This window comes from Malus sylvestris, chromosome 12 (assembly GCF_916048215.2).
Source record: "Malus sylvestris chromosome 12, drMalSylv7.2, whole genome shotgun sequence".
In the NCBI taxonomy this organism is placed as follows: domain Eukaryota; kingdom Viridiplantae; phylum Streptophyta; class Magnoliopsida; order Rosales; family Rosaceae; genus Malus; species Malus sylvestris.
This window is the reverse complement of record NC_062271.1, coordinates 18,302,695-18,374,783: the sequence shown is the minus strand read 5'-3', so window position 1 is coordinate 18,374,783 and position 72,089 is coordinate 18,302,695. Positions and strand designations below refer to the sequence as shown.

At 39.6% G+C, this 72,089-nt stretch overlaps 3 protein-coding genes across 4 annotated transcripts; all 3 read left to right on the top strand.

The window, feature by feature from the left end:
• Window positions 1–6,578: 6,578 nt before the first annotated feature.
• LOC126593338 (syntaxin-71-like) lies at window positions 6,579–9,454 on the top strand. Its single transcript, XM_050259379.1, has 9 exons — window positions 6,579–7,158; window positions 7,380–7,505; window positions 7,798–7,960; window positions 8,081–8,166; window positions 8,295–8,363; window positions 8,447–8,491; window positions 8,584–8,646; window positions 8,747–8,823; window positions 9,162–9,454. The coding sequence occupies exons 1-9, from the start codon at window positions 7,003–7,005 to the stop codon at window positions 9,175–9,177; spliced, it is 801 nt and encodes a 266-aa protein (XP_050115336.1). The 5' UTR covers window positions 6,579–7,002; the 3' UTR covers window positions 9,178–9,454.
• A 33,588-nt stretch (window positions 9,455–43,042) lies between these two features.
• Window positions 43,043–48,950, top strand: LOC126593339 (uncharacterized). The gene is made up of 2 exons (XM_050259381.1): window positions 43,043–43,786; window positions 48,713–48,950. The coding sequence occupies exon 1, from the start codon at window positions 43,106–43,108 to the stop codon at window positions 43,649–43,651; it is 546 nt and encodes a 181-aa protein (XP_050115338.1). The 5' UTR covers window positions 43,043–43,105; the 3' UTR covers window positions 43,652–43,786; window positions 48,713–48,950.
• Window positions 48,951–50,955: 2,005 nt separating this feature from the next.
• LOC126593334 (PKS-NRPS hybrid synthetase cheA-like) lies at window positions 50,956–54,570 on the top strand. Of its 2 annotated transcripts, XM_050259372.1 has the most exons (3): window positions 50,956–51,872; window positions 52,350–53,740; window positions 54,120–54,570. In XM_050259372.1, the coding sequence occupies exons 2-3, from the start codon at window positions 52,514–52,516 to the stop codon at window positions 54,558–54,560; spliced, it is 1,668 nt and encodes a 555-aa protein (XP_050115329.1). In that variant the 5' UTR covers window positions 50,956–51,872; window positions 52,350–52,513; the 3' UTR covers window positions 54,561–54,570. The 2 variants fall into 2 exon arrangements, with proteins under 2 accessions (XP_050115329.1, XP_050115331.1); XM_050259374.1 differs by having other exon boundaries at window positions 50,956–53,740; window positions 54,334–54,570.
• Window positions 54,571–72,089: the final 17,519 nt, after the last annotated feature.

The following is a 72,089-nucleotide window of genomic DNA, read 5'->3' as shown; positions in this document are numbered from 1 at the left end:
CTTGACTAGCATATCATCAACGTAAACTTCCATGTTTTTCCCAATCTGTTTGACGAACATTGAATTGACCAGTCTCTGATAAGTCGCTCATGCATTCTTTAGGTCGAAAGGCATGACTTTATAGCAATATAGTCCTCTGTCAGTAGTAAAGGCTGTGTGTTTTTGGTCCGGAAGGTTTATAAGGATTTGGTTGTATCCTGAGTAAGCATCCATGAAGATCAAGAGTTTACACCCTGCTGTAGAGTCTATAAGTCTGTCTATAAGAGGAAAAGGAAAGCTATCATTTGGGCATCATTTGTTTAGGTCGGTGTAATCGACACACATTCTCCACAAGACCTTTTGGAGCATGAGACTTTCCTTGGTCGGATTTTTCTTAACAAGGACAACAATTGCTACCCACGTTGGATAATTAACTTCGCGAACGAAGCCTATGCCTTTGAGTTTTTCAACTTCTGCCTTCATTGCCTCGTACCGTTCAACGTCATAGGATCTTCGTTTCTGTCTCACTGGCTTGGTCTTGGGGTTAATACTTAAGCGATGACAGATGATATCGGGAGAGATGCCTGACATGCCCTCGTATGACCAGGCGAAGACCTCAGTGTTCTCTTGCAAAAAAGAGATCAATGCCAACCGAATGGGTGGTGACAAGGTGGTGCCAATCTTCACTATGCGATCTGGATAACTTTTTGAGATAGAGACCTTCTCCAACTCTTCAACGGGTTGTGCTTGATGGGTGAAAGAGTCATCTCGAGGATCGTCGGGTTGACTGTTGCCACAGTGAAGATCCAAGTTGGCTTCATCAAGGCTGGTCTTTATGACTTAGTTATGTATAGAAAGGGTTTCCTTGGGCACAGACAGGTGCTATTGCTTGACCGAAGTGTTGTAACATGATCGTGCACTAAGTTGATCTCCTCTGATGTAATCATTGCCATAGAGGCTTGGAAATTTCATCAAAAACATATGTGTGGATACCATGGCCTTGAGATCATTGATGCTTGTGCGTCCCAAGATGACATTGTATGCCGTTGGGCAATCAACCACCAAGAAGTTAGTGGTAATGGTAGCTGTGTAAGGGCATGTACCAATGGTGAAAGGTAAGTGTATGCTCCCCAAATGTTGCATGATATCACCGGAGAAGCTTATCAGAAGGGAAATCGAGCGATCGAGCAAGTGTTCAGCTACATTAAGTGCCCTGAAAGCTTCGGCAAACATGATATTGACCAAAGCCCCCGTGTCTACCAGGATTCGTCGTATTTCAAAGTTGGCTATGTGAGCTTCCATGATCAGTGGGTCGTTGTGAGGGTAGATGATACCTCTTTCTTCCTTAGGGTAGAAACATATTGGATCCCAGTTAGGCTTTTGATACTTACCTCCCCTGATGTCTTCCATGTGAAACACTTGGTGGCCAGACCTTAAAGCTCGTTCACTATTTTTCATGGCCCTGTTGGAAGATTTAGATATGGGTGTGCCACCACTTATGGAATATATCACATTCACCTGGCGTTGGTTATGGTTACCCCTTGGAGGGTGAATGATGAATTGATCAATTTTTCCTTCACGTGCCAAAGCTTCAATATGATCACGAAGGGTGATACACTTCTCGCCGTCATGACCGTTATACTCGTGGTAGCAGCAAAACGTGCCTGTGTTCTTCGCAGACTTGTAATCCACCTCGGCTTTGGCTTTGGTATCAGGTGTGCTATGCTGGGGTAAATGGCCATGCATGTGGCGTTCAAAGGTGTGTATGCCTCATACCTCGGGGTAGGGGTTGTCCTGACACGTGCTTGACCCACTATGTTGACTGCCTGGTGTCGGGGATTATCGTGGTGATACCCTTGGTTATCGTGGTAGTGTTTCTTACTTCTTTTACTAAAATGAGACTGGTGAGGATGGAAATCATTCCTTTTGCCCTGAGATTGATATGTCTGTTGACTTGGCAAAGTATTAAGTAAGGCAGGGGGAGGCACCGCTGCCGTTTGGAAGGTCGAGGTCTTCTCATTTGGTTGGATCTGGCTTCCACTCCCTATTTACTGATAAGAGGTGGCTATGGGGGTTTCCCTTGATATGTCCTTGCCTCGGCGGAGGCATGGTTGTAAGCCTGTGCCATCACCTTAAAGTAAGTCTTCCAAGTGTTGGCATTGATCATGTACTTGAAGAAACAATCACGTAGGCCTGCCGTGAAAGCCTTTAGGGCGGTCTTGTCATCTGCCTCAACGCAGCGAGAATACTCATGGTTGAAGCGACCGGCATACTCTCGTAGTGACTCGTCTGGCTTCTGGTGAATAGTGTACAAGCCATCTGCAGAATGCAAGCGATCGGCCTAGAAAATGTGTTGAGAAACAAACAGTTTCCTCAATTCCTCAAATGAGTTTATCGTCTCAGGTGGAAGACGGCAATACCAGTTTAGAGCTCCGCCAGAGAGGGTAGAAGGGAAGATAAGATATCGTTCTTCGTCGGTGTGTATCCGGTATGCCATGGTGGACTCAAAGAGGTTAAGGTGTTCAATCGGGTCATCCTTTCCAGTATAGAGTTATAAGCCAAGCTTCTGCTTTGTCTTTGCTTGGAGGGGGTGTCGAGGATCCTCCTTGTAAGAGGGCCAGGCCTAGGTTGGTTCCAATCAGGTATCTCAGCTTGTCATTCGGCCTTCAACTTGTTTACTTCCTTAAGAAGCTGTAGGACAAGAGGGTCTTGAGTGAAGTCATGTACCATTGGAGCTTTCTTTCGTAAATCTCCATCTCTTCTTGGAAGTATGAAGGTTTCATAAAAAACATGTGATTTTCCCTGGACTCGCCGTACTGACTTTCAAGGTATGTCTATCGAAACATCTATGAGTCCTCTATACCTTCGTGTTTCTCTAGGACTTGTTGCCCCCTTCCCCAAATTGGTAGCCGGCCTGGGACGTGGGAGGGGACCGAGCCTTTCAGAAACCCTTGGGTCATTGATCTTCGAGCTTATGTGGAGGGGATTTTCTCGACGTTGCTTTAGGAAGTCTCGGCAGTCACGATAAACAGCTTTCGATTCTTCCAACCTTTCTACAAGGAGGTGTCTTCCTCCAGTTCTCTTGCTTCGGGTCGAAGCAGCTGGGTTAAGAGAAGTCTCATGTTGATCAATGTTTTGATGATGAGCGCGCTCCTCATCAGGGATACCCATGTCAAAGGAAGGTGACCCTCATTGTTGGGAGGCATTCAGATAATGGTTGATGTCCACAGGGGTAACGAGTTCGCGTGTTTGAGCACGCCTAGCTTCGTGGAGCATCTCAAAGAGCTTCTCATACTGCTCTTGGAGGACCTCATTCTTCATTGATATCTTATTGTTTTGAGATTCTAGCTTATTGACTTTAGCTTGAAGAGCAACCCTCTTTCCTTCATTCTTTCGTTGTTTCGCACTAGGTGCAAGAGGGGTGTCATTCTGTGTTGTGGCTTCCTTCGCTCCCCATGTTGGAGAGGGATGCCTGGAATGGTGGATGCTAGCTTAACAAAGTTGAAGAGAGTGAGAATAAGTGTCGTTCCCACAGACGGCGCCAAATGTTGATGCACAAAATCAGTGAGGACTTTGGTACAACAGAAAGTGTTAAGTTTGTGACCCTCGCTAGATTGCTCCGGTCACTAGTATGGATAAGTATGTAAATGGATAGAGATAGGGAAGCAAACATAAGATGTATGTGGTTCACCCAGATTGGCTACGTCCATGGAGTAAATGAGTTCTCATTAATTGTGAAGGGTTTACACAAGTACATAGGTTCAAGCTCTCTTTTAGTGAGTACAAGTGAATGATTTAGTACAAATGACATTAGGAAATATTGTGAGAGAATGATCTCTATTTATAGAAGAGAGTTTCTAGTTTCATTCTGACATTGACACGTGTCGTGTTGTGATTAGCTTCTGATGTTGACACGTGTCGCGCTATGATTGGCTTCTGATGTCGCCACATGTCGCGATGTGATTGGCCTCTTGGTTGGAGGGAAACTCTTCTGGGTCATTGACGGTATAACGTTGACCGGTGTTCAGTAGTTTCGGGATTGGTTAAGTATGGTACAAACATAACCCAATCTGGAAGATTCGCACGTCAAATTTTCGATTCGTAAATTCCAAATATTCTCATATTAATTCCACAACAATATACTATAATTTATGATGATCTTACAGTCGGATCTTCACTTACCACAAAGGTCAAGTGGTGCCAGTTACGAAACTAGTTCAAATAATAAAATCTTGTCAAACGGCTCTCAAAAACAAATACAGGGCATGGAATTAGCCTAAGTAGACAAAGTGTGTCATCCAGCCCACGCTCTATTACAAGTGGCGGTCGGTTCCCACGACTCACCAAAATCTGGCCAGTAACAAAATCAACCCAAAATATACCAAAATCAACCTCGTGAAAAGTACGCTAATTTTTATACATTCCCCGGAGTCTGAAATGAGTCAAAGAACATCGAATTTTGCCAAAGACCGTCGGATTTCGCAAACAGCGCATTAGTGTCGTTGCCCCACCGAAGCTCCGTTGCTTGATTTAAGCTATGTGTTTTGTAACTGGGTTGAAGTGAATTGATTGGTGGTGGAATGAGAACGTGAGATCGCTGTCAAAGAAGCTCGGGAAAAACTAGAGCTTTGCTCAACTGCGACGTAGATGTTGGGGTGGAAAAGGAAGCTAGGGTGGCGTTGAGTCGTTTCTAGGTGGTGGTGTTGCCTAAAGTCGTGCAGAGTTGGTTGGAAAACCATTAGAAAAGCTACCGAGAAACCGGTCAGCGTCGTGGCTCAAGGAAAGCTAAACAGGTCAGTTCGCGGGGTTAAGTTTCCCCAAATAGTAAGTCCTTTTTAGCTGCTATTTATAAAAATTTCAATTTACTATTTTGCCCCTTCCTTTGCTTGCTTAAATCTCCATCGATATGACTCTCTTAAATCTCCATCGTTATGACTCTGTTTTGCAATCGGTTTTCGCCTCTGCATTCGCGAGATTGAGCTCTATCCAAAAAAATTAAGTAGGACCCTAACATGTTTACGAATTTCTGGCTTTTGGAGCTTTAGCCCTCTCTATTAGGGTTTGAGAGATGAGATGGCCAGAGTTTTCTAGTGCTAGAATTTATTTTAATATTTTTTTTCTCTTTTTATTTTTTTTAATTTTTTATAAATATTTTATTTTATTTTAGGTGTAGAAAAAGAATTGTTGTGCACTTGTGCATATTCGAAATGATCACTAGATTGCTCCAATCACTAGTATGGATAAGTATGTAAATGGATAGAGATAGGGAAGCAAACATAAGATGTACGTGGTTTACCCAGATTGGCTACGTCCACGGAGTAGATGAGTTCTCATTAATTGTGAAGGGTTTGCACAAGTACATAGGTTCAAGCTCTCCTTTAGTGAGTACAAGTGAATGATTTAGTACAAATGACATTAGGAAATATTGTGAGAGAATGATCTCTATTTATAGAAGAGAGTTTCTAGTTTCATTCTGACATTGACACGTGTCGTGTTGTGATTGGCTTCTGATGTTGACACGTGTCACGCTATGATTGGCTTCTGATGTCGACACATGTCGCGATGTGATTGGCCTCCTGGTTGGAGGGAAACTCTTCTGGGTCATTGACGGTATAACGTTGATCGGTGCTTAGTAGTTTCGGGATTGGTTAAGTATGGTACAAACATAACCCAATCTGGAAGATTCGCACGTCAAATTTTCGATTCGTAAATTCCAAATATTCTCATATTAATTCCACAACAATATACTATAATTTATGATGATCTTACAGTCGGATCATCACTTACCACAAAGGTCAAGTGGTGCCAGTTACGAAACTAGTTCAAATAATAAAATCTTGTCAAACGGCTCTCAAAAACAGATACAAGGCATGGAATTAGCCTAAGTAGACAAAGTGTGTCATCCAGCCCACGCTTTGTTACAAGTGGCGGTCGGTTCCCACGACTCACCAAAATCTGGGCAGTAACAAAATGAACCCAAAATATACCAAAATCAACCTCGTGAAAAGTACATTAATTTTTATACATTCCTCGGAGTCTGAAATGAGTCGAAGAACATCGAATTTTGCCAAAGACCGTCGGATTTCGCAAATAGCGCATTAATGTCGTTGCCTCGCCGAAGCTCTGTTGCTTGATTTAAGCTATGTGTTTTGTAACTGGGTTGAAGTGAATTGATTGGTGGTGGAATGAGAACGTGAGATCGCTGTCAAAGAAGCTCGGGAAAAACTAGAGCTTTGCTCAACTGCGATGTAGATGTTGGGGTGGAAAAGGAAGCTGGGGTGGCGTGGAGTCGTTTCTAAGTGGTGGTGTTGCCTAAAGTCGTGCAGAGTTGGTTGGAAAACCATTAGAAAAGCTACCGAGAAACCGGTCAGCGTCGTGGGTCAAGGAAAGCTAAACAGGTCAGTTCGCGGGGTTAAGTTTCCCCAAATAGTAAGTCCTTTTTTAGCTGCTATTTATCAAAATTTCAATTTACTATTTTGCCCCTTCCTTTGCTTGCTTAAATCTCCATCGATATGACTCTCTTACATCTCCATCGTTATGACTTTGTTTTGCAATCGGTTTTCGCCTCTGCATTCGCGAGATCGACCTCTATCCAAAAAAATAAAGTAGGACCCTAACATGTTTACGAATTTCTGGCTTTTGGAGCTTTAGCCCTCTCTATTAGGGTTTGAGAGATGAGATGACCGGAGTTTTCCAGTGCTAGAATTTATTTTAATATTTTTTTTCTCTTTTTATTTTTTTTAATTTTTAATTTTATTTTAGGTGTAGAAAAAGAATTGTTGTGCACTTGTGCAGATTCGAAATGATCAGTTAGTGTTTGACAAAAAAAAATGATAAGTTAGTGTAAAAAAATACAAATGGGTCTGAATAAAACTTTCCAAAAGTATTTTCTGAGATTTTTGTAGTTCGTACAGGCTGTAGTTTGCTGCTACTTTGAAACCGCTCACACGCTCAAAAGATTAAAAACCAGAGCTTTTCAACTCTCTGTAATTGATCGAAGGGTAAGGTGGTTGTTAGGAGAAGATGAGCGTCATCGAAATCTTGACCAGAGTAGATGCGATCTGCCAGAAGTACGACCGATACGACGTCGAAAAGCAGAAGGATCTCAATGTCTCCGGCGACGACGCCTTTGCTCGCCTCTACGCCTCCGTCGAATCCGATATTGAAGCCGCCCTCCAGGTCCTCCCCTCTTTATCTTTCACACACGCACACACACACGCTCACACTCGCAAACTACGATTTCACTCAATTCGATCTCTGTTTGGTTTCCGAGAAAACTCGGGAAAATTTAAGAAGCTAGTTGCTGATCCGGACGAAATTCCCGAGAATTTGAGGGTGAAGTTCGGTTTTTTCTTCCTTTGGTGTGTTGAACTGAATTGGAGTATTTTTTTGATCTGCAGAAAGCGGAGATTGCTTCGAAAGAGAAAAATAAGGCATCTGCTGTTGCACTGAATGCTGAGATTCGTAGGACCAAGGCTCGATTACTCGAGGAGGTTCCCAAATTGCAGAGATTGGCTGTAAAGAAGGTCAGCATTTCACTGCTTCAATGAAATTTGTTAATTTTCGTAATTTGGAATTGTGCATTTCATAATTTTTGTTTTTAGATGGGCACATTCCAGTCAGAATTGACAATTTGAATATGATTGTGCTCGTTTATGCGGATTTTAGTACTTGTTTAGTGAGATGAGGTCAAAAAATATGTGGGATGCCTCTGTGTTTGTGTGTAGTAGAATTGCCAATTTTGACTGCCTAGTATACAAAGAATGATTACTTTGCAGGTTGGGTGATGTTTTTCATAATTGAATCTATTGTTTGCAGGTTAAAGGGCTTTCATCCCAAGATTTTGCTGCTCGTAATGATTTGGTCCATGCATTGCCAGATAGGATCCAGGACATCCCAGATGGGACTCCAGCTGCACCCAAACAAACTGGAGGAGGTTGGGCAGCTTCAGCTTCTCGTACAGAAATCAAATTCGATTCTGGTAATTTCTTACATTTTATTAAGACTGTTGGGTGCCTTTTAATGATTATAGTCTGTGGGCAACTGAATTCTATTTGATTATTTTGGGTAAACTTTACTTATATGTTTCATGTATTAATAGAGGGACGGTTTGATAATGAATTCTTCCAACAGTCTGAGTCGTCGAGTAATTTCAGGCAAGAGTATGAAATGCGGAAAATGAAGCAGGCAAGTCATATTTATAGAGCTGTTTTTGTTTACACTGGAGATTTCTTTTTGAAAAATGTAAATTGCATGCTTGCTAGTTAGTACTGAGTTATGGATGTGGGTTTATATTATGTATTTTGACATCACAGGATCAAGGTTTGGATGTGATATCAGATGGTTTGGATACGTTGAAAAATATGGCTCAGGATATGAACGAGGTTAGATGTTTTTGCATGGTTCTACGTGCTGATTTGCAATATATATACACATGTCAAATGACTTTATCATGTGCTATGCATAGGAATTCGATAGGCAAGTTCCTTTGATGGATGAGATTGACTCTAAGGTGAGAAAGATTGCCCTCTTCTAGTACTGCTTCCAAGATGTTCAGTTGAATTCTCAATATGAATTACTAAATGTTGCTTCCCTTTATAACAGGTGGACAAGGCATCTGCGGACCTTAAGAATACCAATGTTAGACTGAAGGACACAGTCAACCAGGTGAGTGTAATTGCGGCTTTTCTGTTTATGATTGCACATTCAAGATTTTTCTTTTGTTTCTTTGTTAGTAGAATTAATGAAACTTTTGTTTTTGTTACAGCTGAGGTCCAGCCGAAATTTCTGTATTGATATTGTATTGCTGTGTATAATTTTGGGCATCGCTGCGTATTTGTACAAGTAAGCTCATATCCATTTACATTAACCTACGTGTTGAGATAGATAAATGCCTAGACACATTTCCATGTAATTTGGTCATACATATGTGAAGTTTTGAGAAGTTGGGCTAGTGTCCTAGTTCTAAGAAGGTTAAAGTGATAACTTGCTGTCACTACTCTGTTCATTCTATGATTTTACGTAATTAGACTCTACAGCTACTTGAACCATTAAACGTGGACGTTTACTTTCACCCAATTATTTGTTTAAGGCAGTAGAATTGAACTTGATCATTTAAACGCCTGCATTCTTGTATCAAGATGTGTTGTTTTTGTATTCTGATTGGATATATTCCTTCGCAGTGTACTCAAGAAGTGAGGTGGTATAAAGGGTGGTTTGATCAGTTCGAGAGTATTATCGGCTTGTTCGGTTATCGTTTTGCATTTTGAGGACTCACTTTGGTACTTGATGCATGGTATTTGATTGTTTATTTCATGTTTAAGAGTGCGTATCATACTAGCATGAATGTATTTCTTTTGTACTTGTCCAGTTCATCATCAGTCTTGTCTGTATTATTATACTTAATGTGAAGTTGATTGTGTCCTCTAATTTCCGTTTATTGCTAATCTACGAGACTCTGTTTGAATTCATCAAATTGTTAGAAACGTTGTTGACCAACTGTGTTGACTACTTCCTTTCGATCTTATACGAATCTTCTCATGGAATTGGGTTGTTCATCCTGGGCCTGACTGGGTTTCTATCTTCCCATACCTTGTTTGCTAAAGATAGTTGATAATTAGTCGTAAGTGTTACGTTTGTAATGTGAGAAATCTAGCGATCAAATTGCTGATTGCAGCAAGCTATTTCGAGTGGCCAATGTCTAAATGACAACAAAACCAGATTCTGGCGCTTGTATGACTAACGACAAGACCTGCCGGTCAATTCCAGTTTCAGTCTTGCGACCATACTCTCCATATTTCACACGTTAGTGGTGCCTCCTGTTAGTCTCCATTCAAATCCATGGCTAGTGGGATGTTGTTAGACTTGTTGCTCGGTATGGATACAAGATCGGGGCATTAGGATTGAAACTTAGGTCATCTCCAACTGAAAAGCTAAACATAGATCCGTTCAAAATTATAGTCCTGTAAAAAATTATTTTTAAATAAAGTGTCAGGTCATAGTCATATGTGATCTCCAACCGAAACTGCTTAATAATTTATTAGTGAAGTTTATACTATAAATTTATTAGTTAATTTAATTAAACTACTGTTAGATGTTTTCATCTAGCTGTTGAATTTAACTTAATTATTATAATTGAGAAGCTGGGCCTTGAAAAAAGGACTAATTTTTTTTTTGGGGGGGGGGGGGGGGCGGTGGCTACATTTCGCCTACCTGATGCTCCTTTAACCAAATAATGACCTGGTAAGTTCCATAGAATTATGGCATAGCCATCGGTTGAAGATGAGTTTTTGAGCAAATCAAGTCATTTTTTACCTTTTGGACTTTTAACCCTCTCCATTGGAGATGACCTTACAATACAAAAGTTTAGAACATACTTGAAGCAGGATACCCAGTCTATGACTTTATGAAACCAAAACTAGGATACTATGTGCCACAAATTGAACTATACACACTAATTTACATAAAAATCACCATTGCAGAGTCTCGATTGCATGTAAGTTTTCCTCGTCAGTTAATGAAGTAGCTAATTACAACCCGCAACACCAAATGCATTTACGTGCTTTACACGTCCCTATGTATGACAAATTGAACTATACACACTACATAAAAATCACATTACAGAGTCTCGGTTGCATGTAAGTTTCGTTCGTTCTTGAAATGAAGTAGCTAATTACAACCCGCAACACCAAACTCATTTACATGCTTAATTCATCCCTATGTATGACAAATTGAACCATACACTAATTTACATAAAATCACCTACACCATAATCCCGGTTGCATGTAAGTTTCCCTTGTCTTGGAGATCAATCTCTGTTTGGGATCTTGAAATGATGTAGCTAATTACAACACGCAACACTGAGCTCTTTTACATGCTTTATTCGTCCCTATTTATGAAAAATTGAACTATACACACTTATTAGTTTGCATAAAAATCACTACCACAGAGTCTTGGCTGCATTTGAACTTCTCACATTTTGGAGATCAACCTCTGTTTGGGATCCTGAAATGATGTAGCTAATTACAACCTGCAACATCAAACTCATTTACATGTTTGTATGACAAATTGAACTTTGGAAACTAATTTACATAAATCACCATCACACAGTCCCGATTGCAATCACTATCACAGAGTCCCGGTTGCATGTAACTTTTCTCCCTCATACCTTTGTTTGGGATCTTGAAGTGTAGCTAACTACAACCTGCAACACCAAACTCATTTACATCCTTTATTCATCCCTATGTATGACAAATCAAACTATACACACTAATTTACATAAAAATCACCATCACACCAGTTGCATGTAAGTTTCAATTGTTGTGGAGATCAGCCTCTATTTGGGATCTTGAAATGATGTAGCTAATTACAACCTGCAACACCAAACTCATTTACATCCTTTATTCGTCCCTATGTACGACAAATCGAACTATACACACTAATTTACATAAAAATCACCATCACACCAGTTGCATGTAAGTTTCACTTGTGGAGATCAACCTTTCTTTGGGATCTTGAAATGATGTAGCTAATTACAACCCGCAACACCAAACTCGTTTACATGCTTTATTCGTCCCTTATGTATGACAAATTGAATTGCACCCACTAAATTACATGAAAATCACTATCATAGAGTCTCGGTTGCATTTAAGTTTCTCTCCTCCTAAAGATCAACCTCAGTTTGGGATCTTGAAATGATGTAGGTAATTACAACGGGCAACACCAAACTCAATTACATACTTTATTGATCCCTATATATAACAAATTCAACTTTACACACTAATTTACATAAAAATTACTGTCACAGAGATTGCATGTAAGTTTGCCTTGGCTTAGAGACCTCTGCTGGGGATTTCGAATACGTACTTTATCTATAAAATAATAAAATATATATCCACACAAGCACACCTCATCACTGCTCTAGCTAGCTACTCACTTGCACTGGAAGCCGATTAATTGACTAAGTTCGTGATACTGGATCTTGGAACTCCATTGATCTACATTGAAATTGTTATTTTCGGCTGATTCAGACTGGTCTATTCCCCAAAAATTCATACCAGAACAGTCGAGGAATTAACTTCCTCCTTGTATTCTCTGCTGCATATCATATTGCTTGGTGTGAAAAAACTCTTGTACTCAATTCTTTTGGTGAGAATGTGAAGGTAAAAGATTCACACATCGATGAATGCAGAAATCTTTGCAAGGACTTATAAGAGGTTGAGCTACTCCCCATATTGCCACTTGGTTTATGGTGGAACCTCAATTTCTTCATGGTATCAGAGCAGGTTGGCCCACAATGAAGCTCAACGGCCACAGCTTGAAATTTGCCACATGTGAGTGAGGAGGGGTGTGAGGATGTGAAGGTAAAAGAGTCACACATTGGTGAAAGAATAAGCCTTGCAAGGGTTTATAAAAGGTTAGACTACTCTCCATATTGCCAATTGATTTTATGGTGGAACCTCAATTTCCTCACCTTGTAGGTTTTCTATTCAAAGGGTTAATAAACTATAAGGGAAGAAACTAAAAGCTGCTCGTTGGTTTTGTTTGAATTATTCTCGTGAATTGAAGTATTGCAAATTTTTGTGTTTCCAGTGTTGGAAATATTGGTGATGTGGATGCTACTTCTCCTACAACAAATCACATTAGATAAATATTAGTATATGATAAATTTCATTGCCACAATTAATTAATTACATAAAAATGAACAAAATAAGATAAAATATTTATCTTTGGTAGGTAGAGAACGCTCTTCATCGATTCTTGATTAGAATAATATTTTAGGTTGAGTTGTGTAATTTCACTATCCTTAAGAGTAGATTTCGTCTCTCTAAGACAATGTCTCATTATAGTAGGTTATGACACCTACTCTCCAGGATACAACAATCTATGATCATTGTAAGCGTACACTCGCAATGCTTGGATCGAATGAACAACTCGATTCTTCCATTGGTATGAATACAGGAAATAAATATAACACTTGAAGAACGATGGATTAAGAGAATTGAGTTTTAAAAATCGATATAAAAAAAAGGGTAGTCAAGGGAAAAATAATAGCGATACATATAAGCAATTGTTAGTCTTATTTTTTCCATGTATCTCACGGATTGAAGAGTGTTTATAAAGGTCATGAAAAAGGTACAAAATGACGATTTGCAGATTAAGGACGATATAAAAAACGTTAGTCTCTATAATAGCCCAATTAATGGGTTAATGGGTTAATCAAGATGACATATTCAAAGTGAAAAATGTAATTCAAAGAGTATTATTGCACAATCAAATGCCAACATTATGAACCCCTTTAATGCGTCAGTTTTGGTTTGCAAAATAAAACTAGAATTAAGATTAAAAGAAATCATTAAGAATGATATTAATATGATCAATGAGGAGTTGTATTTGGAAAATACCCAATAAAATTTTCAACAATCCCCCATGACACGCCCCGATCCTGATGTCCAGGGGACAGTGGGATGGCCACGTGCTGGTTGACACCTAAGGGTGACGCAAGTCATGTAATGAATGCATATGCCGAGAGCATGTGAAACATGCATATAAATTTCACGCGAACTACACAATATAATATTCAAATACAAACCTTACCAAAATAATATAATAATATTCGGCCGTCAATAAAATGATAGTGATAATGCATGATATGTTCAGAGCATACATCTAATTCAGAATACAAGCGGAAGGTGTGACAGAAAGTGCTATTACAAGTGATGTAAAAAACAGAGAGGATGGCACAATATCACTGGTAGAGGAATGGCTCGTAACTCGGATCGTATGCCTTGTTCCTATGTCCTAAGGCGGTGCAAAACAAACATCAGTGGACCAAGTTGATATATAAATAGTACTAATATAATTATTCAACAACGTGGTAACCCCCAAGGCTTAGGAAAACTTGTATAGCATAATAAGTAGTAGGTTTTCTGAAAACCCTAGCATGCCATAAAACCTTTCAAAAACATATATCATATGTAGTGTGCTAAATAGTGGTATCAGTATCGCCCAAAGGCATATAGAACTCTTCCTTCACCCGAAGGCATATAGAACACTTCATTTGCCCAAAGGCCTTCATTCACCCGTAGGCTCCTACAACACCCACCAGAAGGCATACAACACCCACCCGAAGGCATATATAGATATCAATCGCTTGTAGGCTCCTACAACACCCATCCGAAGGCATATAGTGACCACTAGATAAGCACAAAAACATTGAATATAATCTTTCCAACATAAGTACATATAACTCAACGGAGCTCACTAGCTCAAACATCATATCTCAAAACATCTTCATAATATATAGTCATCCATCATATATACTACAAAGAACATGAAATCGATAAAGCATGGTATTCCAAAATATTCTCAGTAAAACATGATATCTCATAAAAAGTAAAATCTTATTTTCTCATAAAACGTAATCATTAAATCATGCTTTTCATGTATGTATTTCTAATAGTAAAATATGCATTTTAGAAGGGATCCACTCACAAATACTCAGTTGTCGAAGAGTCGTGTGAAATAGGAGGGACGAAAACTCCACTAATACTTGCACCTAAGCACATAAAGGGTCTAATTAATAAAACTCTACCATAACGATTGAATTTCAGAAAGTGGATGTCGTAAACGGATTCAGGATGTTGAAAAACATAAGGGGGGACCTCAAGTACCCCTACCCGCCGCCACACGTGCCGAGATGGGTCGTTGGAAAGTTGGTCAGAAAAGTTGTCGACGCTGTTGTACACGGCGGCAGAGCATAATACCTCCGGTGGAGGTGCATGTGCTTCACATGCCGGCACAGGTGACCCTTCACGCACGCCCACGCACAACCCTACGTGCCATTCACCTGCAGCCTAGGTTTTGGGGTCCAATTGGGCCTGGGTCGGATCCTGGGCTTGGGCTCTCTAGGGTTTAGGCTTGGGGTTCATTGGGCCAAAGGCCCGAGTTGTATGGCCTAAAGGCTTGGTTTGGGTCTCATGTTTAATGGGTTCAAAAAGGGTCTTGGGCTTGGGCTTTGAGTTTTGGGCTTAAGGCTGGGCCAAAAGGTTTCAAGTTTGAGCTTGACAATTGGGATGGGTTCCATGACCCAAATCTTTAGGCCAACTAAGGTTGTGGGTTTGGGTTTAACCTGTTTTTAGGCCAAGGTTGGGTCGGTTTCTGGGCACACCTTCAAATGCCTATAACTTCTTCGATATTTAACCAAATCGAGTGATTCAAAAATCAAAGTTGTAGTACTTAATGAGATGAGGAGAATTGTACCTTGCACGACTGCTAACTCACTGTAGTTTGGTCGAAAAAAGCATCGAAAATGGCAGTGCTAGTCGGAAAACTAGGAAAAGCTATTGCGAGCTATTTTCTGCATTTAACACGTATGTACAACTTAAAACAAGCTTTGATCTACTCTTAAAACACATTCCCAAGGGTTTTTAGAGGCTTACCAATGTCGGGAAATTTACGAAACACGTTGGAGTTCGTTGGGGGAGTAAGCATCGTGACTGTCACGGTGGAGTTCCAAGTTTGCTTGTGATTTCGAGGTCCAACGTCCAGTGTGTGGTGTTTTGGGATGGTTGCTGTGTGTGATTTTCAGAGAAGGGAGGGGGTTCTTGCAGAGAGCATTCGAGGGAGAGAGGAGAAAGTTGGAGAAAAAAGAGAGAGAAAATGAGAAGTGAGGGGGGAGAGAGAGATGTAAAGAAAATATCCAAAAAGTATGGGGCAATCCAGATGGGGTAAGGGATAGGGGACAAAAATCTCCATGTGGGTCCCCTTGGTTCGTAATTTAAGAACGTAATAAACGAAGCACAATATATCCGAAAACGTTCGACGTTCAAATATAGAATCTTCGTTATAAATTTGAATTCGAATCCATTCACGCCTATACGTTCATGGTGATAAGTATATTAAGAATCATTCAATAAAATTAAAGCTACTCGTTTCGACGAGATGGTCAAACAAGGTCAACTCAAGGGTAATTTCATAAGTCCGTTAATATGAAAATACACTAAATTTGGGACGGGGTTTCACACCCACATATTTCAAAATACAATTCGAATCTCCAAAAGTGAATTTGAGTAACACAAGTTTAAAGAGGACAAGGAACTACCAACGGAAAGTGAGAATCCAATGCATCAAAACTGCTGTCTTTTGGACTATAAACTAGCCTTAGAACGAGTTAGCCGTAACTCACAAAAATTTGGTAAAAATTAAATTTTCTATGAACCAATATTTCTTTGCGTGAACCATGGGACTAACCATCCACATTGAATCCTTGAAATCGAGCTTGTTCGAGTGGGTTAGTGCAAATAGGCCATGTGCCCACCTAGATATTCATGCTCTAGAGAACCTGCCTAAGCTCTCATAGGAAGTAACCCCACTCCTACACTCAAATAGGTGAATCCATCAAGTGTGCACTACTGATGTAGAACAGAAGCAAAAACTAGAAGAATATCTTCGTATTCTACTAGGAAGCCTTGAATCCACAAGGAAAATAGTACTCTTCAATGAAAGAACTTAAGATGGTATGTAAATTGATTATTGGAATACCAATAAGTTAAGGGAACAAGCTTCCCTTATATGGCTAGGTGCTAGGTGATGCATAAATGCAAAATAAAGACTACATAATTGTAATGCATGAACCTAAGATAAATGTACTAGCGGTTACAATAGGGATGATTAATGAGATGAATGAATGATGACATTTAATTATCAAAGTGATCATAAACCCTTTCATTAATGTGTTGCAACAACTGCAGTTAAGCACACCACCCATATACAAGATATGGTATTCATTAAGAACATAAATTCAACCTTGTACGCTGCAGTAGTTGCACTATTCACACCATAGGGATAAACTCACAACAACAAAGCCTTTTCCCACTAAGTGGGGTCGGCTATATGAATCCTAGAACGCCACTGTGCTCGGTTCTGTATCATGTCCTCCGTTAGATTCAAGTACTCTAAGTCTTTTCTTAGGGTATCTTCCAAAGTTTTCCTAGGTCTTCATCTACCCCTTCGGCCCTAAACCTCTGTCCCATAGTCACATCTTTGAACCGGAGTGTCAGTAGACCTTCTTTGCACATGTCCAAACCACCATAACCAATTTTCTCTCATCTTTCCTTCAATTTCGGCTCTCCTACTTTACCTCGGATATCCTCATTCCTAATCTTATCCTTTCTCGTGTGCCCATACATCCAACGAAGCATCTTCATCTGTTACACTCATTTTATGTATGTGTTGATGCTTCACCGCCCAACATTCTGTGCCATACAGCATCGCCGGCCTTATTTTAGTCCTATAAAATTTTCCCTTGAGCTTCAGTGGTATACGACGGTCACACAACACGCTGGATGCACTCTTCCACTTCATCCATCCAGCTTGTATTCTATGGTTGATGTCTCTGTCTAGTTCTCTGTTCTTTTGCAAGATAGATCCTAGGTAGCGAAAGCGGTCATTTTTTGATATTTCCTGATCTCCAATTCTCACCCCTAACTCATTTTGGCCTCCATTTGCACTGAACTTGCACTCCATATATTCTGTCTTTGATCGGCTTAGGCGAAGACCTTTAGATTCCCACACTTCTCTCCAAGGGTTAAGTTTCGCATTTACCCCTTCCCGAGTTTCATCTATCAACACTGTATCGTCTGCGAAAAGCATACACCAAGGAATGTCATCTTGAATATGTCTTGTTAACTCATCCATTACCAATGCAAAAAGGTAAGGACTTAAGGATGAGCCTTGATGTAACCTTACAGTTATGGGGAAGCTTTCGGTTTGTCCTTCATGAGTTTCGGTTTGTCTTTCATGAGTTCTTACGGTAGTTCTTGCTCCATCATACATATCTCTTATAGCTTGGATATATGTGAAGGGAAAATTATGAGTTTAACACATGGGATTTCTAAATGACTAGCATGCATATATAAATCAAAATTTATATACATGAGCAACGGAAGCGATTTATCAAATAATATCAAAGCTATAGTCATGCAAATCCCCTTCAAGGTTCATAGGTTTATATATAATGCATCTAAAACATTTAACTTAAGAACAAAGTCAAGGAATAGATCTATACCTCTTGATCTTGATTTTAGACTAAGGATGGACCACCTCCAAGCCCTTTGCTCCTTGAAGTCCTTGAGCCTAGCCTCCCTCCTTGCCTCCTCCACTTTGTTAGTAAGAGTGCTCCAAGGTTCTCCTTAAGTCTCCAAAGGAGAAGACCTCTAAAGATCCACACCCACTAGTGTAGTGAGATGGATGGAGGAATAACCAAAAGGGTGAAAGATTGTTAGTTAAATCACCCCCAAGGTGGCCGGCCTTTGTAGTGTTTTAGAGAGATATTTCTTTTGCCTCTTTGTTGTTTTAAACACACAAAAACCCTAAGGAATAAATCTCTATAAAGTTCCTTATATAGACAAAAAGAAACCTAGTCAACAACTTGACTAAATATCTCTCCCTTTCGCCTTAAAGTGGTCGGCCTCTTTGTGTTGGATTTGGGCTTTGGGCTTTTATATATTTCAAGTCATCCAATGCTTGAATAAAAGCCCAATGGGTTTAGGCCCAATGGGCCCAATTAAACCCGAACGTTTCTATAAGCCCAAAACGATTTTTTATCGCTTTTATGATTTCTTTAGACTTTCTAAATTAATCACAACACTTAATTAATTCAATTAATTATTTCCTTCATCCAGTAATTACTCACTACAAGAGTGTATCGGTGTACAATCATTTTAGGTTCTAATTAGCAAGGCAGTGAGGTGATTGACATCAATCCAATTGATTATATTTAATCCAATCACTCAGTGAATTAAAACATCCTTTCAATTCACCTTTCTTCTTTGATGACTACATTTAATCATCTAGAAGAACTCACAAGCTATGAGTGACATCTAACCATATGTCATAGCTACCCAAGCTAATGTAGAAGTTGTTCGGAGAACCTATTCAGTTGGAATTACAATGTAATTCGATCCTTCTCTAAAACAATACTCTCAATCACATTACGAGGGTATGGATATATTATGTCAAACCCCTAATGTGATTATTCCTTCTTATATGATTCTATTGAGTCGTATAGGAACGCTTTCCTTTATTACGCTCGATACTTCGGCCGAAGATTCTCGAATCATATCTTAGAGTATTCTTCCTCTCTTATCGAGGATTAGAGATTTCTTGTTGCGCATTCACTTGCCTTCATGACTAAGTGGCTTAACCCTGACTATGCCGTTGACATTCTGATAGAGTGACGTTTGACATAATCAAAGATTAAGTACTTAACCACAAGACAACGACGATGCCTCAGGTCAAAGGACTACTTACATTACCCCAACCATTTGAGTTACTTGCTTAACATGTGAGTAGACCTCCATGCAAGTACTCTCGTTCGATTGTGTTCAGTGAACTCATTCCCTTAATGAACACCTACATACTTGTCTTAGTGTCAATACACAAATGGGATGAGACTTTCCATTCTTCCATATGAAGTGGACACAGTATGTATCGGTCTAAGCATTGTCAGTGTCCCTCCGACAATCCAATGACCAGGAACCTTTTTTTGGACATAATGGTTATGTGAAGAAGGTCTGTGTAGTCTAACATCATTAGATTACTTCTTCAATCGATCCATTGTCCATGGATTCATTAATTAGGACATATATCGTTTATTGAGATAGTCCTAATTAGTATCTTTGCCATTTGATGTATAAGAGTCATCCATACATCGATTCATTTGTCCTGAAAGGTTTCTTCCAAAGATTGACTTTCAGAGCATATTTCGAACAATATGCTACTCGTACTCCTTTATTCTCTAAAATCCTCCAAAGAATGTCCATAGGGATAAACTCACAATATCATAAATTTGATAGTGCATGCCTAATCAACAAGTGACTTGTTTTTACCCATATAAACCTACTTCATGGGATCTCCATTCACATAGGTTGGGTTACCATCACTCTTGATCGTGTTATAGGCATACGTCTTATCCCCCTCGATGTAATAATCACCACTAGCATTTAGTTTTGTGGATTTGTCAGAAGATTAGCTAGATCCATTTCTGACCTCAAACATATTATGTCAAATGCATATATGCAAGATAAACTTATATTTAGCTCAAGCTCTCATAGTAAGGCTATCACCACACATATACACAGATAAATCTGGTCTCTTCCATAAAGGGATGTTTGAATAATAGACAAATTTAAGAATGGTCTCTTCCATAAATAGTGGGATATCTCAGGACATACATAATCATAATTAGTCTCTTCAACGAACCTCCGCAAATCTATTTTGTAACCACTTGCTCTCCGATTGGGGTCTTCTATAAGACTTACTAACCGGAGTTTCGTTCTGTACTTGCATATCTAGTTAAAATATCTCTAGAACATCACATCTCGACATATCATGGTAAGTATAAAAGTTAAAATAAGCATCGCTATACCTTTCATGTATAACGGAACACTCACTACTCATCAGTTATCAATTAAGAAGTATCTTTCAAAAGTTTTAGCACTTACAACATGACTTCTTCAGTCCATGAAACTTTTGAGTGTATCTGCTCAAGATCTCAACTGCAAGCTACTGCAAGCTACTGCAAGCTACTGCGAGCTATTTTATGTGTTTAACACGTATGTACAACTTAAAACAAGCTTTGATCTCCTCTTAAAACACATTCCTCAGGGTTTTTAAGGCTTTCCAATGTTGGGAAATTTACGAAACACGTCAGAGGTCGTTGGGGGAGTGAGCATCGTGACTATCAAGGTGGAGTTCCAAGTTTGCTTGTGGTTTCGAGGTCCAACGTCCAGTGTGTGGTGTTTTGGGATGGTTGATGTGTGTGATTTTCAGAGAGGGGAGGGGGTTCTTGCAGAGAGCATTCGGGGGAGAGAGGAGAAAGTTGGAGAAAAGAGAGAGAGAAAGTGAGAAGTGAGGGGGGAGAGAGATGTAAAGAAAATATCCAAAAAGTAGGGGGGAATCTGGATGGGGTAAGGGATAGGGGACAAAAATCTCCATGTAGGTCCCCTTGGTTCATAATTTAAGAACGTAATAAACGAAGCACAATGTATCTGAAAACGTTGACGTTCGAACGTAGAATCTTCGTTATAAATTTTAATTCAAATATGTTCGCGCCTACGCCTTTATGGCGATAAGTATATTAAGAATCATTCAATAAAATTAAAACTACGCGTTTCGACGAGATGGTCAAACAAGGTCAACTCAAGGGCAAAATGGTAATATCATAAGCTCATTAATACGAAAATACACTAAATTTGGGAAGGGGTTTCACACCCCACATATTTCAAAATACAATTTGAATCTCCAAAAGTGAATTTGAGTAACACAAGTTTAAGGAGGACAAGGAAGTACCAACGAAAAGTGAGAATCCAATGCATCAAAACTACTGTCTTTTGGACTATGAACTAGCCTTAGGACGAGTTAGCCATAAATCACAGAAATTTGGTTAAAATGAAATTTTCTATGAACCAATATTTCTTTGCGTGAATCATAGGACTAGCCATCCACATTGAATCCTCGAAATCGAACTTGTTCGAGCGGGTTAGTGCAAATTGGCCATGCGCCCACCTAGATATTCATGCTCTAGAGAACCTGCCTAAGCTCTCATAGAAAGTGACCTCACTGTAAACACGGAAATTCCTACAATGAATGAGACAAGAACACGTGTACAAAATAATATTTGTATTAATGATTTAGGGGTTACAATCTCTTCTACAAATTTAGCCTCTGATTCTATCTTTGTAATGGGTAGATTTGATGTTGTTGATCCAAAGGGCCGTCGAGGCTTGATCTTGGGATAAACAGTTGTGCGGATTTGTTGACGTCGTTGATCCAAAGAGCCGTCGGGGCTTGATCTAGGGATGAACGAATGATGGATGATGAACACTTTCTTCAAGGGCTGTCGGGGCTTGATCTTGAATTAGTGGAAGTTCTTCAACGGGCCATTGGGGCTTGATTTTGAATAAGGATTTGACGAAGAACGAAGAGAGCTTTCTTGGTCCTTCGGGATTTGCTTGGGAGCTTTGGAGTTCCAAAGCTTCAAGGTTTTGGTGTGAGGTGAATTGGTTATGAATTGGTGTCCCAAAATGAATGCCTTGGCCTCCTATTTATAGAATTCAAAAACTTGATATTTTGGATTTAAATAATTAGATGAAATAAATCATTTCTGCCAGGTGTTGATACGTGTCATGTTTGATGACTTTTCCAACTTATTTCGATTTTTTTGTTTAGACACACGCTACGTGTAAAATTTATGTAATACATGAGCGTTGAAACTTTGATTTATAGGTCAACATTTATTTACAGAAATTTCGATGTCTACAAATGCCCCAACTTCAAGGCGCGTCGTATACATGTGCTTGTCACGTGTAGGAGATGCGTTTTGAAGTCCCTTACTGTAGATGTCGATCCAAGGGTCATCAAGGCTTAATCTTGGACTGGCTGGTAATTTCTTCAAGGGTCGTCTGGGCTTGATCTTGAATTTGGCTGGAAGATTTTCTAGTTTCCTCAAATTGTTGATTTTCCACAGGCTTAATCTTGAACTGGGCTGGAGGGGTTTTCTGGTCTTATCCAAAGGACTTTCCACAGACTTAATCTTGAACTGGATTTGATTCAAGGGTGGTGGACACTTGATCTTGAATCGGACTTGTGATTTCTTTTAGGGCCGTTGAGGCTTGATCTTGAATTTAAACATGACCACGAGCAGTTTCAGGACATGTATGCTTTGAAAGATCAAGGAAGTTTGCCGCATTTTCATATGAACCCTGAGCAATTTGGTCAACGGTATGATCTTCAAGATTGATGGGCTCTTCTTCCAGTTGGTGACTTGATCTTTAAGGATTTGATTCAAGAGTGGTAAATCGACACGTGTAGCTCACAACTCCTAGCGAGTCAACCCAAGAATTTGAGGGTCAAAACGAGTCCACCACCCAGAGTGATTGCAACCCTGATGATATGAGATACTTTTGATTTTGAAGAAGTAGCGGATGAATGAGCATGTGCTTTGTTGTGCTTGTCTCCACATGCTTCAAGGTGTCATTTTCACTTGCCTTATCTGTTCTTCAGGCAAATATGGCATATTCTCGAGTTCCTCAACTCAGACTCCTTCTGCTGAGTTGATTGTGCAGGCTGTATTCTTCTCTGCTTGTTTCTTTCGCCTAGCAGAAGTGGTGCGCAACCCTTTGCCTTTAAATGGTCATTCAGAGCATCAATTTTCAGCCATTCATCCATGCTTGGCAGCTTCAGTGTAAAGAGCCAACACCATATCAACTGTTTTGAAATATTTGCTGAGGAAATTCAAGACCCGTCAGCAGTTGAAGATGAGCACTTGAGAGCAACGCTAGGTAAGCAACCAGGCAAAGGTTTCAGGCAATCAGTTCCTGATCGAAAATTTGATTTCGGGTTCCAACTGATTGCTTTCTTTCTCCTTGTTCTGTTGGCAAGAGCAAGGGCAAAGGAAAGGATGGGGAAAAAGAATGATATGAGATACCTTTGCTTTCGACCCCGATGATATGAGATACTTTTGCTTTTGAAGAAGTAGCGGATGAACTAGCACGTATTTTGTTGCGCTTGTCTCCACATGCTTCGATGTATCATCTTCACCTGCATCATCTGTTTTCCGGACAGATGTGGTGTCTTCTCTGGAAGCACAAAATGTTGAAACAATGGGTACTTCGAGAGCAGTGCTAGGTGAGCAATCAGGAAAGGTTCCAAGCAGTCGGTTCCTTACTAGGAGCTTGAGTGGAGGTTCCGACATATTGCTTTCCTTATCCTTGTCTTCGCAGTGAAGAGGGAGGACAAAGAAAAGGATAGGGAGAAAGCATGCTATGAGATACTCTTACTTTCAACCCCAGTGATATGAGATACCTTTGCTCTGGTGTGACTTGGTTGAAGAGGTATTTCCAGGGAGGAAGAAAACTGAGTATGTTGAGAGGTTTTAGTTGGAGATGTATTCTTGGTAAGGAAGAAGGGTTAGGCGTTTGTATTTTCAGGGAGGAAGAAAACTGAGTTTTGGTTGTGGATACATTCAGCAAGGAAGAAGAGAAGTTGGATGTGTGTCTTGCTATAGAGGATGAAGGTCGAATTATATGGTGAGCTCCTAACAGCAAGTGGCAGGGTGGATGTGGCCTTGTCTTCCATGCTTTGTCGGCCAAAAGTTGGGTAGGTGGGTATGATGGACTCCACACATTTTCAACTTTGTCAGTGATTTCTGGCAAAGTCGCACGTGATAGCCGAAAGCTGAAATTGCGTCTGAAAAGTGTTAACGGATTTTACGCAGGAAAATCCGGGCTTTGAAATTCGAAGAGCGGTGTCTCTTCGATATTTTTTTTGAACAAGTGGTTGTGTTGCCTCTTCTTTTTAAAAAGGTGTCAATCATTTTCAACCTGCACACTTTGAAGATTGCCCGCCTTTGAAAATTGTCTTTGCTGTACTTCTGAGATTTTTACTCACTTCAACCCTTTTCTTTTACCATCTTTTTGGAAATGGCTAACCCATCTAACATTTGTTTAGATTTGAGTCTCAGCAGTGACGCAGGTGCACCGCGTCAAGGTAATATATGGCGCCCGTCCTTCTCATCTTCTAATGGCCCTCTTACAGTTGAAGACTCTGTAATGAGGGATGCAGCAACGGCTACGGTTGTAGCTAGGAACCTTATCACTCCTAAAGATAATAGGATACTTTCACGATGGTCTGATGAATTAGCTGTTCGAGAGTCCCAGGCTCTCAGTGTCTAGTGTACGAACTCTGTTTCCAACATAGGCCAACGCTTACTTGTTCAAACTCGCCAGGTTGAATCATTGACAGCCGAGGTGGTAGCTCTTGATCAAGTGATCAGACAGCTGAAGCACGAGAATAGAGAGTTGCACGTGCTTGCAAATAATTATTCGACGAGCATGAAGAGGAAGCTTGATCAGTTGCTAGACTCTGAAGGTCGGATTCAAAGTGACAATCAGAGATTTGTGGATGTATTCCAAAGGCACCTTTTGCCTTTATCATTTGGAGTTCGACCAAGTATTGCGGCCCCGAATAATCCATCACCAGTGCCTCCCTCTTCTAGGGTTCCGCTGAGTACTAAGGCTTCAAGTACTGAGGCTTCACATAAGTGACATTTGTGAAGGCTCCTTTTTTTTTTTTTTTACGCACTTGTAATTTCTTAGAGATATCAATGGACATGCTTTATTTTATTCAGTATGTTGTGCTAAAAAGTTTATCTGACTAAGATGTGTTACTTTTTTTTTTTTAATTATTATTTTTTATTTAGATGGTGCCTGATGCACACTATTCTTTTACCCCCTATTATGTCTCCACCACCCTTTTCACTTTTTTTTTAATTGTTTATATTAGATGGAAAACCTTCTTCCTTTTAATCATTATGTCTCCACCACCTTTTTCACTTTTTTTTTTAATGACGGAAACCTTTCTTCCTTTCAATCATTATGTCTCCACCATTTTTTTTTTAGATGGTGCCTGATGCATCCATTTCTCCATTCTTGACTTGCTAATAGTAGCATGCATCATGACCTGGCTTCTTTTCTTAAAGCGCCTCAAGAAAGGTTTTTAGTCTCATGTTTCGAAGGTGTAGGTCGCGCTATCGATAAGCTTTCCCTGCAAACAGTAGTACTCCCCGCCTCCGGGCAAGTAATCCCACGGCGATCCACAGAAGCCATTGAAACTAGGATAAGAGCACTCTAACACGAACAGGACCGGGTCACTATGCCATTTACAACCCCGGCGTATTTCGGATGCTTGAAGGCCCTGCAAACCATCTGTTTTTTTTTTGGGCTACCTTCTTCTTGGTTCCTTCCCGAGAACTACTCAAGACCGCTGCTCGCCGGACAGCTTTGGCTGCTCAACCCGATACCACCGCTTCTTGTACCTTACTACCCCTATCTACAAATCAAATTCAATACACCTCATCCGGAAAGCAGGAACCTGCAGGCATTCATAAGCCCATTACTTTCCAAGCCTTCTTGTCTTCGACCCAATAGAAACCCTACCTGAAGTTTGATTCAAATACTACCTTTTCCTGACGTAATAAACCAAATACGGAGAGGGTACATGTTACAAATATTTCAATTTCTTGATTTCTATTTCTTTTACACAATCTCGATTTTGATTTGGTGCTTGTCAATCACTTCTTTGCTTTCGGTGATGCTGGCATCCATTTCTCCATTCTTAACTTGCTTGCTTATTATCATTTCCTTTGGATGGTGCTTGTCAATCACTTTTTTTCTTTTCTTTTGGTGATGCTGGCACAATCATTACTTCTCATTCTGGTTTTCTTTTCCAAGCACGGGTGGTCATTTGCACAGTCACTATTATTCGCACAGTCACGGACCTGCGTTTTGAATAGCCACAGCATTTCATTTGCTCCTTCAGGGACCTTTATATATATATATATATATATATATATATATATATAGGATTGCTCCTTTGCTTGTACACTCATTATACAGCTTCAGCCACTGCGTTGCTTGCTACCTTGTATCGCCACTACACCATTGTCTAGCAATCCTGCGCTGCTGCTTTTACTTGGTGAGTCACATGAGTATATACATACATATATATATATATATATGGAAAGCTGCTGTTGTAGTTTGCTTTATCACCGTGCATACATACATATATGTAATATAATGTGCTTTGCCCTCTGCAATTCCTTCATGCTGCTTTTACTTGGTGAGTCACATGTGTGTGTGTATATATATATATGTCTTTTGAGCCGTGCATACCATTTTAATCTTTTGAGCCATGCATATATGTATATATATATATATATATATATATATATATTTGTCCCATCACCATCACCATTTGCGTCTTTTCAAGCCATATATATATATATATATATGGAAGTTGATCGTTCCGTGACCATCTCCATTCCGTGCACTTGTCCCATCACCAAACCGTGCACACATATGTCTATATATATAAAATAATATAATGTGTTTTTTTTTTTTACACAATGTGTGTGTCCCCACTGATGGATTTCTTTGTTTGTAATGTCAGGAATCTTTAATCTTGAGAAGGCAGAGCTTGACGCCAGGATCTTCGCGAAGCTTTTAGAGCCGTGGTAGCAGACCGTAGGTGTGCTTGTGCAAGAGATTGCAACGAGGTTTCGCTGTGTAGTGCCTTTTGACCACAGTTTTCCCTCGGTGGCGCGCTGCCGTGTGGTGTTGTGCAAGAGCCTGCAACGAGGTTTCATCGCGTAATGTCTTTTGGTCACAGTTCTTTCTTGGTGGTAACGTCGATATGCGGTGCAAGAAACTGCTTGCGTAATCGCTGCGGGTTTACGTAGTGCGATTGCGTAGCATTTTGGTTTCCTTTGCCATTGTAGCGTGCCTTGAAGGATCATCCTGTAGCTGCCATCTTTGTCGTGCTGCTCAAGTTTTGTGGCTGATTTGCGGTCATGGTATTTTTCAAATGTTTTAGGAACAACACCATCACCATTCTTGCGAAGGAAGGCGATTCACAAGATGAGGGAACAACGTTGAAGCTTTACCCGCCACTAACTGGTCCTAAGGCACTTGCTTTTCTTGTGAAAGACAATTCCATGCATATTAAGTCGTGGTCCTCTGAAGTATCTTGGGAGGTGGTAGACACTGTTCAACCAAATATGAAGAAAAAGGCGTGCACATTGAGGGTTCTTATTTTGAACCATTCGCACCATGTTCGTGACCATCATCCGGCCTCGTTTAAGCTTCTTGGTGATCACATTCGCAGCGGAGCCATGGCTTGGAATGGTATCATGTCGACTACTGGAGAAGCCGTCTTTGATGAGTTGTATTGGGAGTGGCTTGAAGATGTCCTAAGCCGATCTAAAGATGTGCTTACTAAAGCGGGCCTTTACCGCGCTGTGTACGCATCTTTGTTTAGTTATGATCGTCACCCTTCCATCATTCGTGCGTTCTTTGAGCATTGGTGTTCAGCGACCAACACACTTCACACGGTGCAAGGGGAGATGTCAATTTCACTTTGGGATCTTCACAGGATAGGAGGCTTGCCAATCCAAGGTAAGTTTTATGACGAGGTCGTTCCCAGGCAGAGGAACTTTCTCTTTGCAATAACCAAAGATTGCCTGCGAGTTGCCGCTGTTTGTTTTGGGCGTATCACAAGCTTTTCCAGGACACTCAAGGTAAATCAGGCGTGAGGATTTCCTCATGGATCCGATTTTGGTACTGAGAGGCCATGAGGTATAAGAAGTCTTTGAACAAAAATGGTCGTAACAAGACCACTAGGCCAAAGGGAGACTCAGACTCGTCCAGTGTTATTGGCTCAACCAGGCGCCGCTCTTCTGACGAGTTGAGAGCGTTTGAGGATCTTGGCATAGCATCAGAGCATGTGGATGAGTCTTACTTAGCTGCTTTCTTAGCTTGCTGGCTTTGTAAGTTTGTTTTCCCGACAGGCGACGTCAACTTAATTCGTCCTGGAGTTTTTAAAATTGCTAGCAAGATGGCTGTAGGTGAGTCTTTTAGCCTTGCTATTCCGGTTTTAGCCAACATTTACAATGGCTTGAGCATTGTTTCGAACTTGGCAAGCACTGAAGATCGTGCTGCGGTGCTTCCCTACCACTATGTGTATGGTTGGTTGGGTGAATATTTTGGCACTCACTTTTCTTTGACGACTCTAGACAAGTCAAAGCCTTCTTCATCGACTGCAGCCAAGATGGGGCCTTTGATGGCAAAGTATTCTGGCGTGCTCTCCGCGAAGAGCCTGATGATTTGCAGGCATGAGCGCTATTTGAAAGTTGTGAAGATTTGAGGATGGACCTGTTAGCGAGAGTTGGCTCGGTGCGGCGAGGCATCGTAGACAACTCGCATCTCCGCTCGTCAGACTTGTCTTATCTTATAAGTCTTCGTTCGGGGTTTGTTTCTTTGCGGCAAGAAGACCAATGCATTGTTCAGCCATATAGTCCCCACCGTTTCAGCAGGCAATTTGGTTTTGTCCAAAACTTGCCAGGCAAGTTGAAGGAAAAGAACCAATCAGCATCCTTGCAAGCCGTGTATATGCATTGGGAGTCTTGTACCCGTGCATGTACAAATGTTGTTATCACGCTGCCAGCCAAGGACGAGTTCAAGAGTAATCCAGTGACCCGTGTTTATGCTCGTTGGTGGTCAAAGGTATATTATAAGAACTTAGGGATGGCAAGTGGTACCAATTCTTCTCACTCGGGCAATGATATGTCAAGAGAGGGCTGTCATGTGGTTCCTATGCAAGTGGTAGCTCTTAATTGCACCAGTGTGGCTCCCTTACAAGATAGACCTGTAGCTTTAGCTCGTCAACCCCCATGCTTGTCTCCTCGACATCCAGATGCTTCTGAAGAGGCAGGAGATAAAGTTGACTCTCACGAAGATGGATTTATTTTGCAATAGCGTCAACAAGTTTCAAACAAGCGACCACTTGAGGATGCTTAAGTTGACAGCGATGTCAATTTTCGTCATAAGAGGAAAGAATTGTTTAGACCTCCTCTATTCGATGACCATGTGCCATTTGAGAGAGATGTACGTACTTCATTTTCTCTCGTGATTTCTTATGCTTTCATCATTTTGGCTTTCGTTTTTAACATCTTTCTTTGTCTTCTTTAGGTTGGGCCTTCTTGTTCTTTTGATTTGGCAACGGCAGATGTTTATTCCTATATGGAGATGCTATTTACGAGCGAACTACCTACAGACAAGGAGATCGGGGATCCGCCTGGTGCAGAGCTTGTTCGAAATCCGTCGAACTTCCCAAGTTTGCCATGTGTAGGTGAAGGTATGCAAGAACCCATCATGCGTCCAACACCTTTGCCAGCTAGCTCTGAGATCTCTTTGAGAGGGCCGAACCTTAGCGGTACTGAGCAAGTCATCCATCGCATCAGTCTTGGTGCGGCAATGGATATCAAGAGCCATATAAAGAAGAGGATTTCTAAGTGCCCGTTGGAAGACCTTACGTTGCTCAATGAGGATTTGTCGAAGTTTGTTTCTGTGATTGACAACCTTAACGTTGATTCTTCATCCTTGAAGATCAAGATTGTCGAACTTATGGCCGCATCGACTGAGTATTCTTCCTTGCGTGCTATTTCCTTGGAGAAGTTGAGTCCAGATGTTAGAGCTCATCAGCTAGTAACAATAAACTCGTCACTGGCTCAAGTCCAGTCTTTTCAGCAATCTACTTCGGGAAATTATCAAGTTACAGAGACTTCTTTAACTTCTGTCCAAGAGCGTCTAGATGCGTTGGCGAGAGAGCGAGAGCAGTTGGTAATCGAAGCATCGTAACTTAAAAGTGTTCTCGCGGAGCAGGGAACTACACTTTCTCAGTACCATGAGGAGATTTCATGCCTAGAACGAGAGAAATGCATGACTATGGAGTTACCCATCTTGTCTCCCACCGAGGCAGAGACTTTGAAGACTTTGGAAGGCTTGCTTGAAGATCGCCTTCGTAGTTTTGGGGACATAGTTTTCAAGTAGTATCTTCTGTTTTTTTTTTTTTGTAATAAGGCTTTTGGAGCCAACTCCTTCTTTCAAAGAAATAAAGTATTTACATTCTTGAATTTGCTCTTCATTCTTTAAAGTGTTTTTTTTAGATGGTGTGATTGTACTTGAAGTTTTGACGTTTCAAGTTGCCTACGTACCCTTTGTTGAGGAGGGATCAAGTCATAACGTAGTTAAAATGAGCAATGAATTTAGCAGTGATTTTGATAATGATTTTGCCGTACACAATTTATGCTCTTGCGGGCCATGAGCGTTGGTTGTCGCCTTTTAGGGGTAGTAGCGCTTCAAGAATCTTCCATTGATAGGGCCAATCTTCAAGCCGTCTTCTGCCATGATTAAGTAGGCGCCGTTGGTGTAAACTTCTTGTATTACGTATGGTCCGTCCCATTTTGATGTGAACTTGCTTTTCATCTTGTGAGTTGTGATGATAGGCCTACGCAATGCGAGGGCAAGATCTCCAGTTTGGAAAGACCTTGGGCGGACCTTCTTGTTGAATGCCCTGGATAGCCGTGCTTGGTAGGATTCCAAGTGTTGTTGAGCTTCGAGCCTTCTTTCGTCGAGTGCTTCCAACTCTTGAAGGCGCAACTTTGCATTCTCTTCATCAGTCAAGCCTTCTTGTATAGCCATTATCAGTGAGGGGATCTGACTTTCGAGCAGTAGAACAGCTTCCACGCCATATACAAGAGAATAAGGTGTGGAATTGGCAAGCTTGGCACCTTTTGGCATGTTCCAGGCAGTCATTCACCATGCTTGGCCAGTAGTAACCCATTCTTTTGAGCTGGAAATGTAGCTTTGGTCCAGATTGATGCGCCCCGCATACGCTTGAGTGTGCTTCTTCCATGGCTTGATTAACTTCTTCCTCACCTAGGCATCTCAGAAGTACTCATTCGAAAGAGCGTATGTAAAGTGTTTCTTTGTAATAAAGAAAGCGAGGTGCTTGTCGACGTATTTCGGAGCGGTGTCTAGGATCGTCTGGAAGTTTTCCATGCTCTAAGTAATCGATCAATGGTTGTCTCCACTCTTCAACATCGACTGGAAGTACTGAGATAACATTTGTATCATCCAGTAGCATTTTGGTGACGAGGGGGATCACCCATCTTTGCCAGACTGGCACGTCTGCAGCTTCGTCTTCTCCTAATGTCATGCTTGAGGCTAGGTTGGCAAGAGCGTCTACCATTTGGTTTTCTTTTCTTGGCACATGTTCTAGTGTCACAGTCTCAAACTCTTGTAGCAGTTGAGATGCCAGCCGAAAGTATGGGATGAGATCATCTTTCCTCACCTCATATTCAGTTAAGAGTTGATTGATTATGAGCTTGGAGTCGCCAAATACCTCAAGGGCTGTGATTCACATGTTGATCGCCATTTGGAGTCCGATGATCAGTGCTTGGTACTCAGCGAAGTTGTTGGAGCATAATTCACTTAGTTGAAAGGAATATGGTAATAGCTGTCTTTGTGGCGACATGAATACTACTCCTGCCCCTACTCCGTCTGCTCATGCAAATCCGTCGAAGAACATCGTCCATGTCGGGAAGATGTCGATGTAGAACACTTCCTCGTCAGGCAAGTCGTCTGAGATTTTCCAATCAGCTGGGATTGGGTGATCGGCAAGAAAGTCTGCTAGCACTTGTCCCTTTACGGCTTTAGCTGGGACGTAGATGATCTCATATTGGTTAAACCAAATGGATGGTGTAAGCATGCTTGTAATGCCTGAGTTTCTGGATGGCGAACACTAAGGCAAGGCACATCTTTTCTATTGCGGAGTAGTTCAACTCGGCGCCGGTGAGGGTTCGGCTGAGGTAGTAGAGCGCTCATTCTTTCTGGGATTCATTCTCTTGCACCAAGAGTGCTCCAACTGAACTTTCCTGAGCGGCGATGTATAATATGAGTGGTTTCCTAGGCACAGGCACCCCCAAGATAGGTGGACTTGACAAATACTTTTTTATTCTTTCAAAAGCATTGTGGCATGCTTCGTTCCATACAAACGGAACATCATTCTTCATGAGTCGGCTGAACAGTTGACAACGCCCTGCAAGGTTAGAGATGAAGCGTCTGATGAAGGCTAGCCGTCATTGTAGACTTTTCAGCTCGTGCAAGTTTCTTGGCTCAGGCATCCTTTGAATGGCCTTGATTTTTTATTGGTCCACTTCAATACCACGGTGCTTGACGATGAAGCCGAGGAACTTTCCGGAGGTGACACCAAACACACATTTTAACGGGTTCATCTTGAGGTTGTATTTTCGCAGCCTTTCAAACACTACTCGTAAATCCTTCAAGTGATCTGATCTTTTCTTTGTTTTGACCACCACATCGTCCACATAACATTCTACGTTCTTGTGTAGCATGTCATTGAAGATTTTCTGCATTGCGCGTTGATATGTAGCTCCAGCGTTCTTTAGACCAAAGGGCATCACCTTGTAACAGTAGATACCTTTTGGAGTGCGAAATGCTGTTAGTTCCTCGTCTTCAAGAGCCATACGAATTTGATTGTATCCAGAAGAGCCGTCCATGAATGACAGTGCCTTGTGGCCAGTGGTTGCGTCCACCATGATTTCGATGATTGGCAAGGGGAAGTCATCCTTCGAGCAAGCGTCATTGAAGTCTCGGAAGTTTACGCAAACACGTATTTGTCCAAATTTCTTAAGGACGATGACGATGTTGGAGATCCACTTGGGGTATTGCACTTCTCGAATGAATCCTGCTTCGATTAGCTTGTCAATCTTTGCCTCGATTTGTGGAATGAGCTCAGATCGATAACGCCTTTGAGTTTGCTTTATTGGTCGCGTTCCAGGCTTGACTGCAAGATGATGCACAACGATGATAGGGTCAAGGCCGGGCATTTCTTTGTAAGTCCAAGCAAAGACGTCTTTGTACTCTAATAGCAGTTGGTAGTACTCTTCTATCTCATCTACTATTAGCAATGCACTTACAAAGATAGGTTTTTGCTCCTCTTTTGTGCCCAAGTTGAGCTCCTTGAGATCGTCAACCGTGGTTTGCCCCCTATCCTCAAGTTGCAGTGGTGCAACAGTGACATCTTCTTCGGGGATCTCGTCTTCTTTGCCTTCTTGGATTGTGATGTGGAAGACATCTTGGACTTCCTCTTTAGTGTCGTTCTCTTGGGCTTGTTGGTATGAAGATTGTCCAGTATGGATGATAGTGCGCCTTTTCACTGTCAACGGTCCATTTGCGTCAACCTCTAAGATTGATTGGCGTTTCATCCTTGAAGGAATTGAGCTTCAAATGTTGCCTTTTTCTGCTAGCCTGTCGAGCTTTTCTTCCTTTGACGTTGTCTTCCTATTTCTAGAAAACTTCCTGTTGTCTTCCAGTCTTTCCAAAGCTGAGTGACGAGGAAGAGAGCTAGCCTTGTTGCTTTGCTTATTAGGTTTTGACAACCTTTCAAAAACAGAGCTTTGGGAGGTTGACCTGTTAAGCCTCTTGAAGACAGAGGTTCGGTTTTGACCATCAATGTGATCAAGGGCTGACGTTCTAGGTCTTGAACGATTCATCCTATCGAAGACTGGCGTTCGAGGGGTGGATTTAGGCTCCTTTTGATCTTGTTCAATGCTCACGCTGATATGTTGAGTGCTAGCATTTTTCACTTGGCTTGAAATCTTCACGGGTGCATTTGGTGTGAAGCCAAGTCCAGCTTTGTTGTTGTTAACTCCGTAACCATGCTTCTTCAACTTCTTTTGAGTCTCGGTGAGGTCACGTTCTTTATTGTTGACGGTGTTTGAAACCTTTTTTCCAAGATTCGAAGAAGAAGCGAAGTCGTACCCAGCTTTTGACATGAGTTTGTAGGCGTTCGGATCAAAACCTTCTTCGGTCCTCTTGGTTGGGAGAAAACTTGGTTCCGCCCTCTTTGGTAGAGCTTTTACGAAGCCTTGTGGTAATCTTGCAACCTTAGCGTTGCTTAGCTGTGTCAGAGGTAGAACTGCATTCGTCTTGAGCAACTTTACATTATCCATGTGCCCCTGTGCATCGGCATTGCTTGCTTCAGTTTCGAACGGGGATTGACCATTCTTTCTTCTTGACATCGGGATGTATCGGAAAACGGGTGTGTTTGATGCATTTGAGGGCGTCCTACTCCCTTTGGTTGTTGCAGGTTTAGCAAGCTCATCATCGTTCTTGTTTGAAGACTGCATGGCTTATCCTTCTTGCTTCTTAGGCATGGCTTGCCACTCTTGTTTTTTAGGTGTTGCTTTACCCATGGTTTTGATCTCTTTTGGAAGAGCTTCAGGCACCATGTCTTCATCCATGTAGAACTTGGCGTCTGCGAAATGTGATTCGATTTCGGTGAATGGTTTAGTGTTGCCATAGATGACCTTCACTCTTTCTCGGTAGAATTTTAAGCATTGGTGAAGGGTGGACGATACTACTCCATTCGCATGGATCCAAAGCCTTCCTAAGAGCAAGCCGTAGGAAGTTCTTGCATCAATCACGTGAAATATCGTGCTTGACTTGAGTTCACCAATAGTCATCTCCACTCGGATCATGCCCATCGTTCTTTGTCCTCCTTGATTAAAACCTTGGATTAGTAGACGACTTAGGGACAATTCATCTGCCTTGATGCCGATTGTATTCATTGTTGACTTTGGCATGATGTTGATGGCTGATCCACCGTCCACAAGCATGCAGTTGACTTTGTGCTCCCTTACGTACCCAGAGACGAAGAGATAACGGTTATGAGGCTTGGATCCTAGCAGCAAGTCATCGTCAGTGAAGTGAATTGCATCCTCGATGGCACAGCATGTGGCCGAAGCTTCAAGCCTTCGTCTTTGCCTTCTTGCGCTTCGTGGTCATTGGGACTTTCCAAGATCGCTGCTAATGCTCTTCGCATCTTCTTTGGCAATCGTAGCGCTTCCTCAATGCTAAAGTGGGTTGGCAGACCTTCTTCGAGCGCGAGAGTTTTTTCTCCCTCAATGGTGATATCTTTGCCTTTTAAAGGTTCTTCCATTTCTACTTCGACCATGTGGCATGCAGCGATAGTGCACTGCTGGAAGAAGTCATTCGGGAAGTACTCGTGCAAGGAGATAGGAATGCGTGGCTCTTGCTCCATAGGTTCCCCAACATACGTTGGCTTATCAACTTTTACGTTTCTTTTGGGCTTCATATTGTTGCGGCGACGGTGCTTTCTTACTTGTTCCACCCTTGGTCTTGTGGCTTGTGGTTTTGGTTTCCTTGTTTTTTTGTAGGTCACCAATGTCCATCCTTCTTCATCCTCGGTATGTGCATCATGTTTGTTTGCCCCCGGCGATGGTTGTGCAGAAGGTATCGTTCAACTTGAGCATTGATAGGAACAGTCAGGTGTTGTTTGGAGAGGTATGGGATCGAAAGATCCAAATGCAATTGTAGTAGTATGTGTTACGGCCATGTCTTCGAGGTCGAGCTCGATTCGCCCTTGTTGTGCTAGCTTCATGATGAGCTCTTTAAGGACAAAACACTTACCCACAGGATGGCTCACGATTCGATGGTACTTGCAGTATTTAGGATCGTTTATACGATTCATTTCTTCAGGCCGCTTGCATTCGGGTAGCTCGATTACCTTCTTTTCTAGCAAGTCATCTAACATTGCATCCATGTCTGAGTCAGGAAAAAGGTATGCCTTCTGCTCCAATTCCCTCAAGGTGCTTTTGTTCCTTTCTTGGGTGTGAGGAGGCTCACCTCTCTTTATCTCCTTTGCTTTGGTTTTGGATGAGATCTTGAGAGGCGCGGAGGCGATCTTGATGGGCGCAGTGTTGACGGTGAACGCTTCATTGGGGGGCTTCTTCCCAGTCTTGTCTACATTTGAGGAGAACACCTTATCCTTCTTGAAGTCGGTGATCGGCTCTTTCTTCCCATGATGGGCAATACTTAGCTATATGTCATGGGCACGGGTGGCTAACTCTTCAAATGTCCGTGGTTTGATGCCTTGAAAGATATAATGTAACCCCCATTGCATGCCTTGGACGCATATCTCGATCGAAGAGATCTCCGAGAGCCTATCCTTGCAGTCGAGGCTTAGATTGCGCCATCGGTTGATGTAGTCCACGACTGGCTCATCCCTCCATTGTTTTGTGCTTGTCAGCTCTAGCATGCTTACGGTGCGACGGGTGCTGTAGAAGCGGTTGAGGAATTCCTTTTCCAATTGCTCCCAACTGTTTATGGACTCAGGCTCTAGGTCCGTGTACCACTTAAAGGCATTTCCTTTCAGCGAGCGTACAAACTGCTTAGCGAGGTAATCTCCTTCTGTCCCCGCGTTGTTGCAAGTCTCAATGAAATGGGTGACGTGTTGCTTCGGGTTTCCCTTTCCATCGAACTGCATGAACTTTGGTGGCTAATAACCCCTTGGCATCTTCAACGCGTCAATTTTCTTGGAATAGGGTTTTTAGTATAGTACGGAGTCATGTGAACTTCCTTCATACTGTGCCTTGATGGTGCTGGCGATCATCTCTTGCAGTTGTTGAATAGAAAGAGATCCCATGAGTGCATCTACTTGGCCTGGCTCCGGCTTCACATCGATTTTCTCCACCAGAGGCTCTTCATCCACGTCGTTTTCCTTCTTTACTGAACCATCCTCTTGCTCGATTTTCACGTTGGGCTTTATATCTAGTTGGTTGACGAGTGCGGCGATTTGCTGGTCTTTTTCTTCCATAATCCGCGTTAGCCTTGCAATCGCCTCATTCATATGAGCCAGCTGCTCATCGATTGAAGTCGCTCCAGTAGTCATGACTTGCATGGCTGAGTTGTTGCTTGAGTCGGCATCGGAAAGCATGAAACCAGATTACTTCCTTGGGCTTTCCTTCCTTGGCGCCCTTAGCGAGGCCAGGGTGATCCTAGGTTGGTGCCTCAGGTGCTCTTGTTCCTTCGGCGGAGTTGATGCAGGGGTGGAAGAGGCGGCAGAAAGAGCTCTTGCCTTGCTTCGAGTTATGATGCCCGAAGTGACACCGCCTGCGGTGATGACGCTCTTGTTCCTTGCATTGGTTGCGAGAACAACTTGAGCCTTCTTTGATGCCATTTGTGCTTTTTTCGGATTCAAAGATAGAGATGAGAGGTAGAGATGGTCCCACCGGGCGTGCCAAATTTGTAAACACGGAAATTCTTGCGATGAACGAGACAAGAACACGTGTACAAAATAATATTTGTATTAATGATTTAGGGGTTACAATCTCTTCTACAAATTTAGCCTCTGATTCTATCTTTGTAATGGGTAGATTTGATGTTGTTGATCCAAAGGGTCGTCGGAGCTTGATCTTGGGATAAATAGTTGTGCGGATTTGTTGACGTCATTGATCCAAAGGGCCGTCAGGGCTTGATCTAGGGATGAACGAATGATGGATGATGAACACTTTCTTCAAGGGCCGTCGAGGCTTGATCTTGAATTAGTGGAAGTTCTTCAAGGGGCCATTGGTGCTTGATTTTGAATGAGGATTTGACAAAGAACGAAGAGAGTTTTCTTGATCCTTCGGGATTTGCTTGGGAGCTTTGGAGTTCCAAAGCTTCAAGGTTTTGGTGTGAGGTGAATTGGTTATGAATTGGTGTCCCAAAATGAATGTCTTGGCCTCCTATTTATAGAATTCCAAAACTTGATATTTTGGATTTAAATAATTAGATGAAATAAATCATTTTTGCCAGGTGTTGATACGTGTCCTGTTTGATGACTTTTCCAACTTATTTCGATTTTTTTGTTTAGACACACGCTACGTGTAAACTTTATGTAATACATGAGCGTTGAAACTTTGATTTATAGGTCAACATTTATTTACAGAAATTTCGATGTCTACACTCACTCCTACACTCAAGTAGGTGAATCCATCAAGTGTGCACTACTGATGTAGAACGGAAGCAAAAAACTAGAAGAATATCTTCGTATTCTACTAGGAAGCCTTGAATCCACAAGGAAGTTAGTGCTCTTCAATGAAAGAACTTAAGATGGTAGGTAAATTGATTATTGGAATACCAATAAGTTAAGGGAACAAGCTTCCCTTATATGGCTAGGTGCTAGGTGATGCATAAATGCAAAATAAAGACTACATAATTGTAATGCATGAACCTAAGATAAATGTACTAGCGGTTACAATAGGGATGATTAATGAGATGAATGAACAATGACATTTAATCATCAAAGTGATATAAACCCTTTCATTAATGTGCTACATCAACTGCAGTCAAGCACACCACCCATATACACATATAAATCATCACTAGCATACGTCTCATCCCCCTCGATGTAATAATCATCTCTAGCATTTAGTTTTGTGGATTTGTCAGAAGATTAGCTAGATCCATTTTTGACCTCAAACATATTATGTCAAATGCATATATGCAAGATAAACTTATATTTAGCTCAAGCTCTCATAGCAAGGCTATCACCACACATATACACAGATAAATCTGGTCTCTTCCATAAAGGGATGTTTGAATAATAGACACATTTGAGAATGGTCTCTTCCATAAATACTGGGGTCTTCTCTAAGACTTACTAACTGGAGTTTCGTTCTGTACTTGCATATCTAGATAAAATATCTCTAAAACATCGCATCTCATCATATCATGGTAAGTATAAAAGTTAAAATAAGCATCGCTATACCTTTCATGTATAACGGAACACTCACTACTCATCAGTTATCAATTAAGAAGTATCTTTCAAAAGTTTTAGCACTTACAACATGACTTCTTCAGTCCATGAAACTTTTAAGTGTATCTGCTCAAGATCTCAACTGCATAATAAGTTAGATAAATTAATGTAATACATACATGATGAATTTATACTCTTACTTCCAGATGAACCCATGATATACATGCAGTGGTTTTAGTATACTCCACATAGGTGTTTCATCACATATGAAATGACGACCACGTATCGTTGTTGTCTAGGTATCTTTTTAGCTTTACCCCTGCATTTCCATGTAAGTCCTTATCTGCAAAAAGACTTTTCCATACAAGGGATCTTCACCCCCACAATTTGAAATGATATTCTGAAAATTGTTAACTGTTACCAATCTCACCCAGCTTTGCATCCAAACTACTGACAAGATAGAATATTAGCCTCAAAGACTAATTCAAGAAAAGCGTTTAGTACAAACAAATTTTGTTCTTATGCTAAATCATTATATGAAGATAAGAACCCCCACAATTTCAACTAAGTGATACTACTTTTCAACCATGCTCAAAATGCATGAGTAGTTAAGCAATATTGTTAATTACAATTACCTGGAGTATACCGCAACTAGACCTGCAAGTATTGTATTAAAATTGTCCCACCGCACTGATACAACAACAACAACAACAACAAAGCCTTTTCCCACTAAGTGGGGTCGGCTATATAAATCCTACAACGCCATTGCGCTCGGTTTTGTGTCATGTCCTCCGTTAGATCCAAGTACTCTAAGTCTTTTCTTAGGGTCTCTTCCAAAGTTTTCCTAGGTCTTCCTCTACCCCTTCGGCCCTGAACCTCTATCCCGTAGTCACATCTTCGAACCAGAGCGTCAGTAGGCCTTCTTTGCACATGTCCAAACCCATTTTGTGTACGTGTTGATACTTCACCGCCCAACATTCTGTGTCATACAATATCGCCGGCCTTATTGCCGTCCTATAGAATTTTCCCTTGAGCTTTAGTGGCCTACGACGGTCACACAACACGCCGGATGCACTATTCCACTTCATCTATCCAGCTTGTATTCTATGGTTGAGATCTCTATCTAATTCTCCGTTCTTTTGCAAGATAGATCCTAGGTAGTGAAAACGGTCGCTCTTTGGTATTTCCTGATCTCCGATCCTTACCCTAACTCATTTTGGCCTCCATTTGCACTGAACTTGCACTCCATATATTCTGTCTTTGATCGGCTTAGGCGAAGACCTTTAGATTCCAACACTTCTCTCCAAAGGTTAAGCTTCGCATTTACCCCTCCTGAGTTTCATCTATCAACACTATATCATTTGCAAAAAGCATACACCAAGGAATATCATCTTGAATATGTCCTGTTAAATCATCCATTACCAACGCAAAAAGGTAAAGACTTAAGGATTGTTGATGCACAAAATCAGTGAGAACTTTGGTACAACAGAAAGTATTAAGTTTGTGATCTTCGCTAGATTGCTCTGGTCATTAGTGTGGATAAGTATGTGAATGGATAGAGACAGGAAAGCAAACACAAGATGTACGTGGTTCACCCAGATTGGCTACGTCCAAGGAGTAGAAGAGTTCTCATTAATTGTGAAGGGTTTACACAAGTACATAGGTTCAAGCTCTCATTTAGTGAGCACAAGTGAATGATTTAGTACAAATGACATTAGGAGATATTGTGGGAGAATGATCTCGTAATCACGAAACTTCAAAGTACCGAAGTGTGGTATCGTCTTCACTTGCCTTATCTGTCTTATAAGTAGATGTAGCATCTTCTCTGGAAGTACTCTTCCTCCATCCAGGGGTGGTATCTTTAACTGGTGGAGATGCACAAGGTAATGTATCAATTTCACTTGAAGCTTACTTGTAGTTTTAGACTTGGTCAAGCGCGATACAAACCATGTAGTAGGAGTCCCCCAAGTCACCAAGCTAGGGGATCTGCTGAAAGAGGTGACAGACAAGGTAAGCAATCAAAGCTCCAAGCAATCAGTCCTAGATCAGAAGTTTGATTTCAAGTTCCGGCTTATTGTTCTCATTCTCCCTATCTTGCAGGCAGCATGAAAGATAAAGAGAAGAAAAGGAGAATAGATGATATGAGATACTTTTTCTTTTGAAGAAGTAACTTTCCACAGGCTTATTCTTGAACTGGGCTGGAGGGTTTTCTGGTTTCCTCCAGAGTATAAGGCTGACTGAAGAATTTGAGGGTCAAAACACGTCCATCAAATCTAGAGTACGTTCGACCCTGCTGATATGGGATACTTTTGCTGTTGACAAAGTAATGGATGTATCGGCACATGTTCTGTTACGCTTGTCTCCACATGCTTCCTTGTATCCTTCTCACTTTCCCTATTTGTCCTTAGGCAGATGTGGTATCTTCTCTGGAAGCATAAGATGTTGAAGATGAGTACTCGAGAGCAATGCCAAGTAAGTAATCATGTAAGGGGTTCCAGGCAGTCAGTTCCTGACTGGAAGCTTAATTCCAAGTGCTGACTGATTGCTCTCTTTCTCCTTGTCTTGCAGGTAAGAACAAGGCCAAAGGAAAAGATAGGGAAAAAGCATGATATGGGATACTCTTGCTTTTAACCCTGATGATATGAGATATTCTTGCTCTGGTGTAGCTTGTTTGCAGAGGTATTATCGAGGGGAAATAAAGCTGAGTATTTCGAGAAGCTTTGTTGGGAGTGCCCTCTCAGATATGAGGAAGGGTTGAGCATTTTTGCAGGTCTGCCTGTCCGTTGAGGATTGAGGTCGACATATATAGGAGTTTCCCTAACAACAAGTAGTAATGCTATTCCTTTACCCTGCTTGGTCATAGCACAGTAGTGGGAGCTGACAGCTTCATGTGTGTCAGAGCACTTTGAAAAAGTGGTCTGTGGTATCTGGAAAGATGATGTTGCGTGTGAAGATTACAGACAAGCTTTATCCAAGGAGATCTGGCTCTCGAAGTTGAGAAAGCTGTGATTCTTCGATTTTCGAACAAGCAATCCTGTCGGGGATCTGGCTCTCGAGCTTCGGAGAGCGGTGCCTCTTCGATTTTTTAGAGAGCAATCCTGCTAGGAGTCTGGCTCTCGAGATTCGGAGAGCGGTGTCTCTTCAATTTTTGAAAAAGTAATCATGTTGGGAGTCTGGCTCTCGAGATTCGGAGGACGGTGCCTCTTCAATTTTGGAGCCAGCAATCTTGTTGGGAGTGTTTTCTTGAATGTGAGTAAAAGTTGGGCATGTTTGCTAGTCTACCTTGCCACAGAGCACAGAGATTGATACACAGGGACTTCCAATTATCCAACAGTGGTGTTGTTCCTTTACCCTTGTAGGTAATAATATGGTAGCTAAACCTTCAAAATTTATGTGTCTAAACTTTGTTAGTGCTGTTTCTTTGCTATTCTTTTACCTTTCTTGGTCATAGTGATGTAGTGGGAATTGCAAGCTTCGCGTGTCTAAACTTTGTCAGAGATCTTTATCAAAGTTATCTGTGGTACCCATGAGTTGTTGGTGCGTGTGGAAAGTGGATGATTGAACAGTAAGATTCATGTGCTTTCTACTTCACCAGAAATCTTCAACAGAATACTCGTAATTTCAGCAAAGCTGAGTGTGCATGTGACAGGTGCTGACAAGGCTAAAAAAACAGGTGCCTTTTCGATTTTTGAGATCAGCCCTCGTGGTCTCTGAGTAGCCCAGCTTTTGAGAAAGTAAGCGCCTCTTCGATTTCTAAGATCGGCCCTTGTGGTCTCTGAGCAGCCCAGCTTTTGAGAAAGCAAATGCCTCTTCGATTTCTAGGCAGGCGCCTTTTCAATTTCTGAAGCTCTGTCGAGTGCAGATTTTTATAGAGGCTGGCATTAAGTTCCAAAGCACACTTGAATCTTTACCAGTAAAAGCTCCCTTCTTGCACTTCTAAGATCTTGATTTGTCCGACCTCTTCTCTCTTCAACACCTTTGAAAATGACTGGCCCCTCCGACACCTTTGAACCTTGTTGAAGAGGCAGCCACTCCTTCTCCAGACAACATATGGCGCCCATCCTTCTTATCCCCTACTGGTCCTCTTACCGTTGAGGATTCTGTGATGAAGAATGATATGACCGCTGTGGTGGTGGCCAAGAACCTTCTCACTCCCAAAGATAACAGACTACTTTCCAAACGGTCTGATGAGTTGGCTGTTAAGGATTCTCTGGCTCTAAGTGTTCAGTGTGCAGGTTCTGTGTCTAATATGGCCCAACGCCTATTTGCTCGAACCCGCCAAGTTGAATCATTGGCGGCTGAAGTGATGAGTCTCAAACAGGAGATTAGAGGGCTCAAGCATGAGAATAAACAGTTACATCGGCTCGCACATGACTATGCTACAAACATGAAGAGGAAGCTTGACCAGATGAAGGAATCTGATGGTCAGGTTTTACTTGATCATCAGCGGTTTATGGGTTTGTTCCAAAGGCATTTATTGCCTTCGTCTTCTGGGGCTGTACCGCGTAATGAAGCTCCAAATGATCAACCTCTGATGCCTCCTCCTTCTAGGGTTCTGTCTAGTACTGAGGCTCCGAATGATCCTCCTCCGGTGCCTTTTCTTTCTGGGGCTCTACCGACTGCTGAGACTTCTCCTAAGCAACCTTTGTGAAGGCTCCCTCTTGTTTGTTTATTTTGACTCATGTATATGTACATATTTGTAACTTATCGGAGATATCAATAAATAAGCTTTACTTCATTGCAACGTATTGTGTTAAATACACCAAAACCTTCTTCACTGAGTGGGGTCGGCTATATGAATCTTAGAACGCCATTGTGCTCGGTCCTGTGTCATGTATTCCATTAGATCCAAATACTCTAAGTCTTTTCTTAGAGTCTCTTCCAAAGTTTTCCTAGGTCTGCCTCTACCCCTTCGGCCTTGAACCTATGTCCCGTAATCGTATCTTCTAACCGGAGCGTCACTAGGCCTTCTTTGCACATGTCTAAACCACCGTAACCGATTTTCTCTCAGCTTTCCTATAATTTCGGCTACTCCTACTTTACCTCAAATATCCTCATTCCTAATCTTATCCTTTCTCGTGTGCCCACACATCCAACGAAGCATCCTCATCTCCGCTACACCCATTTTTGTGTACATGTTAATGCTTCATCGCCCAACATTATGTGCCATACAGCATCGCGGGTCTTATTGCCATCCTATAAAATTTTCCCTTGAGCTTCAATGGCATACGGCGGTCACACAACACGCCGGATGCACTCTTCCACTTCATCCATCCAGCTTGTATTCTATGGATGAGATCTCCATCTAATTCTCTGTTCCTTTGCAAGATAGATCCTAAGTAGCGAAAACGGTCGCTCTTTGGTATTTCCTGATCTCTGATCCTCACCTCTAACTCATTTTGACCTCCATTTGCACTGAACTTGCACTCCATATATTTTGTCTTTAATCGGCTTAGGCGAAGACCTTTAAATTCCAACACCTCTCCAAAGGTTAAGCTTCGCATTTACCCATTCCTGAGTTTCATCTATCAGCACGATATCGTCTGCGAAAAGCATACACCAAGGAATATCATCTTGAATATGTCATGTTAACTCATCCATTACCAACGCAAAAAGGTAAGGACTTAAGGATGAGCCTTGATGTAATCCTACAGTTATGGGGAAGCTTTCGGTTTGTCCTTCATAAGTTCTTACGGCAGTCTTTGCTCCTTCATACGTATCCTTTATAGTTTGGATATATGCTACTCGTATTCCTTTCTTCTCTAAAATCCTCCAAAGAATGTCTCTTGGGACCCTATCATACGCTTTTTCCAAATCTATAAAGACCATATGTAAATCATGTTTCCCATCTCTATATCTTTCCATCAATTTTTGTAAGAGATAGATTGCCTCCATGGTTGAGCGCCCTGGCATGAACCCGAATTGGTTGTCCGAAACCTGTGTCTTTTGCCTCAATCTATGCTCAATGACTCTCTCCCAGAGCTTCATTGTATGACTCATTAGCTTAATACCCCTATAGTTCATGCAATTTTGTACGTTGCCCTTATTCTTGTAGATAGGCACCAAGGTGCTCTTTCGCCACTCATTTGGCATCTTCTTCGTTTTCAAAATCCTATTGAAAAGGTCAGTGAGCCATGTTATACCTGTCTCTCCCAAGACTTTCCACACTTCGATCGGTATATCGTCTGGGCCCACTACTTTTCTATGCTTCATCTTCTTCAAAGCTACAACCACTTCTTCCTTCCTAATTCGACGATGAAATGAGTAGTTTCTTCACTCTTCTGAGTTACTCAACTCCCCTAAAGAAGTACTCCTTTCATGTCCTTCATTGAAAAGATTATGAAAATAACCCCTCAATCTGTCTTTGACTGCGTTCTTTGTAGCAAGAACCTTTCCATCCTGATCATTGATGCACCTCACTTGGTTTAGGTCCCTTGTTTTCTTTTCCCTTGCTCTAGCTAGTTTATAGATATCCAACTCTCCTTCTTTGGTATCTAGTCGTTTATACATATTGTCATAAGCTGCTAACTTAGCTTCTCTCACAGCTTTCTTCGTCTCTTGCTTCGCTCTTCTATACCTTTCACCATTTTCATCGGTCCTATCATTGTATAAGGCTTTACAACATTCCTTCTTAGCCTTCACCTTTGTTTGTACCTCCTCATTCCACCACCAAGATTCCTTTTGGTATGGAGCAAAGCCCTTGGACTCTCCTAATACCTCTTTTGCTACTTTTCGGATACAACTAGCCATGGAATCCCACCTTTGGCTAGCTTCCCCCTCTCTATCCCACCCACACTGGGTGATTACTTTCTCTTTGAAAATGGCTTGTTTTTCTCCTTTTAGATTCCACCATCTAGTCCTTGGACACTTCCAAGTCTTGTTCTTTTTTCTCACTTTTTTTATATGTACATCCAACACCAACAAGCGTTGTTGATTAGCCAAGCTCTCTCCCGGTATAACTTTGCAATCCTTACAAGTTATACGATCCCCTTTCCTCATTAGAAAAAAATCTATTTGTGTTGTTGACGACCCACTCTTGTAAGTGATCACATGTTCTTCTCTCTTATTAAAGAAGGTGTTGGCTAAGAGGAGATCATATGCCATTGCAAAATCCAAGATAGCTTCCCCATCCTCGTTTCTCTCCCCAAAACCATGGCCACCATGAAAACCTTCATAGTTGCCTGTCTCCTTGCCCACGTGTCCATTTAAATCTCCTCCTATAAATAACTTCTCCGTCTGGGCAATTCCTTGCATCAAGTCTCCAAGGTCTTTCCAAAATTTCTCCTTCGAACTCGTATCCAACCCTACTTGAGGTGCGTACGCACTAATCACATTGGTGAGTTCTTGTCCTATTACAATCTTGATTGCCATGATTCTATCTCCTACCCTCTTGACTTCTACAACATCTTGTGTCAAGGTCTTGTCCACGATGATGCCAACACCGTTTCTCGTTCTATTTGTGCCCAAGTACCAAAGTTTAAACCCTGAGTTTTCTAGATCCTTTGCCTTAAGACCAACCCACTTAGTTTCTTGTAGGCACATAATATTTATCCTTCTCCTCACCATAACTTCCACTACTTCCATAGATTTTCCTGTTAAGGTTCCTATATTCCACGTTCCTAAACGCATTCTACTCTCTTGAACTCTACCCTTCTGTCCTAGCTTCTTCACCCTCCCTCGTCAAATAGGATCAAAGTACTTCTTTTGTGTGTCCTGTGTAAAGTTGATAGGAGCATATGCTCCCAAACAACTTTGAGTGGAGTCATTCGAAAAGAAGTTTCTATGGCCCCCTTGCTCATTTAACACTGCATCCGGGTACCGATGGAGATACAGCGACCCTTACTCACTTATCACTGTGTTCGGGCCACACAACGCGCCACTTACGGGTGACGCCCTAGCTTTAGCACGATTTCGTTCTGAATTCATTTTCATAAGGATTCGACGTAACTGAGGAGTGCCGGTTGTCGACTACCTGACGCCCTCCCCCTCCTCCTTTACTCGGGCTTGGGACCGGCAATGTAAGATAAACTTACACAGACAGAGTTGAAAGCAAACTGCACTGATAATAATTTAAATATATTATGCTTTAAAATATACGACTATAAATGAAATACTAAAATATGTTTTTGTAAGACAATTTCTTCCATAGGAATTAAGGATCTAAGCCCTTAGCCGGAATTAGTGACTTACTCCATATGCAATGGCACTCCTCGATCTGTAAGATGGATTAGAAACTTCTTTAACTCTAGTTGTCACCAAAATCATCACAACAATTGTACCACCGTTCCTTTGTAATAGCTCTGATTATAGTATCATTATAGCTCAACAAAAACATTAGATCCATACGAATTTGAGATCAAAATTTAGTTTAAGTATCAAATAATACATGATGTAGCTATAGTTTGAAAAGAAAAGAAAGTAACTTCATGAATAAAGTTAAAGGTTGAAAAACGTTTGTATAAATAGATTATTAACAATAATGTCACTTAATAAACTGAATGGCTTAACAAAAACAAACTGAAAACTCCATTAATGGACAAACTTTTTCCCGAAGCGTAAACCCAATCGAGAGCAGTTTTCCTTTTGTTATCAATCATGATTAGAAATTAAAATCATCAACGACTGCCGTAAGAACTCATGAAGGACAAAACGAAAGCTTCCCCATAACTGTAGGGTTACATCAAGACCCATCCTTAAGTCCTTACATTTTTGCATTGATAATGGATGAGTTAACAGGACATATTCAAGATGATATCCCTTGGTGTATGCTTTTCGCAGACGATATAGTGTTGATAGATGAAACTTAGGAAGGGGTAAATGTGACGCTTAACCATTGGAGAGAAGTGTTGGAATCTAAAGGTCTTCGTCTAAGCCGATCAAAGACAGAATATATGGAGTGCAAGTTTAGTGAAAATGGAGGCCAAAATGAGTTAGGGGTGAGGATCGGAGATCAGGAAATACTAAAGAGCGACCACTTTCGCTACCTAGGATCTATCTTGCAAAAGAACGGAGAATTAGATGGAGACCTCAACCATAAAATAAAGGGAATTTTAACGAAAAGTACCCGGTACTGTTCACTTTAACGAAAAACCACATTTTTACACTAAAAAGTCAATCATGGTACTATTCACTTTACCCTTTATTTTGTCCTTATCATTAAAACTCAAAGTTTTCAAACCCTTTTCATTAGTTTTCCTTAAAATAAAAGCTGAATGGATGAAGTGGAAGAGTGCATCCGGCATATTGTGTGACCGCCATATGCCACTAAAGCTCAAGAAAAAATTTTATAGGACGGAAATAAGGCCGGTGATGCTGTATGGCACAAAATGTTGGGCGGTGAAGCATCAACACGTACATAAAATGGGTGTAGCGGAGATGAAGATGTTTCGTTGGATGTGTGGGCACACGAGAAAGGATAAGATTAGGAATGAGGATATTCTTGGTAAAGTAGGAGTAGCCGAAATTGAAAGAAAGATGAGAGAAAATCTGTTACGGTGGTTTGGATATGTGCAAAGAAGACATACTGTCACTCTGGTTCGAAGATGTGACTATGAGACAGAGGTTCAGGGTCGAAGGGGTAGAGGAAGACCTAGGAAAACTTTGGAAAAGACCCTAAGAAAAGATTTAGAGCACTTGGATCTAACGGAGGACATGACACAGAATCGAGCTCAATGGCGTTCTAGGATTCATATAGCCGACCCCACTTAGTGAGAAAATACTTTGTTGTTGTTGAACGAATTAAATACTTTGAAAAAACAAAACGCATAGGGACCTTTGTGAATTTCATTTCAATTTAGAACTAAATTAATAGTGTCTTAATTATATTTAGTGTTCGGCAAATATACTTATGCAGTAATTCATGAGTATACCTGCTTAAGTCCTTTATTTTCCACCAACCGAGTGTTAGCCTCACAAGTAATGCATCATGCTTAATTGAAATTAAATCTTAGTATCTCCTCATACAATTAATTGCACATGGTTTGTATTTGAGTATACCTGCTCAATATCACATTTGAAACATCTTGTAAACACATTAGATACATAAAAAGGTATTTCACATGAGCGTTAGCACCAGTAGATGTAATATTAAGATGATCACAAAAGTATATCCCAAAATCAGTACTCAAGTATCGCCCGCCCTTCCCATAGCTTTTACTGAAACATTATGTTTACCTGCTAAATTGTGTCACCTGCATATCTTGTATAATATACACATCATATGAATAATATACAATTACTCAATAATTTCACAAAGGTATTAAGCCAAAACTAAAAATTGAGGATTACCGTTCACAATAACAATAAAATTATTTGGAGAAGGAATCATCTCATTAATTCTATTTGGTATTATAGTGACTACAAGAGACTTAGCATACCCCATATTTTCAAGTGTGTCATCACTTGTAATAAAGTTTTTTTTTCCTGTACACAGGCTCTCCTCCAACCCCTACAATTGTTGTGGTGTTCTAAAAATCCACTTGACAAACTCATTAGTAATATATGAATGTAATGATGCACTCGAAAAATAATATTAGTCAGCATAATCAATGGGCATAAACTAATAAAAAATTGATAACCCCCACAAATTTGATGATGTTATTAACGTTGATATGCCAATATTCACAAATACCACCCATAATTGTAGTAGAACAAATTTTAACTTTGAATACAAATGTAAATGCCTGGAAAATTTAAAACTCAAACCGTTAACATATTACGGCATGGTAAATGTCAATTTAAAAGTGTATGCAAGGAAAACTAAAGTAACACGAATTAATAGCACAATAACACTATAATACCAGTTGACCAAAACTGACAGCAAAGTTAATTTTGAGATAACTGAAAACCTCTCTAAATTGAGATCAAATCATTTATTTATACAAATCATTTTTGATAAACTTGCTTACCGTGATCACCCCCACAAATTTAAGGGAGTCTCAAATAAATGCAGGAATCACAAACCTTAAAGTAGATGGTCATATCACATAAACATCAACTACTACATAACTTTCCACCGTGACGGGATTTAGTACTGGTTTGGTATTGAAGTGCTTTTATAAAAAGTGGGTATGAAAAAAAGCTGAGCTCAAAAAGGTGTTTCGTAAACACTTAAAAACAGCTTATTCTTCTAGTTTTGGGTGAAAAAAAAACTGAAAATGTGAAGCAGTAAAAATGAACTTATTCTCACAGCACGGCATAAACAGTTTTTTTTCCAAAGCCCAGCAGTACCAAACCAGCTCTACTTCTCGGAAGTTTAAGAGCTGGTTTGGTATTTATGTGCTTTGAAAAAAAACCGATTCTGCTGTGCTGTGAGAATAAGCAGCTATGAAATAACACAGTAGAGTGTTTGGTAAACTTTTTTGTAAAAATGCTTTTGAAAAAAAAAATCAGTATTATAGTATTTGATAACTTTTATGTAAAACAGTTGTGACTGTATGAAATGACAAAAAAATGTATAATACTAGATATGCTATTAATTTAATTTTTTTAACAAATAAAGATGAATTACTAAATATACTTTATTTAAAAAAAAATATTTATAAACTTTATCTTAAATATTAATTAATATAACAAATTACTTCAATTAAAATATTTTAGTCCAATCCATGTTTCATGAGGTAATTAACTCTTTATTCTCGTTCTTTTGGTTAGGGTAATTACGCATATTGGTCTTAAGCCATTTGTTTCTCTCTTTTTTTGACACGGGGAGATGAAAACAAGCTTTGAAGATGACTTCCTAAGAAGCCTTGATGTCTTAGACATTTCATCAAACAGATGCAATGCATAGAAATTCTTCTTCACAAATTTACCCACAAGGTGCCAATTAACCCATCCATTAATTGCAGTCAATAAAACATCATACATCACCAAAATAACACCAAGATAATACGCCAAAATAAACTACAGAAGCCAATGCCATTTGGCCTTCCCAATCGACAAATTGTAAATCAAAGATCGTAATACCTCGTGGCGATGTTTAGTGGTGTTCGTATTGGTTCCTGGTCTGCTAGTTGAGAGAGACCTGTAGATTTGGTGGCATTTGCATTCCGTAGAGGAACACCCAGGCCCTGCACACTTGCTGGAGCTTCCTGGTTGCTCAAAAATGGTTTGCTATTGTTGGTGTGGGCTACCATTGAAGCGTTCGAGTTCGACTGTGGCTTGACGGACGGAGCTGCGATTTCTCGCAACAATGGTGATGACGAAAACAACGGTGGAACGGAATGGACTTTGATTGGCGATGGAATTCTTGGTTGTTTGCCATCTCCTTGAAGTCTGGGATGACCGAGATCGTGCAATTTACCGTCAGCAGAAAACATTAGGGCTGGATTCGACTCTCCCCCAGCGACGAGAGCCAAATCACAGCGAAACGGAGAAAGTGCACGGCTAAATCAGCGGCCACGAGTGCAGAATCCATAGCCGCACGGAACGCCGCACGGAGTGAAGCTTCAAGGGAGTCGATTGCAGTTAAGGCGTGCATTCATGGCAGGAAGGACGCCGAGCCGGAGAGCGCGACCTGGAGAACGAGAGAGATCGCTGGGAGGAAGGATGGCTTCTTGCAGATCTAGTGTAGCAAGCTGAAAGCTCCAATCTTTCCGTCAAGTTTAGGATCTGTATAATGAGTATTTATCAAATATAGCCAAATATTAGCCCCTAATTTCAAAAATGTCATTTTTTATAAAAACTTTTAAATGTATCCAAAATATCACTTAAATAGACATAAATACCCTTAAGCTTTTAAACCTAATAAATTAAAAAATCAAAAAATCAAAACCCTATTAGATTAAGAATTCTCACGGCAAAACCTAAAAAAATGGTGGAAACCTAGTAAAAGCATCGACGGTTGGTGGAGACTTGTGCACTCCTAAACGAAGGTGAGTATAGATGGTTAATTTCTTACATTTTTTCTTGTCTACGTTTTCTCTTTGCTTTGGTAGTTTTTTCCTTCGTATTTAATTTTCCGCTGCAACTTGAAGAAACAAAAAACATGAGGTTTTATGATAATTGTAACACGGTTTACACTCCATTATATATTTATTTTGAGATTAACATCTGAATAGTCATGAGGTTTGTACATTTCATGGTTTGCAATACTCGCCTTAAGAAATTTATCGAGTTTTCCTGCAAAGGCCAATAACAAGGTTGTTTTCCCGCAGCCATGGGTACCAAGAAAAGCATGCACTGCATTTAGAAAATTTAGGGTTTACTTTATGATTTTTTTTTTTTGGTTTTTTTTTTCTTTTAGTCTGCAATTGTCGATTAACTGTACTAATAATTTGGCCAATATTAAATAAATTTTTTCAATATATATGTCACTTTCTTCTTTGCTTATTGTTTTGCTTATATTTCAGGAAAATGTCTAGTAATATGCAATCTGATGAACTCAGCTCTAACCGATCAAATGTTCACAAAGGTAAAAATATTGTACATGAATCAGACATGGCAGACTTGTGCAATTCAGATAGAGAGATAGTTATAGGTCAATTGTACAAGACTAAGGAGGATTTAAAAAAAAATGTTGGGTATTGATGCTATGAAGAACAATTATGAATTCAAAGTGAAGAGATCAAGCAAAGAAAGGTTTGAAGTTGGTTGTGTCGGCGATGAATGCAAGTGGAAACTATGTGCCTCTAAATTACAACAATCATCCTATTTCAAGGTCAGGAAATACGTTACTATGCACTCATGCTCATTAGACGTTATCAATCGCCATCATCGACAAGCAAGTAGTTCTCTTATTGGTCAATGCATAAAGTCTAAGTACGAGGGTGTATCACGAGTACATAGACCACGTGACATCATAGAAGATATGCGGAAGGACATGGGTGTGAGTATAAGTTATGTGAAGGCTTGGAGAGCTAAGGAACATGCAATGGAGTTGGTTAGGGGATCACCAGAGGAATCTTACTCGTTACTTCCATCTTATTTTGCTATGTTAGAAGCCAAAAATCCAGGTACTATAACACATATTGAAACTGATGAGAATAATTGTTTTTTGTACTGTTTCATGTCACTTGGACCTTGTATAAGAGGTTTTCGAAGTGCTATTAGGCCAGTAATAGCAGTCGATGGGACATTTTTAAAGGGTAAATATCTTGGCACCCTATTTGTTGCCACATGCATGGACGGCAATAAACAAATATACCCTCTAGCATTCGGAGTTGGAGAATCAGAGAATGACGCATCATGGAATTGGTTTTTGACAAAATTACGGGGAGCAATTGGGGAAATTGATGACATGGTGTTCATTTCTGATAGACATGAAAGCATTCGGAAGGCTCTCTCAACTATTTTTCCCAATGCCCATCATGGTGCATGCATATTTCATATAAGTCAAAACATTAGGCACAATTTTAAGCATGAGAGAGCACACAAACTGTATTTTACAGCTGCTAAGGCATACAGAGTTCCCGAATTTCATCGTCTCATGACAGAAATATATAAAGTCGACTATGAGGTGGGTGATCATCTTAATTCAGCTGGATATGAAAAGTGGACTCGTGCGTACTTTGATGGAAAGCGGTACAACATCATGACGACAAAGATTGCTGAAAGTCTTAATGCAATCACCAAAGATGCTCGAAAGCTACCTATCACACGATTTCTTGAGTATTTAAGAATGAATATTCTCCAGAAGTGGTTTTATGAGCGTCGAACCAAGGCAGCCAAAATGAATACACATTTGACAGATTGGGCAGACAAGTTGGTGCGAGAAAATAACAAGCAAGGATTATCATTCCAGGTATTTTACTTCATTCACTTAACTAGAGTTTATTTTAATTTGTCTATTTAATTTTGGCAAATTTTGATTTGTTCTCAAGTTTTTGAACTATTTCACTGATTCTTATATCAAATGATCTGTAACTTTATCCATCAGTACCATGTTTAGTAAAGAATAAATATATGTATGTTTGCAATGTAAGAAAGTAAAGTTAAAAACTTGGGTTTGACAAAAAAAAAAGTTAAAACCTACATCTAATGTAACTTCAACGTAATTTTGTTGTAGTTTTATGCCAATTGCTTTTTGTAGTTTTTATACGGATTTTTTTTTTTTGTTGGTGTTGTTTAGTTCTTCTTTTGTTTTGAGTAATATATGTGTGTGTGTGTGTGTGAGTATGCAGGTATCGCCCATTGCAGCTTACTCATTTCATATATACGATGGATCTCGTATTGAAGTTGTCAATTTAGAGGAAAAGAGTTGCACGTGCCGACAATTTGATCTTGACCAAATACCTTGCTCACATGCTTGTGCTGCATGTAGACACCGACAAATTTCATGTTATCCTTTGTGTTCTCATTATTATACTACAAACTTCTTGGTCATTGCGTATGCAGAAGCTATATGGCTAGTTGGTGATCAGACCGATTGGATAGTAACTGATGATGTGCGTGAAAGAATTGTCCTACCACCAATTACACAAAGAAGACATGCTAGGCGCAAAGAAAAGAGGATCCCATCACGTGGAGAAGAAAAATCAACTCGAAGGTGTTCTAAATGTGGTTCAAATGGTCATTATAAGCAAACTTGTAGGAATCCCGTTCAACTTCATCCCACTTTGTAGAACCCTTCAATCTAATGAATACAATTTTCTTTCTATCATTTTATTATTTATATTGGTTGTACAAACCTTTAAATTTGAGACAACTGAAAGTTACTTTATTATCATTTGTTCACTCTGGTATATTGCCTTCTTCATCAACTTCTTCATCTATATTCCTGTATCTTTACCACTGCTTGATGTATTGTTCCACCTTCCCTGTCAACTACTAGATTTTCAAAGGAAAAGTTATTCGGTTAGTATTAGCCGAAAGACTAGTATAAGAGAAAACACTATTTTTAGGTTTTGCCGTGAGAATTCATTCATTTAATAGGGTTCTGGTTTTTTATTTTTATTTATTTTTATTTTTAATGCAATGATATATTTTATTTTTAATTTATTAGATTAAAAGCTTAAGGGTATTTGTGTCTATTTAAGTGATATTTGGATACATTTGAAAGTTTTTATAAAAAAATGACATTTTTGAAATTAAGGGCTAATATTTGGCTATATTTGATAAATACTCAGAAAACAGTTAAATGAACAAGGAAAAAGGAAAGACTTGCTTAAAATATAAATTTTTTTTTTTTTAAGAGATGGCTTCACTCCTGAACGATTTCTCTGAAACACAGAACGGAAGTGAGTGAGAGAGAAGTCTCGGAGGGAAGCCAAAGGTGGGTTCTGGGAAAAATGGGGAAGACAGCTGAGGCGTGCAAATTGAAATTTTCATTAACTTGTTACTGCCCATCTGTGTTAATGATGAAATAAGCTGATTTTTTAAGGCTGTCTTTTCTAGCTTTGAGCTTTTAGTTTTTTTTCATTCATAATTTTGAAAAAAAAAATCTGATTTTAAATGTTTACCAAACACTTAAAATGTCCTAATTTTTTTTATACTCAATTTTTTATAAAGTTAAGCTAAGCCAAATTATGGGATAGTCTATGCACTTCTGATTGCTAAAATTGTAGACAATTACGCACTTGGTTGTATGGTTGACAAATAAAAATTAAAGTCAAAAGCAAAATGGTTAGTCATATATATGCCTTTCCCTTTTACTGTAACTATGGAATCAGCTCACATTACACAATATTAGAAATGTTTGACTTATAAAAATAATTGAGTGATTAAAATAACTTGTGACACGGAACATTTATATAAGGAAAACTAATGAAAAGGGTTTGAAAACTTTGAGTTTTAACGATAAGGACAAAATAAAGGGTAAAGTGAATAGTACCAAACGTTTTTCGTTAAAGTGAACAGTACCGAGAACTTTTCGTTAAAGTTCTCTTATATATAAGCAATAAGACTTCACGCCCTTTTGAGTTCTCCATGTACCAAACGCTTGCTTCGTTCTCTGGATCAAAATTTAATCCTTTATATTCACCAAAGGTTGGATACTTTGCTCTCGGACTAATGAGAGGCCATAAGAAAAACGTATCCCCTTATTCATTTGGTCAATGACAATTCCCCACTGCTACTTGAGCATGGCTCATGTTATAAGATTGTTATCACATACCACTACCATATCTTTTATAGTTCAGTTCCAACTTCGTCAACATATAGAACAATATATAGGTGATAGGTAAATGATGGAAGTAGCAACCAAAATCTACTCTTAAGATTGTTGGAAATATTGGCAATGTGGATGTTACTTCTCCTACAACAAATCACATTAGATAAATACTAATATATGATAACTTTCATTGCCCCAATTAATTAATTACGTAAAAATGAACAAAATAAGATAAATATACTTATCTTTGATAGGTAGAGAACGCGCTCGTCGATCATTGATTAGAACAATATTATAGGTTGATGCTTGTAATTTCATTGTCCTTAAGAGTATATTTCACCCTTTTAATAAGACTATGTCTTGGTATAGCAAGTTATGGTGCCTTACTGTCCAAGATACAACAACATATGATCCTTGTAAGCAAACACTCACAATACTTGAATCGAGTGAACAACTCGATTCTTCCATTGGTATGAATATAGGAAATAAATATAACACTTGAAGACTGATGGATTAAGAGAGAACTGAGTTTTAAAGATCGATATCAAAAAAGGGGTAGTCAAGGGAAAAATAATAGAGATACATATAAGCAGTTGTTATTCTTATTTTTTCCATCTCACGGATTGAAGAGTGTTTATATGGGACATGGAAAAGGTACAAAATGACGATTGATAGATTAAGGACAGTATAAAAATGTTAATATCTATTAAATGGCCCAATGAATGTGTTTGGGTTAAAACTTGAATTTTGGGCTCAAAAGGAAATTAGCCCAAAAGAAGATCCAGAAGGAAGGAAACCGAAGCCCAGAAGAAGGAAGAAGCCATTTTCCCGACTAAGTGCAGATCACTTAAGCCACTTGCTCACCTACCTAGAGATCAAGTGGTGTAGACTATCCAGCTAATCAGCCCAAAAGTACTTTACAATGGCAGTACAAGTAAAAAGCTGATGAGTCACTACCCTTCAGCAGCATTCGGGCAAAATTGGTACTGAAGGCAGCCAAGCCAAATCATCTATAAAAGGGGAAAGAGAAATCAAAGATAAAGACACTCAATCAAACAAACAAATACACAAACTCTGCTCAAGCCAGATTTGCATACGAAGTTGTAGTCAGCACCAAGCCTTCATCCTTTTCGGGATCAACCTTCACCAAAAAGCCTTTGTAAAAGCTCTGCTACCCTGTCTAAATCTTGTTGTAGTATCGATTCCCTCCTGTAAACTCATCTCCCAATCTCCTCTTCCAGCACTCAAACCCTTTGTGAATCACAAAGAGAGGAAGTTGCAAGACGATCAGCCTTGCCTGACCCTCTTTGTTTTGTCTTTTCGTTCATAAATCTAGTAATATAATGTATACTTCCATCTGCATCCAAGTTATTTCTAGCAAGTTTATGATTAAAAGACTTCTAAGTTCTAACCTTTCGGGCATACAAGATTGATCAATTAAAAGTCCTTGGTCTCAAGGCATAAAAAAGAACTATATGTGGACTCAACACATCCACGACGGTCCGTGATAACAAGAAGTCCGAAGTTACTTGGGGCACAAGTAATCAAGCCTATTTCTTAGTATTACTTCTGTTATATTATGATTGCCACATAATGTTTGAGCATAGAATTAATTCTGATGGGAAACCTCAATGCCTATACCTAAGACCCTACGAAGGCACCTATTTGGGTTCATTCGGCTCTTCGGGCTCGGCTGATTAAAGTATAACAGTTATAATACGTCTGCAATAATGAAACAACCAATATATGTTCGATTACTAAGTTAGTTTTGATTGGAAGCCTCAAGGCCTACACGTAAGGCCCTACAAAGGCACCTTTCATAGCTAACTTGGTCTCTCGGGCATATATAACCTATGTTTTACATATGTCATGCTAAAGATGGCAGTGGCACGCTTGAACACTTAAAGTTAATTTTGATTGTGAGCCTCAAGGTCTACACCTAAGGCCCCACAAAGGAACCTTTCAGAATTAACTTTGTCCTTCTCTTACAGCTCGCCAATAAGCAGAAACCCGACAGACAATATTAACCAGTGCCAACCTCTCGAGGAGCTGTGTGCTCGCTGGCCAGGAAACGTCCCCAGCGAAAATTCCTCCAGACGAACAAAATGGTTTAATCAAGATGACATATTCAAAGTGAAAAATGTAATTCAAATAGTATTATCGAACAATCAAATGCCAACATTATGAATCGTTTTAATGCATCAGTTTTGGTTTGCAATAAAAAATTGTAATTAAGATTAAAAGAAATCATTAAGAATGATATTAATTTGATCAATGAGGAGTTGCATTTTGAAATGCCCAATAAACATTTCAACATCCAGTTCCCCGAAAGCTTATGCTTTAAGCGGTTTTAACGTAAGGAAGTTCGGGAGAGGCAAAAATGTAGGATAACATTGGATAATCTTTGTACATATAGTTCCAGACAATTTCGATGCTAGGGTTTGTATCCTTAGAGTAGGGCTTATGCACTTACTTAGAGCAGGCACCTAGTTTATAGCTAGGACGACTGTTTTGATCATTCCAAATACTCCTGGTGTTGCTGCATTTTTGTCAAACCCGACATAACACCCAATCATCCGACTATTGTAAAAAGAAGAAGTAGAGTTAGGTTTTAACACTACTGAAACATAATAGGATTCTCCTCATATATTTTCCGTCCTTATAACTGTAAGGATCCAAGTGAAGAGGTTAATCCAAGTGAAGAGGAGATCAAGGGTCAAACTAAATGACATTTGTCAATAGATTAATGAGCAGTTGTTATAGGTTGTTACATGTTAGTTGAGATAAGGAGGAGAGTTAGTTGTTTAGCTAAATATCAGCTAAGCAAGGAAGAGATATATAACAACCATTGTAATCATAGCTTGCTTATTAAGAAATCAATATACAGTTTCAATTTCTCTCTCTCATCTCTCTCTCTTTCTCTCTCTCTCTTTCGAGTTCTCTCCCTCTTTATTCTTCTACATTTTGTGAACCTCTCAAGAACAAATTCATCAATATTAACATGGTATCATCGCCGAGAAATGCATTGATGCTTCCGCACCTCCATTAAAAGCATTGCTTTCTTTCTGTAATCCTCTATTTTGCAAACTACTGTGATTCTACAAATTTTGGGTCTTTTCTTATCCCTGAGTTCTTCACGATTCTGTTCTTCTTCAATTGTCTTCTACGTGTTTGATCAAAAGTCTCCGTGAAAGTTTCTTCTCAAAAGTTCAACAATGGTGACTGCAGATCAATTAAGAATTGTTCAGTCTTCGATCACAAACCTCATTTCCACGATTTCTACTTCGGTTACAGTGAAGTTGGATGACTCTAACTATCTTACTTGGAGTTTTCAAATCAAGTTGCTTCTTGAAAGCCATGGCATCATAGGGTTCATTGATGGATCAAGAAAATGTCCTCCAGATTTGATGATGATTTTGAAATTGAAGAAGTTGAAAAAGATGATTACTTGGTATGAAAAATGCATGATCATGCACTTATGCAACTATGTCATCCATAATGGGCAATCAAAGCTCTCATGAGATGCGAGTGAATCTCATTGAAAGATTCTCTACAGTCACTAAAGCTACAATCTTTCAGATGAAAACTGAGCTTTAGAACATCAAAAAGAGGTCTGAACCTATCTCTGATTATCTCCAAAAGATCAAGGATGCAAGGGATCATCTTGCAGTTGTAGGAGTAATGTTTAAAGATGATGATGTGATATTTCTTGCGTTGAAGAGGCTTCCTGCAGAGTTCAACACTTTCAGATGTGTTATACAAGGAAGGGAAAATGGTATATCTCTCAAGGATTTCAGATCCCAATTACTTGCAGAGGAAGCTATTATTGGTCAATTCTTTGAATCTTCTTCTGCTTTACCATTTGGAACTGCAATGGATGTTGACACTCAGTAGAACAAGGGACAAACATTGGTTCTTGGTCAAGAAACATCACAGTCTACTGAAATAAGGTCTAGTTTTGGATCATCTAGTCAAAGCTTTAACAATCATGCTGGCAGATCAAATACCACAAGTTACAACTCTGGGAATGGTTCTTTTAACAAATGCAACAATTCATATCAAGGGTCCTACAACTATGGGGAATGCAAGGGGAACAATTTTCGAGGAAAATGAAGAGGCAAATCGTATAACTATTGACCAAGATCTTATAATCCTCCACCAAATGGAAGCTTTGGTATTCTTGGTGCCTTAAAACCCTATCAATCAAGCTAGCTATGCATAACATCTTTCTAAGATCCCTATTTGTCAAATTTGCAACAAGAAACGTCATGTTGCTGCTGATTATTTTCAAAGGCATAATTCTTCACATTCTAGTGCCAATATACCAATTCAATGTCAAATTTGCTGGAAATTTGGACATTCAGTTCTGCAATGCTATCACATAAGCAACTTTGCATGTCAAGGGAAACCACATGCACCAACACTCACTGCTATGCATGCTCAGCATCAACCTTCAGCACATGAGCAACAATTATGGATTAAAGACACTGGAGCTACTTCTCACATGACTTCTAAGTTAGCTAATTTGGATCTGGCTACTCCATACCAAGGGAATGATACTATAACCACATCAAGTGGTGCAGGTTTGCATATTTCTCATATTGGCACATCAACATTGTTTGTTTTTAGTAACACACTTGCCTTGAAGAATGTTCTAGAATGTTTTACATGTTCCAAAGATCTCACAACACTTGTTATCCATCTATCAATTGTGTAAAAACAATAGATGTCAATTCATTTGTGATGATACTTTCTTCTGGGTTCAGGACAAATCCACAGGAACAATCATAATCAAAGGGCTATGTAAAGAGGGCTATTATCCTATTCTTTTCAATACGCCAAAGAAGATGTCACCTGCATTACCTCATAAGCACACATGTTGTCCAGCAAACCTGTTAATACAAGTCTATGGCATAAAAGATTTGGACATACATCAAATGCCATTACTTCTGCCATTCTACAACAAAATAATATCCCTACATCACTTGATACATGTCAATCAATATGTACACCCTGTCTGGAAGGAAAATTTACTAAGCTGCATTTTATTTTTCCAGAAACCAAGTTTGTACAACCTCTAGAAGTCTTGCATAATGATGTATGGGGGCTTGCCCCTTTGTTATCTCATGAAGGATTTAGGTATTATGTAACCTTCATAGATTAATGTACTTGATATACATGGGTTTTCCCTTTACATAATAAATCAGAAGTTTTTGCAACATTTGTGCACTTTTATGCCTATTTGAGTACTCAATTTTCTGCACAACCCAAAAAATTTACAAAGTGATAGTGGGGGTGAATATGTAGGATCCAAGTTTCAATATTTCTTGTCACAAAAAGGCATGTTACACCAAAGATCTTGTCCCCATACCCCGGAATAAAATGGCTTAGCAGAAAGAAAACATAGACATGTTGTAGAAACTACAATCACATTGTTTCAAACTGCAAGTTTACCTACTAAATTCTAGTTCCATGCTTGTGCTGTAGCTACATATTTGATCAATAGAATGCCATGTGCTACTTTACAAATGAAATACTCTTACCAATTGTTGTTTAAACAGGTTCGAGGTATTATGTAACCTTCATAAATGAATGTACTTGATATACATGGGTTTTCCCTTTACATAATAAATCAGAAGTTTTTGTAGCATTTGTGCATTTTTATGCCTATTTGAGTACTCAATTTTCTGCACAACCAAAAATTTTACAAAGTGATGGTAGGGGTGAATATGTAGGATCCAAGTTTCAATATTTCTTGTCACAAAAAGGCATGTTGCACCAAAGATCTTGTCCCCATACCCCATAATAAAATGGGTTAGCAGAAAGGAAACATAGACATGTTGTAGAAACTGCAATCACATTGTTTCAAACTGCAAGTTTACCTGCTAAATTCTAGTCTCATGCTTGTGTTGTAGCCACATATTTGATCAATAGAATGCCATGTGCTACTTTACAAATGAAATCATCTTACCAGTTGTTGTTTAAACAGGTTCCAGACATTAATCAATTGAAAATTTTTGGTTGTGCATGCTTTCCACTACTTAAACCATACAACAGTTCTAAACTACAACCAAAAACAAAAACTTGTGTTTTTCTTGGTTATGCAGGTCATATAAAGGTTTTCTCTATCCAGATATTACAACTCAAAGAATATATATATATATATATATATATATATATATGTTTTGTTTGATAAAACAACTTTTCCATATTCTAGGGCTGCACAATTACCCAACTTAACACAGTCATCATTTGCAAGTATACATGAGCATTCTCAAAGCCTTCCAACATCATCTGTTTCATTAAATAATCAAGTAGTATCACCCACATCTCATAATCATTTATCAACATCTCATACCACAGAGTTCTTGACCTTCTATTCATCTAGTGCCTCAGATTCTTTGACAGCTTTCTCAGCTTCTGTGAGCTATTCTCAGCCATCTGTCACATAACCAAAAACCTTCAAAGTAGCTTCAAAAGTTTCAAAGTGGTAAGATGCAATGACAAAAGAAATTAATGCCTTACATACACAAAAGATTTGGTCTTTGGTTCCATTACCACCTGACAAGAACCTAATTGGTTGTAAATAGGTATACAAGATTAAGAGAGATGCAAATGGATCTGTTGCAAGGTACAAAGCAAGATTGGTGGCAAAGGGGTATAGTTAGGAAGAAGGAATTGATTATGGAGAGACTTTTAGCCCCGTGGTAATGCCTACAACTATTATGTTGATTCTTGCATTGGCTGCACATTTCAACTAGCCTCTTAGACAAATGGATATGAAGAATGCATTTTTGCATGGAGTTCTTCAAGAAGAGGTGTATATGGAACAGCTTCTAGGATTTCAAAGTTCAACACATCCTTCCAACTATGTTTGCAAGTTACACAAGTCTTTATATGGTCTTAAATAGGCTCACAAAGCCTGGAATGATAGGTTCACATGTTTTTTACCATGTTTGGGGTTCAAAGTTTCACAAGCTAGTCCTTCTCTGTTTGTTCAGCATTCATCCAAAGGCATTGTGATTTTACTGCTACATGTTGATGATGTGATGCTTACTGGTAGCAGTTTTGAGTTAATTTAAGATGTAATTACAGATCTAAAAGCTGAATTTGATATGAAAGATTTGGGGAAATTGCATTATTTCTTGGGGTTGTAGATTAGTCACACACTAGAAGGGTTATTTGTGTCACAAACAAAGTACATCAATGAATTAGTTGAAATGGTTGATTCACAAGATTATAAACCTTATGCTACTCCATATCTCCCATATCACAGATTACTTAAGAATGATGGAAAGCCATATCATAGTCATGATCAATACAAAAGCATTGTTGGAGCTCTTTAGTATCTCACATTTACAAGATCAACTATAACATTCTTAGTGAATCAAGCATGTTAATTCATGCACAATCCTATGGAATCACATGTTATTGTAGTTAAAATGATCATCAGATATCTCAAAGGCACTTCAAATCTTGGTATTCAATTTAGACCAGGACTAATACATCTCCAATCCTACAGTGATGCAGATTGAGCTGGTGATTCAAATGACAGAAGATCCACTTTAGGGTTTGTTATCTATCTTGGTTCAAATCCAATTTCTTGGCCATCAAAAAAGCATCACACAGTTTCAAGGTCTTCCACAGAAGCTGAGTACATAGCTTTAGCAATCACAGCTGCAGAACTAGCTTGGATTAGGCAGTTGTTTTGTGATTTACATGTTGATATTCATCTACCTCCAGTCCTATATTATGATAATATCTCAGCAATAGCTATTTCAACAAATTGTTGTGTTCCTTTCAAGTGCAAATATAAGGATAATATAATGGCACAAGTAAGGGTGTCAAACCACATAGACTGATTAGACCTCTACAAATTACTAGCCTTATGTGAACCCTAACTAAACAATGAAACTAACAAATTGAATTTAGATTTTTGAATTGAAAAGTAAAGTAACTTAAAATGCAAGAGAATGTAAATATGAATAATATAATTATTCAGAAACAATGGGCATGGAACTAGGGATACCGATTTCACCATTACAAGCCAATTCCATGAAAATTAAGTCAAAACACATCCAACTCTCCAATCTGCAACTCGGGTTCATTTTACTCATTTATGATCATCCAATTGATGTGTGGTTGTGATCAAGTACTCCTAATCTGCAACCTAGTTGTGATGTTCAACTTAGATTACCAAATAAGAATCCATTAAGAACAAGAAAACTTCAAAGAACCAAAGAAATCACATGGCAAGATGTATGCATAGCAGTTTCTTCATTCATTCACATGTCTACCAAGATTAAGCATGATGTGTACTATAACCTTGATCAAATAATTCATAAGCAGCCATAATGGTGATCAAACATTAAGATTAACAAACAAATTAAACTATAAAATCAATGAATGAAACAAGAACACAGATTGGTAGTTTGAATACTTTAACTTAATAACATATAGCAGTTTTGCAAGGCTACATCGAAATCCTCAGCTATGAACTTAATTACACAACATGATTACATAATATATAAATATCAAGAACAACATGAATGAAATTAAAGTTCATAGAAGAAACCCCCTTGAAGCAATACTGATGTGGAAATCCTTCAAGAACAGCATGGCTGCGTGGTTTCTTCGGTGACAGTGGATGGTGAAGGGAAATAGGGTTTTGTTTCTAGAAGAAACACCAAAGAAAGAGAATAGAGAGAGCTCTGGGAGACCCCAAAAGGGGGCTTGTGTAAAAGTGATCTGAAACCTTAGTATTTATATGCTAAATGGGGCTGCAAGATATACCAAAGTGATCCCATCAACTTATCCTTTATTTTGCATTTTTTTTGCCTTATTTGGCACCTCCAAATCAGGCTAGACATCCCAATTCCTTTCCCATTCTGTTCATGGCCTTCTAACAAGCTAGATTCGTCTTGGATCTTTATTTGGGCTTCAAAATAGATCAATAAACTTCTTTCCATGTTTGAATAAGGGCCAACCCCAAAAATGGCATGTGTTAATTGCTTTTGCCTTCAAATTGATTCTAAAGTACATGTAACTGCGCCCTAACACAAAATAAGGTAAAATGCAACTAGTTTAACTCCAAAATATCACAAATAGACTAGAAATGGGATAGTATAAATGCATGAAATATATGAGTTATCACAAATCCAGTGTTTCATGCCAAGTCAAAACACATAGAGATAGACTATCACTTTTTTAGAGAAAGGGTCACTCGAGGAGATCTTCATATACAACATGTTTCTTCTGCTAAGCAATCTACACATATACTTACAAAAGGCTTGTCAGCACCCTTGTTTCAACAACAATGTGGCAATCTTATGCTCAGTTCACTTGAGCATACAATTGAGGGGGATGTAAGGATCCAAGTGAAGAGGAGATCAAGGGTCAAACAAAATGACACTTGTCAATAGATTAATGAGTGAGCTGTTATAGGTTGTTAAAAGTTAGTTAAGATAAGAATGAGAGTTAGTTGTTTAGCTAAATATCAGCTAAGTAAGGAAGATATATATAACAACCATTGTAATCATAGCTTGCTTATCAAGAAATCAACATACAGTTTCACTTTCTCTCTTCTCTCTCTCTCTCTCTCTCTCTCTCTCTCTCTCTCTCTCTCTCTTTCGAGTTCTTTCCCTCTGTATTCTTCTACATTATGTGAACCTCTGAAGAACAAATTCATCAATATTAACAATAACATCGCCTAAGATTAATTAAGCATTGCAGGCTTAAGATGCCATGTATTGAAAATATAATCAAATGAAATATATATGATAGTTTTGTACATAAACAACAATATCAACATGGAAAACGACATTAGAAGTTAATTACAAAGGTGGAAGAGAGAAACAACGAATATCGTTAAACAAACATTTAGGGTTCAGATATTATGTATTGACACCAATCCTCATGCTAGCATCTTCTCTCAATAGCTAGCAATGACTAATATTGTTAGACAAATATTTAGGGTCATTAATATTTCGTTTTAATTTTTGTGTTACAAATTTAGGGAAAATACATGGGATAAATGAGAGATGTATAAGAGTAGAGGAAGGATGATGTGAAAAATATATATAAGAAATGCGTAACAAAAAGAACACAAAATATAAATAAAATAAAAAAGTGTTGCAGTCCTATTAGATTAGGAATGTAATTGTGTAAATCCTAGTATATCTTAGAATATCTCTTATATTCCTATTAGGAGTTGATTACCTATTAAATGTTGTAATCCTAAAGGGAAAGGTTTTTACTTATCCTACTTCTATAAATAAGGGCACAATGGGGTGGAATAACACACACCCACAATCACACATTTCTCTTCTTCTCTCTTTATGCCGCACTTTCTCCCTCTCTCTATGGCCTCCATAATCGTTCAGTAAATTATGCCTACAATACGTTATTAGCACGCTCTTAACGTTGCGCTAAAGAGAGTTTATTTTTCAATCAGGGGAGTATTACGTTTTAATCATTCTTTTTATGATTAATTTATTAATTTATTGAATTGATCTACATTCTGTTGATTTAATTAATTTTTTTGTGTTGAACGTGATACAACGCATTGGAGATGCAATTCCGATTTTCCGATAAGGATCTTCTACAAATTCAAAGGTTTTTGCTGTTTTCTGCCAATCAGATACGCTTAAATTAAAGTAAGATATTTGAAACGACCTTGAAGCATGAAAACATTCCTCATGATGCATGAACCCCCCAATGTTTATATTTTCCTTCCAATATATATATTGTATAAGTTCATATATTTGTCAATATATATATTTGTTTCATGCATCGCACAATTAAATTGTTATGCGGAATATGTGAGTCAAAATATCAAATTAAATTAGAATCAATTCTAAGGTTTCTTAAACCCTACCTATGTCGAAATATTTTGGGAATTTGGATATGGTATGGCACCACCCCTTGCGGCACAAACTGGGTAGCAACCCTCAGGGCTTTGCTGTATTCACATGGACCTTGACAGCAGCCTTGCTGCGAGCAGATGGTCACCCTAGGCCTTCGGCTTGGTTGGGATGACTCGGGCCTGTAGCCTATATTCACCTAGGAAGCCTGCAGCTTTCCTTTTTGGACCTTCATATGCTCTCGGCCCATGGCAACAAGTTGTCATGCTTGCTGGGCCCTTATCCCCCTCGCCACTGGACTGCCAGCAGCAAGTCCACACTACTTACCAGGTCATTCCTACGACCCAATTTGATGCCAGCCATTCGGTTGGGCTTCCCGTGCATTATCAAGCCAACAAACTTGCTAGGCCTTGCTCTCATGCCTACCCCCTTGGTCCAAAACGCCAACCTTAATGGATAGACCTATACCCCTTGACTTGTGGCATGCAGCTCACATCCGAGGCCCTTTTTGGGCTATGCCTTTTACTCAAGGCACCTAACCCGTGCCCATTTTTTTTTTTTTGGGCAATTTTTCGACCCAATGCTATTATTTTAGCATTCTAAATAATTTTAACTCGTCTGTTAATATTATTTTGCTTCTACAATCGATCATTTATGGTCTGATTTATTGAATTAATTAAAAGTGACCTACAATCCATTAATCTGATAATGAATACAAAATTATTGACCTGAAAATCACTTTTGGACATTAACGATTCAATAATTTATTTTATACTTTGAACCGTTGACATACTTTCGTAGTCCCGAAGCACTCACACTTGAGTTCCTGAAGCAACCTAAATCCACTACACTTAGTTGTGTATTGCATTATGTGTTCTTGTAGGAACCTCTCTTTTATGAACTAAACGTTCATAAACTAAATTGAACATGTAGTTTCAAATTTAGTACCTTTGAAACCTGAAGTTTTCATAAAACAATACACTTATGAAAACCCGACATTTTTCATGAAAACCATGTCTTAGAACTCAAATGTTCTAACTTTGATGCTTATGGATGATTCAATCCCATAGCACCAATCACAATCTTGTTCCCTCTAATTCAGTGGATTGGTGAACTGCCACAAATTTGATTTCCCTAATTTGAACGTTTCAAATAGAAACCACTTTATGTGGGGTACAAGATGTGAATCTCCACTTGACTATCAAGAAGTTGAGAAACCATTAGAGCCAACAATGGCATGAAAGAGCTGAATAAGCCTCCGCCATGATCTTCATTCGAAGACTTATGCTCAAAACATTACAAATAGAAATACCTCCCGATCGAGAATTTCATGGCTCTTTGGCTTGCTCCTACAGATTGTCTAATCATGAAAGACATTGCCTGAAGCACACCATGATTACGTCCATGAATAAGTACAATTCTGAAGTTTATAAATCTGATTGAATTTTGACTGGAGAATCATTTCTTGTCCTTCCTTGTTTCTAACTCACCCCTGAAGCAGCAGTGTAGATAGCGGAAGTTTACCAAATTCTCGGATCTGATTACTACCACCAATATAAGGTAGAATCAAGGCCTGCCAAGGTGTGGCATCATGCCCGAAGCATGATCCTTGGTACCTAAGACCTAAAACTTCAAGAATAAGGGAAAGTATTCCCAAACCTTAACCCTACAAATTCTACTTTCATCTCGATGGAATAGATCATTGGTTATGCACCTGTTTGTGCCCATACTAATGTTGTTGAGGAGTACCATTATAGTAGTCAATATGTGAGACTAATTTTGCTTCACCAAACATCGTTGGAAAAGCAGAATTTTGACATGGATGGCCTTGTTGGCCGAATCCCTTTAGTAAACCATTTACTTTGTGAACATTTTTCCATGTTCTTGGATTCAAGTTGGGTGTATGTTTTACTTATGGATAATCTTATTGACATTGCCCCCGAATATAAGTTAATTGAATCATGTTTCTTAATACATGTGACCGATTCAATTAAAAACGTGATTAGATAGGAATGTGGGAAAGTTAGTTGTCTGGATGAATGCTTACTACGCACACTAACTTTACACCTAAATCACATCTCTAACAATGACTTCAGGTTTATCCAACTTGATTAAGAGTATTGGCACGCTCCTCGTTGTATGAATGGTACTTAATCACCATCCCTAACGTTGAGTTTTTAAGAATATTCAAGATGACAATGATCATAAATGAAACCACTGAAGAAAATAGAGTGAAATATCTTTGCACCAACTCCAAAAATGAGTGTGAAGCTTTGATTTGGGGCCAATGGGTTGTTTCCCAACTGGGAACACACCACATGTGGCCGGCCTGGAGCTGGATGATTAAGCAGTTTACTTGTTTTGGCATGACCATTTGGGACACTTAGGTCGAACAATAATGCTACAACGCATCTCCTTATCTGAAGTAAGGATATTATGCTTACAAGTATACTTTGCCAAGCATGCTCATTAGGGAAATTGATTTTATCATTTCTCGCAAAGATATGAAACGACTCTCTTTTCATAGTGGATTCAAGGGAATATATATGGACTAATCCAACCAAAATGCGAACCATATAAATACTTATGGTTTTGGTTGATGAATCGACAAATTGGTCACATGTTTGTCCACAAACATTACTGCTAAACCTCATGGCCGATTAAGGGCTCACCACCCTACTTATCCCTTAAGGTCCGAGAGACTGGATAATGCCGGAGAGTTTATATTGACGATTTTTGATAAAGTATTACATGTAATTTGGGTTTACAATTGAATATTGAATTCCCATATTCACCCCAAAGAGCCTCGCCTAGTGATCATAAAGCGCAATTAAATGATCGCTCGAATTTTGGTAAATGTACCAAGTTTTCGGTTTCTGCCTAAAGCTATGCAATCCTTGTACGCAGTTATATTGGTCCGTCTTGAGGCCCATTTCCACTCAACCAATATGACGTTATAGTTGGTTACTGGATACGAACCTCACGATTTTCATATTTACGCATTTGGGTATGCATTCCATGCGCCAAGTTGTGTCGTCGCAACATACGAACATGGGTCCTCAAAGAAGGATAGGAATCTTTGTCGATTATAATTTTCCTTCACACTAGCTTTCTTAAAGCCCTTGCACGCGATCTCTTTACTGATCATTTGCAGGTTGTCACTTTAATGAGACAGTCTTCCCGTCATTAGGGGGAGATAAGAATGTCAACGTTCCTGGAGAACGACGCAAATTTGCATGGACGTTGCCCACTATGTCTCAACTCGATCCCTGTACCGCACAAGTGTGATAAACAAGTGCGATGAATTCTAGTTTTCAGAATGTTGCTCCAGACGCATTCCTCTGATCTAGCTAAAGTGACAAGATCATATACCAGCTGCAAACATGCTTACAAGGATAGACGTACTTAAAAGACATTGAGTCAACATCCCTGGAGGATGTGCCGCCTCTGTTGGATGGTCTGGTACACCGGCGAATAGCCAATCAATCTATCTTGGCCTGGAACACGACAGATCACTCGGTTCGTAAGATTCACTTCCCTAGAAGAAGAAGGCAAGGCACAAAATGAATCTACACTTGATCGCTGTCTCAAATCATTTCCATCTCATGAGATTAAACTAGATTTCTCTCGAGACTTAAAGTTCTTGGTCCAGTATACTAGTTTGGGTGAGCTAAATGGAATTGAAATGAGATTACCATCGATGATGTTTTCACTTATATGGTAGCTACCGACATAAATGAAAAGCGACGATATCGAATCGTGCTCCGTTGATTAAGTAACAACGTAGAACTGATTAGACAAATGAAATTACAATCCAGGTCAAATTCCTTACCAAAGTGTGTATTAAACCTGTCGTTCTTACACTACCCAAGGTAACCTTGTTGTGTTACTAGTGGGAAAGGAAGCATTATGAGATGAATGAAATAGTGTGATATGATGCATGCCTTACATTGCAAAGTTTCTCTCAAAACGTCATGTGATTGATAGTAGCATTATGAAATGTGGTTAGTGTTTCTCCATAGGGATATAGATACGGAGAGTTACATGTAAGTTCTCAAAGAATTACATGGACTATTTCAAATAGTTCTAAAACCACGAAACACCCTCTTAACTCATTTTGAGCCGTTCACTTATGGATTGAAAAATCTGACTGATGTGGTATACCCATCTAAGTGATTGTTTGATCAGTCAGGGATATGAATTATGCCCTTGCGTGTTAAACTATGAAGTCATATTCCAAATTGTTAGAGTTATAGTTTATGTCGTTGACACAAATATCACTAAGACTCTGGAATAGCTTAAGAAAACTGCCTCGCACCTGAAGATGGAATTTGAGATAAAGGATCTTGGGAAAACTCATTTATGCCTTGATCCAAAGTTGAAGCATTGTTCTAACGGTATTTTAGTCTACCAGTCGAACTACACCCCGAATGTGTTATCTTTAAGTACACCTATGATTGTCCATATGTTATATGTAAATGAGACCCTTGAAGAGGTTATGGAATCCGAAATTCCATATCCAAAGTTCAACTTTGTGCTTCGTTGTACTTAGCTCCTTGTATTTAGATAGGACATCTCATTCACTGTTGATCTTGGTAAAGATGCAGTACCACGCTTACACGTAACCACTGAATTGGTATTAAAGACGTACCCTGAAGGTACTACGAGGGCAAATCCCAACGCATCTCAGCGGATCCAACTCCCTTGATCCTTAAAATGATGCTTGCCTTATTTGTTATGCTGGTGCAAGTTACTTATCAAACTCGCACAAGGCAAAATCCCAAAATGGTTATGTCTTTACCGTTAGGGATATCGCAATATCCTGGAGGCCAATGATATGACCGTAGTTGCGAAATCTTCGAATCATTCCAAGACTCACCTTACTTCATTATGCCACAAATGAGACATGGTTAGGAGTTCTTGTTGAGCATATTCGAAGTATTTGTTGTGTTTTCATCCATCGTTGAGTCCCAACGACGATCCATGAAGATTATATTGGATGTATCAACCGACCAAGCCATGATACATCAACGAAGTCAACACCAAGACATATTGCCTCCACATCTACATCAGCAAAGCATCAGGAGATTGAAGTCATGCAAGCCGATCCCATACAACCTTGCCGACCTCTACACAATGTCACTACCGAAGTCAACCTTCTAGAAGCTTGTCCGAGGAAT

What these genes read in the sequence shown, in the direction of transcription:
- LOC126593338 (XM_050259379.1), top strand. Translation starts at nt 7,003, where the DNA reads ATGAGCGTCATCGAAATCTTGACCAGAGTAGATGCGATCTGCCAGAAG. An exon ending in AGAGATTGGCTGTAAAGAAG is followed by an intron (nt 7,506 to 7,797) that starts GTCAGCATTTCA and finishes TATTGTTTGCAG; the next exon opens with GTTAAAGGGCTTTCATCCCA. An exon ending in TGAAGGACACAGTCAACCAG is followed by an intron (nt 8,647 to 8,746) that starts GTGAGTGTAATT and finishes TTTTTGTTACAG; the next exon opens with CTGAGGTCCAGCCGAAATTT.
- LOC126593339 (XM_050259381.1), top strand. Translation starts at nt 43,106, where the DNA reads ATGAAGAATGATATGACCGCTGTGGTGGTGGCCAAGAACCTTCTCACT.
- LOC126593334 (XM_050259372.1), top strand. Translation starts at nt 52,514, where the DNA reads ATGTTGGGTATTGATGCTATGAAGAACAATTATGAATTCAAAGTGAAG. An exon ending in AGCAAGGATTATCATTCCAG is followed by an intron (nt 53,741 to 54,119) that starts GTATTTTACTTC and finishes GTGAGTATGCAG; the next exon opens with GTATCGCCCATTGCAGCTTA.